The 57,409-nt window shown below is 39.1% G+C and overlaps 1 protein-coding gene across 1 annotated transcript; it reads left to right on the top strand.

Annotated features, from left to right (window-relative positions):
• Positions 1–2,471: 2,471 nt before the first annotated feature.
• Positions 2,472–29,516, top strand: SMARCA1 (SWI/SNF related, matrix associated, actin dependent regulator of chromatin, subfamily a, member 1). Its single transcript, XM_010161876.1, has 23 exons — positions 2,472–2,507; positions 4,972–5,138; positions 6,046–6,146; positions 6,268–6,368; positions 6,657–6,836; positions 7,968–8,123; positions 8,373–8,504; positions 9,094–9,162; positions 9,933–10,042; positions 10,734–10,960; positions 11,521–11,646; positions 12,010–12,158; positions 13,591–13,723; positions 14,698–14,846; positions 15,439–15,558; positions 17,259–17,369; positions 17,564–17,677; positions 20,102–20,224; positions 21,797–21,929; positions 22,895–23,013; positions 23,212–23,424; positions 28,227–28,337; positions 29,044–29,516. The coding sequence occupies exons 1-23, from the start codon at positions 2,505–2,507 to the stop codon at positions 29,113–29,115; spliced, it is 2,919 nt and encodes a 972-aa protein (XP_010160178.1). The 5' UTR covers positions 2,472–2,504; the 3' UTR covers positions 29,116–29,516.
• Positions 29,517–57,409: the final 27,893 nt, after the last annotated feature.

Below are 57,409 nucleotides of genomic sequence, written 5' to 3'. Positions count from 1 at the left end.
CCCCCGTATCGCCGCTGGCCGTGCACCCCTGCAGGGCCCCCTCCCGGGGCACCCCCGCCCTGCTTCTTTTTCCCTGTCCCGGAGCGGGATGGGGCAGTGGGGCCCGGTGGGAGCCGGGATGCTCCGCAGGGGCCCTGGGTGCGGGTGTCGCGGTGGCGGCTCGGAGAGTTGGAGACTGAACCGGTCTGTCCCAGCCGTCACGCTTCAGGGCTTCAGCCTCGCCCCTGCCCAGTTAAAATGCAACCCTGGTGCGGAGTAAACCACTCCAGGGGGTGGGGGTGGCTGCCAGCATCCTCCCTCGAGTTCTTTTTGAAAAAAGACGGTAGGCTAAGACAGAGGAATGTGAAAAGTGAGGTGTTGGGTATCCCTGGAAACTGAACAAGATTTAACCTGGAGAATTAATCTTATAAAAATTTAGTAACAATAATGACCGTGTGCCGTATTTGTATGATATTGGAGAAAAATGCAGAAATACTTATCTTAGTGAAATCAGAATTTTAATTCTAATCGATGAAAGTCCATTTTCGCTTGAAAAGGTCGTTTGTTATTGCACTACGTGTGTGTGTTTACACATACAGCTGTTGAGACACAGTTCAGTGTAATTCTGAAAGTTATCGGGTTGTTCAAGGGAAAAAGTTTCTGTATTGGCTACAGCTTGACTCCGCAAGGTTTTATGCATTTCAGCTCATTAAAGAGTTGTTACAAAATGTTTAGAGAATGCCTGTGGGGAGAAATAACTTGAAAGCAGTGAATGGTTTTGAGTATTACCCACATCGTGCGACTGTGCCAGGCTGGTCAATGCGTTTCTTAAAGGTAAAAAAAGAAAAAAATTTTTGCTGTTTGAATTTTTATTCAGACTGCGGAATTTCACTTCACGTTGGGCCACAGGTCTGTTACATAGCTATACAGTTAGTTAATGTGATCTGCATAATAATGGCCTATAATAAAACCTGTTGTGCTCTGTTCCCTTCTCACTGTTTGCTTCATGTGTAAGTTCACTTACTGCTTTAACTCAGAGTGTGTTATTCACAAGTACTTATTTACGAATAAATTTGATTTGCGTGCCACCGTAAGTTTTCTTCTTCTGGGGAAGTGACAGCAGAACTGGCATTAGAACCATCTGTCGGGGGGCTTAGAAGGGTAATATTGCATTACATTTTACTTTGAAAATTTACAGTTAAAAGGGACTCTGATAATACTGAGTTATTCTGCTTTGTCCAGGAGAGACTTCATACTTACCTGAGGTAGACAGACTCCAGTAGCACATATGTATGTGATTTATTTCTTGGGGAAGTGAGGGAGACATCTGAAATGGCCTACTGTCAATTTTGTGTTCCTCTAAGGAGGAGTATTTTGTCACTTTTCAATAACAGTATTGAGTCTGATAGAGCACTGGCAGGCACTCTTACTAAAATGTATGTTGAATAGAAATATAATGGTGGTGTGAGTATACACATACATATGACCTGCTGTTTGGCACGTTGCTGTAAGGGTCCTCACCTAACCTTGCTTTCTGAGGTGAGCTGATTATTTACATGACTGAAGAAGCTGAGTAGGGCATTCCTAATACTACCTATTTGCAGCATAATTATTTGGCCTTGCAAGGCCAAACTCAAGCATTTATAAAATAATTAAATTGCCAAGCAACTTCATTATACACTGAGCACTGTTCACCTTTGTGGAGAATTATGCCTTGGGGCCAAAATTTGAAAAGATAATCTCTGACTTGAGAAAATATTTCTTCCATTTGCATGATTGTCTTAGAGTAAGTTGGCATACGACATATCAGTAACAGGTCTAAAATTTAAGTGTCAGGTTACTTGACAAACTTTGACTTATTTAGTCCCATTTTGATGGTGTGGTTTTTTTTGTTACTTGATCCTGAATAGTTTAATTATTTTTTCACTTTAATGTATTTATAGTAGGATGATACCTAAAGTGCTTGTCAGATTAAGACTCTGCTCTGTTGCATTTTATGTGGACATGTACTTTGGCAGTTCCTTTCAGATTATTCAGTGCTTTTCAACGACTTTCTTTTAAATATTTTTGAGATGCATTAAATTATATTTTTTTTGTTTGCAGGAGGTACGTAAAAAGGCATCCTTTAAAGGCTGAATTAGGAAAAAAAGTCCACCAAATATTTCTCTCATGGTTCTCTTTTTTTTTTTAAAGATATTTTGCCAGCCTTTTTTTTCTTTCTTTAAAAGCTCAAAAACTTTCTTTGAGCTTCCCAATTAAAGACAGAAATGAATCTCATAAACTATGAAGGTCAGCCATTTTTATTACAGTTTCTTAAATTTCTTTTATGTATAGTAAATAAAGTTGTTCGTGTAGTGTGTAGGTTTGTTCAGTTTGATATCTTTTTGCTTTAGTAAATAAAGAAGCTGATATTTATACAGTGTTAAAAATCTGCATTCCAGAAAAATGATCCCCCGTTTCAACTCAAACTTCCTCCAAAGGCAGCTAGACCTGAAAAAGAAGTTGACCCGGAATATGAAGAGAAGATGGTAAGTGCAGCTTTTTATGACGTTGTTTTGTTTGCTTGAACTGGATCAACACAGTTACAGCGAGTTGTTGCAGACTGGATGTGTCGGAAAAGAAACAAATCGAGGTTCATTTAAATGTCTAGTCCAATGTGGTGTTTCTCACATGATAGTGAAGGATATGAAAACAGAGGAAGCAGTTAGTGATAGTTCTGTTAAATACTGCCCCACACCTCCAAGTATTTTAATCTACATGATTTCTGGAGTTGGAGGCTCTGGTTTTTATGCTCAGTAGTTGTCAATGGATTTTTTTTTTTGTCTACTTGCTTTTTTACCCCTCATGTTGGTTTAGTTATCCACACATTCCTGTGGTAATGAGTTTCTATTCAGTTGATTTTATGTTGAGAACTCTCCCCTTTTGATTTTGAATCTGTCACCCCGTGAGTCCTGTCAGAAGCATCCTTAATCTACTTCTTAAATGAGAGAAATACTGAAGCTGCCAGTTTCTCATCATATAATACCATAAAGATTTTAAATGTTGATATACCCCATAATACACATGCCGTAACAATGCAAAGGAGGATCTGTCCGTGACCCAAATGAAGGGAGCTTGTAGTGCTGGAGAGAGGTAGGAGGGTAATTTCTGTATTGCAAAGAGACAGAAACCAGGAGGATGTTACTTCTTCCTCGACAACACATGTAGTAAGTTCTTGGTTGAAGTCAGTATCTGTATCTTGCTGCACTTTTTTTAAAAGCTTTAACATTGAGTGGATGCTTAATAATTACAGTAGTCTGAAAGGATTGGGCACCACAGAAGCCAGGGAAGAGCATCACTGTTACACAGAAAAATTGATACCTGTTTGTATGAATACTTAATTTTTTAGCCAAAGAGAAGAAACACAAGTAAACCTGTTCATTAAGAATGGGTTGAGTAAATAAGTAAACTTGGTTTCACAGGAATACGTGGTGAATTTACATCTTTCCTAAACTAGAATGTTAGTTCAGTTGTTCCAAGATGCAAAGGGAATCTTCGTTTCATCAGTTCTGCAGTCCTGAGCTAGACCTTTACTGTTTATCGAGGCATGCTGCTTACACCCAGCCAATAATTTTGCAGGCAAAAATGTAGAACCTTACCAGTTGTGGTTTAGCTTGCCAAAACTGTCATGTATTACTAGTTTAATATAAATCCTCAGAGTGGATTTGCTCTTATCCTGTATGAGTATGAAGATCCACACCTTTACTCTCCTGGTTTAGATTTTTTTTTCTTAAAAGTTTTACTTTATATTTACAGTTTATTTGGTTTTTTTAAGTTATTTACACAAATGATCCAATAGTGAATGCAAGGGGAAAAATAACAGTCACGTTTTTGCAGGAGTGTTTTGTAAAGATGTTTATTTGCTGGTGCACTGTTAGTAGAGATGCGTTGCCCTCATGTGGCAAGATCCTGCATTGCATGTCAGGTTCATTTTATTGCCCTTTTCTTTGGTTTGTGTTGTTGCTGTTCCTAAGTTACCTGCAGAAAAGCTTTCTGTTGTTTGTATGTTTCTTAGAAAGGTTATGGTACAGAACTGCTATTTCACTTTTGTAGTTGATACCAAGATATATAAATGAGATCACATGAAAATTGCTCTAAGCAGCAGTTACTTGATGCTTAGAAATGACAGAGAAATTGATAAAAATTATCTGACATAGCATTTGCATTTTATCGTATTTTTATTATAAATATGTAACATGCATTTTAAATATAGAGAAGGACATATGTTTTGCTGTTTATATAGCAAAGTGCATATGCCTCATTGATATGGTAAAACAGAAATGATTGAAATTTGAAATCTGACAGCAAAATGCACAAACCTCAGTGAAAGCAGTATTGAACTGCTGCATCCATTACTTTAGTCATGCTTCTAATAGCAGAGCTACCACATTGTTGTCTGGGATCAAATCCTCATGGCTCTGAGTCTGATGGAAGTTTTGCCACTGACTGGATCAAGGTTAGGATTTTATTCTTTACTTAGAATCACAACCTTAGGTTTTTTATTTATCTTTTGTAGACAGTCCTCTAAAGCATCCCTTCACAGTTGCTGGTGTGCCATGTAGACTTAAGCAATCTATATAAGTAAATGTTTTTGGGTTGTTTTACTAATCTTTGAGTTTTGAGTGGGGCTGAGTTGCTGGGATGAGGTTATCAAGTCCTGCCATGCCTTCCAGATTGCTGTGGTATTCATGAAATACCATTTGAGCTACTACATATTACACTTAGGTGCTTTAAAGGAATTCGTGCTCAGCTGTAAGCTGGAGCAGCTCGAGCTAATTCGTGATGCAGCCCTCTGAGTTAGCTCTCATTAGGCAGATGGTCTTGTCAGTCTTTGCTCATATGAGTTGGTCTCATGAGTATCTGAATTCTTTTTCTTAATAAAAATACTTTTTTTTAAATGAAGAAGGTTACTGATTTTTCTTTTTTTAATTCTCACCATGTTTTGGAAATCAGAAAGCAGATCGAGCAAAAAGGTTCGAATTCCTCCTGAAGCAGACAGAACTTTTTGCACATTTTATTCAGCCTGCAGCACAAAAATCACCAACATCTCCATTGAAAGTCAAGCTGGGACGGCCACGGGTGAAGAAGGATGAAAAACAGAGTTTGATTTCAGCTGGGGAGTATGTGTTTGGGTTTTTTTTTAATTATTTCTGACTTTGTACACTTTCAAATAAATTACGGATTTTAACATGCATATTTAGCTTGTAGCACAGTCACTGTGCTTTAAGTCCAGAATGTCTCCTGTTAATTGTGTATAGTAATTTCTATAAAAGCTGGTTGGTGTATTCATGCTGACCTGTGAGCGTTAGTGTTACCTTGGATCAGGAATGTACTTTTAAAGTAGATTATTGCCACTTACTGTGCTTTGGTCCATATTACAGAGTGATTTTGAGTTAAATTTCTTTTACATAACACTGAATTAGAAGACACACACCAGAAATGTACCTGATGTGCTCCAGCTGCCAGTGGATATGTCAGTGGGTCTAGCATGGACCTAGTCCAAGTTAAAAACGAGACAACAGGCATGTCGTGCGGATGGTGGATCCGATCCTCAGCACCAATTCTCGCTCCACCAGTCTGTGTGTATCAATAATACAGGCACAGCCTGCATGTAGTCTTTCTGAGGCGTTGTGTAATAGCAAACAACCACTTTTTGGAACGTTTACTAAATGGCATTTTCTATTTTATAAATTTTAAACAATTAGCTATCAAGTAATTGATTATAAGGCCACTGCTGATGTGTCTTGTATTTCTGTGTTGCTCACTAAAAAGTACCTTAAAGAACTCATGATACTTGTTGTCAGAGTATAGTTATAGCTCTGGAGGAGGGAGTTTCTTATCAACCTTTCTAAGTAAAGCTGGAGTGAATCATAAGGAATAACTTATTAACAGGATGTGATTTTGGTCAGGGTACTAAAACACACATTGTAGTTAAATAATTGTTTCTGTTATAATTTGTCTCTTGATTTTATAGTCAGTGTTTTGAAATTATTTCATATAAACATGGATCTTGGCTTGTTTCTTTAGTTACCGTCACAGGCGCACAGAACAAGAAGAAGACGAAGAGCTGTTGTCAGAGAGTCGAAAAACATCTAATGTGTGTATTCGATTTGAGGAGTCTCCTTCATGTAAGTATTGTATTGACAGTTTTCTAATTGCTTTGATTTAATTAAGATATGAGCAGATTGTGATTAAAATTTTCTACTTAGAATTAGTATTTTTCTACTTAGAGGAATCTTACATTTGCAGATGTGAAAGGAGGAACACTAAGAGATTATCAGGTTAGAGGTTTGAACTGGATGATCTCATTGTATGAAAATGGTGTTAATGGCATTCTGGCAGATGAAATGGTAAGCAGTAATCTTTTTGATTTTTTTGTGGTAATTAATGAGCAAAATTCAACATTAAAGTGCCTGTAGTACGTAATGCATACACAGTAGTATGCATCATTCTACAACAGTTAGATTTTTCACAACTGGAATTTCAATGCAATGAAAGATTCTGTTGCAAACATTTGCTGTGTAGTTGGCTTTAAACAACTTGTGGCAGAATTATATAATAGGAAAATTGTTTGAAACTACTTCTGTATGGTATTTCATTTCAGCAAGTTTCTTTCCCCCTTATCTTTGTCAATACAGGGTCTTGGTAAGACTCTCCAGACGATAGCATTATTAGGCTATCTGAAGCATTACCGAAACATTCCTGGGCCACACATGGTCCTGGTTCCAAAATCAACTTTGCACAATTGGATGAATGAATTCAAGCGCTGGGTTCCATCACTGCGTGCTGTTTGCCTTATTGGAGATAAAGATGCCAGAGTAAGTGCTCCACGTTTCAAAAGTGTATGCATTATTTGTCAAAAACTAGCATTTGGGTGTGTGGAATTGGTCCTAAGCTACTTCCTTAATCACAGTATTTATTAGTAATTTTAACTAAAATGGTGTTGAACATGCAAAGTGTCATGCTTGCAACTATGAGGAAAAAAATGCAAATTAATAGGTGAAATAATAGACTGGGATCAAAGTACAGCTGTCTGACTTTCTGTTGTCTTCCACTTTGATTTTTGCCCCTTTGCAGATTGTTTTAATTTGATGTCTGATGATATCTGTGGCACAGTGTGTTTATTGCTAGTTCCATGGAATGAAACTAAAATTGTGTGGAAGTGTACACCTTCACTTTGTACTTTGTTGTCTTTCAGGGTCTTATGTTTGTATTGTCATAACTTTTCTGCATTTTCTACTTAATCTTTCTGGTTTGTGGTGGCCAAAGCACCTCTGAGCTTACGTTTGCATTTGTAAATCAGTGCATGATATTGTACAGAACACTCCTCTATTAGGTAGCTCTTCGAGGCCGTGGACGTGAACAGTTCTGTCAGCCCTACTAGCTGGGGTGATGTGTGTACCCTACTAAGTAAGTTCTTGGAGACCTGCATGTGTGGCTTTTCCATGGGGCGATACTCTTTCATGTGAAAGGATTTATATGTATCCCTTACAAAATAGAGATGGGACAGAGGATGGAGATCTTTGGAAAAGAGAGAAGATGGGAGTGGGCTACCTGAGTTGTTTTGAAACGCTTTTTGTGGATTGTGTCTTTGGACTAGTAAGTTTAGAGGGTTTTTTTCTTACTTAGTAGCATGTACTCTATCTAAATTGCATAAAAATTATGCTACAGAGCAAATACTTGATTTTGAATAGGAGAAAAATTGTGTTTTGCTTAACCCCAGCTGATGATCTGTCTATGCCTCAAGTACAAAGGATTGAAAGCTTTTGTTACAGTAACTTTCAGTTACTTAAGAGATGTTTGTGTTGTCTTTGGTGTGCTAGGTTAGCACATCAGTAATGGTGATGGAGACAGGTTTCACTGAATCCCATATAAATTGTTCATATTTATAAATGTTTATTAATTCAATTTAATTATAAATGTTTATTAATTCTGTTGTTCTGCTTTAGGCTGCTTTTATCCGTGATGTTATGATGCCTGGTGAATGGGATGTTTGTGTTACATCATATGAAATGGTAATTAAAGAGAAATCAGTCTTCAAAAAATTTAACTGGAGGTACCTGGTAATTGATGAAGCCCACAGAATAAAGAATGAGAAGTCAAAGGTAAACTTAAAATTATTTGATACTTTAAATTTGACATAAAAGATTCTATCTGATTTTAACAGTTTTTTTAAATGTTACGGGTGATGTTTTTCTAAATATAAGCTGTAAGCTATTGGGTTGTAAATATGAATTTAATAGGTAGCTTGTGGTCTTGAAATTTAGTTGACATTGCTGCAGGTTTCAGAAACTGATGAAAATTCATTATGCTTAAATGTACATGATGATGATAACTATTTGTTGTATTTCCAGCTGTCAGAGATTGTACGTGAGTTTAAGACAACAAATCGATTGCTGCTTACAGGAACTCCTTTACAAAATAACCTCCATGAGCTGTGGGCATTACTCAATTTTCTTTTACCTGATGTCTTCAATTCTGCAGATGTAAGTTGAGGTTTGGAAGTACAGTCTTGTTACTTTGATTCCTAGGCTGCTATCTGCAGAAGACCTGCAGTGACCAGCCTGGTAAGTGACATATGATGTGGAAGACCTGGATTCAGTAGAAGCTCTGTGGCCTACCTAACTCTAGACTACTTTTTTTGCTCTACCTAGTTAAAACAGTACATTCTGTTAGTGTAGATAAGGCCTCAGGCAAGTAGAAGTGAATTTAATGCTTTAACTACTTCAAGAATTATGCCAAATGGAACAAAATTTGGGAAAGCAATGCAGAATGAAGTATATGAAGCATCCAAATAGATGTAAGCCTTTTTTTGTTTAGAGTTTGAGTCCTCTCTCCCCTCTTTTCCTGCTAATGTTTCCTTGTACTTGTATTGCTTGCTTCCATTGTTTTTGCTCTGATGTCCATCTCACTTAAGTAAGGATTCTGGTTTCTTTTTTCATTTGTTTTTACCTTCTTACCCTGTCATTTTTCTCGATTTATGCCACACTGCTGGAGTGAGAGAGAGTCAATATGTGTCTGTTAAAACTACAGATGATAAACTGTTCATACGAATTGTGCTGTTTTTCACCACAGGATTTCGACTCATGGTTTGACACTAAAAACTGTCTCGGGGATCAGAAACTTGTAGAAAGACTTCATGCTGTAAGTAATTAAAGCTGTAATTGCATGTCATTGCTAGCGTACATGGTGTAAAACAGAAAACCAGGTTGTTTCCCCCTTCACCTCAAAGCTGAGAAGATGAATGTGAGGGTATTTTGTTACCGAAATGCCCAGCAGAATTTTAATGAATTAAATATTGGAACTTAATATTATAGATGGTGCTTTTAGTAACTTAAGGTTTTGTCTGCTTCAAATGGTATGCATAAAATGTGAAAATTATACATAAAATGTGAAAATGAAGAATTTTGAGACTTTTTGGAAACAATTTCTTATTGTGGATAGTATACTGATATGTCTTGTACTAGTCTGAATAAAGGCATGCCTTTACCTTTGTTTTACTGTGCATGAGAAGACATTTTTCATACAGTAACAACAAATCAGAAAGAAGTACAACATACATTGCTTCTCGTTGACATGTTGCTGTATTTTGTATATGCTGCTAGTGGAAATGAAACAGAGCTTATGTTAGAAGGTAATAGATTTCATAAACTTATGGCTTTTGCCCTTGCTTAGGATAACAACTGGGATGAATATGTCAATCTCTAAGCAGTGTTACATATTTATATGTGAACTCTGCCTATGCGTGGCCAACTTAATTTTGCAGTTGTCAGCAGAATTTTTCAGAAGAGTCACCATGAGAGCAATAGATATTGATTAGTTCTGAGTAAATATCAGATAATTGAATCTATTAATTTTGTATTTGAGGCAATCAATTTTATGAATGTATCTGTGGAAAAACTTCATTCGTGTAGGTTTTGAAGCCATTTTTATTGCGCCGCATAAAAGCTGAAGTAGAAAAAAGTTTGCCTCCAAAGAAGGAAGTAAAAATTTATCTTGGGCTCAGCAAAATGCAGAGGGAATGGTGAGTTATTTACGTCAAAATAAGATTCTTTGCTGATAAAGAACACTAGAGCTCTTCACGCTGACTTTTTTCCTTGTAGTTGCATGTTAAGACAGTCAGATGGAGAAGCCTCTTTATAGCTGTCTTTGGGTTTTTTTTTTTTAAAGATACACAAGTTACAGTGCCCGGGAAGAGTAACGAAAACGTTTGGGAGGAAGAAAGCAGAAACTTCTTTTCCTTCCTTAATTTTATTTGAAAGAATATATGCCTAATAACTTTATTCCTTTGATCCAAGTATGTGTGCTCCAGTAAAAGTCTGAGCTGAAATAAAAATAAAACCTTGAGGAGCCCCCACTCCCAGAAGAGATGTGAGTAATGGAGCCAGGTCAGCGTAGCAGCTTCAGTCATACAAGTGGTGTCTTTAATCCACTTTGTAGTCTTACAAATGAAGTGTAAGATAACCCAGTAAGTGACAGATCACTCACAGATAAATTGCCTTTCATGTTTAGGTGTGGATTTATAAATCCTTATTGTCAGTCAGACATTTTCATCATTTTTCACCAAGTTTCATAATAATACAGCTCACTATTATATAAACAAAGCAAACTCCCACACCCAGAAATAAGTAATTGGGATATTGCAGGGTTTCATTCATGTTTTAAATACCAAATAAAAACTGAGAGGTTGTTCAAAATTACCTGTAAAACTTCAGGTATACAAGGATCCTGATGAAAGATATTGATATCCTGAATTCAGCTGGGAAAATGGATAAGATGCGTCTGCTGAATATTCTGATGCAGCTGCGAAAATGCTGTAACCATCCTTACCTATTTGATGGTGCTGAGCCGGGTCCTCCTTACACCACTGACACACATCTCATCACTAACAGTGGGAAAATGTTAGTTCTGGATAAACTGCTAGCAAAACTCAGAGAGCAAGGTGAGTACTGTTTATCAACAGTAGTGATCTGGGTGCTTGTTGTAAGTAAAACTGCCTTTCAGGAAGTGCACAGATTGATTTCTTGTCTCTTCTCCAGTGAATGCACTCATTACTTGCAGTGAGGGTTTTGTTGAAAATAATTTTTTTGTAGATCTTAGCACATGGAGGGAAGGAAGTCTTACAGGAATGATGGGGAAGACTAATTAATACGGGGAAATAGAAGGAAAGGAAGCACAGAGCCTCTCTTCTTGAAGAAAACTTCTGATGAGGGGATTAGTTTGTCTGTGCACATCTGTCATCAGCTACTTAATTTACCTTGCTTTTAAGTGTTGTGTTTCTTTAGCTGTGTACTTCTCTATAAATTGTCAAATAACATGTCTTGAGGAGAAGTTAAATCAATAGCAGAAAAGTAACTTCAGAAGAAAGACTCATTTGAGTAAGTTAGGCATAGTACAAAATATTTCATTTGAATTCTTACTCATGCTCTGTAGTAGGCTCTGTGGTAAGATTGATAGGAAAATGTAAAACCAATGACAGAGCCTTCTGTGGTATTCTGTCAGGTTCCAGAGTTCTGCTTTTCAGTCAGATGACTCGCTTACTGGATATTTTGGAAGACTATTGCATGTGGCGTGGATATGAGTACTGCCGACTTGATGGACAGACACCACATGAAGAAAGAGAGGTGAGTAAGTTGTATATAACTAAGATATGTCTTGTTTTACATATTAGATGATTACGAAGTTATTTTTATATACATATATATAAAAGTAGCTACATCATTGTTTAAAGCAAAGCAAAAATGCTACAGTTTAAAAAGGCTGTTAAGGGTATGTGTTTTTCATAACTGAAGTCCACAGGTTTCATTTGTTTCTCAACTAAATGAAACACAGTATTTTGATTACCCAGTTTTTTACTTCTGTAAAAAAGGGGGTTTGGTATGAGAAGTCTGTAAATTTCAAAGTTCATTGAAAAGCCACCAACATATTGGAAGCTTGTTTGAAAACTCTTGATGCTTTAATGACACTTACTTTTTGTCACTTTTTAGGAAGCAATAGACACGTTTAATGCTCCTAACAGCAGTAAATTCATTTTCATGCTGAGTACCAGAGCTGGAGGTCTTGGAATTAATTTGGCAACTGCTGATGTGGTTATTCTCTATGATTCAGATTGGAACCCTCAAGTAGATCTGCAGGCCATGGTGAGTTAACTCCCTAACGCACATCCAGTTCTTGAAGTTGGCATTGTTCTATTTTGTAGAAGTGTTTATAGAACTTGCATTTTAAAAAATTTTTCTTCTTGTATTTAATATCAAGGAACTAAAGAATCGAATAAAAAGGGCATGAACAGAAATGTTCAAGAAACTGTAGATTTTTCTCTGTAAATATGTCTTAATTATTTTCATAATTGAGTAAGATAACTTCTGACAAAGTACTGTATCAATATTGTTTATCCATAGAATTATTCTTAATTCTGTCTTTCCGTAAGACAACAATAAACAAGAGGGCTGTTTCCAAAATAATAGGAAAGAATTAAATACACGCAGCCTGATATTCCTCCTTTTGGGAAGCTTATGCTTTTGCAACCCAACTAGTTTCTGCATAAGTGTAAAGTCATTTGGTGGTGACACCAAGGAAAAAAACTCCAAAAACCTTATCTTTTGGGTTAAACATGTTAAATTCTTTTCTTTTTGAGTGCTGAATATAAAACAGTCAAGTCTATAACTTAGTTTAATATGGAATAAAAATCACATGATCCTTCTTGCATGATTGGCAGGTGGGGTATTTGTTCTGTGGCTTGGGTTTTTTGGGTTTAATGCACTTAAAACACATAAAATATTTACCGTGAATAAGTCATCCTTTCGATCTGCATGCTGACTACCAATAGTAGGCTGACTTACTGGAAATTGATGAGTGTGATTTGTGAGCTTTAGTAGGATTTTCAGGAAGAAATGAATATTACGCAGGAGAGTAAAAGATTGAAGGGCTCGTGTTTAAAGGACAGTTACAAAATCCTGGTACCAACAGCCTGAAGGGCAGTTGTTTATCTTTTTTTATTTAAAAGGAAAAAATAGTATTTTTATTAATGTTTTTTTAGAGAGAATAAACACAGGTTTTGTTACAAGTAAGTGTAGTATGTTAGTCATACCACCTTGCTTGCTGGGCACTCTACCTGTTCTGTGTGAGCTGCATCTTGATGCTTTAATGTAGCTAGCTTGGGACAACTACGATATTGAAACTGTGGCTGTGTGGATGTTGCTTATGGAATGAATATGCTTAAACCAGGGATGCCCAAGTTTCAATACCTGTGTCAAGTGACAGAACTAGTTTGAAAGCAGTGCAGATGCATGTATGTATATACTGGTGTATCTCCGCTTCCCAGTTGCAGTCTAGACAGACATTCATTATCTTCCCGTACAATGAAGTAGATGCATTGTTTTACTGTGTAATGACCCAAACTGAAAAGGTGTAATAGCCAGATATAAGTAAATATTACTATACTGGTCGTATGTTTTTGTATACTCCTGAATAAGCAAGAAACACATGCTAGTTTCAGTCTGCCATTTCTGCAAGCTAACTGTCTATTGCTTGTGAGTTTTTGTTGCTGAACACTCATTGATTTATGTTTGTTAGGATCGTGCGCATCGTATTGGTCAAAAGAAACCAGTACGGGTGTTTCGACTTATCACTGATAATACTGTTGAAGAGAGGATTGTAGAAAGAGCTGAAATAAAACTGAGGCTGGACTCTATAGTTATACAACAAGGTATCAACTGCTATATATGTTTGTCTGCAACGGAATTGTTCAGTCCCTTAGAGTCTGGGTTAAATAACTGTACAAATGTACAGTATGAGAGAAAGCAGGCCTTGTGTATAATAGCAGTACATTAAATCAACTTAAACTGTGCTTATGTCATTCACTTGTTCAGCTGAAATAATCTCTGAGAATTCTGTTTTCCTGAGTAATGTGGGCAAAGTCTTAGAATAAGACTTTACATGAGGAAAGCAAGCTACAGCTGAATAGGTGTTGCTTGTTTTTTTGTAATATGTCAAAAAGAAAAAAAGGCTAAAAAAAAAAGTTCCATGACAGATAAAAATAATTATATAGATGTGCTTTTTACCACGTATGAACTCACTGAACATTAAACCTGCTTCATGTGTCTTTGTTTAGAAGCTCTTGGAAGAATAGTTTGTCACAAACTAAGGCTGTCAAGTTTTGAAGGTTCTTTGTATTTCCAAAGGGGTGGGCTACTGAAAGGATGATGGTCAAAATTTTGATGGTCTGTGAAGAGATGAGCTAGTGATAAGTGAAATTTTGGGACAGATATTAGGATTTTGAGAAAAGTACGCAGAGATTTGGGCTGAAATCAGTGAAGTGAGTGTGAAAAATCTGAAGTACCTCTTAATGTTTATTACAGAACACTTTGTCATTTTTAATCTTGAAACAAGATTTTGATCTTAGAAGTTCAGCTGACTTTGTAAGAATAAGATCTTAAACATAAAATTTGGATTATCTGAATATGAAAAGTTCTTTTTTATGGCTTGATCCAAAGTTGCTTATTTTCCCTCAAGTTCTCTATTTCTGTTTATTTTTGGCTCAAGTGAAATGTCACTTTTTTTCTGTATGATTCTTCTGTTTTTCCTTTCTCGTTCTGCCAGTGAGCTAAAAACATCCACTGTTTGCATGGTCCTACTAGAACTCTTGTATTACAACTTTCAACATGTTTCTTCTAATTTTAGGAAGGCTCATCGACCAACAGTCTAACAAACTGGCAAAAGATGAAATGCTGCAGATGATCCGACATGGAGCCACGCATGTCTTTGCTTCCAAAGATAGTGAGCTGACAGAAGAAGATATAACCACTATTTTAGAAAGAGGTGAAAAGAAGGTTAGAGAACAGTTTTGTACTGAACTTGAAGTGTCAAACACTAAATGTATATTCACAAAATAGAAATTAAATCTAGTTTTATGCCTAATTATTACATTGCTAGTATTTTAAAGCTTACGAAAGTTTTGAAGGAGTGGAATTAGTGAGGTATAATTATTTTCAGTGTTTAAACTGTGTGCACCATATCTTAAACAGTGTTTATTTTGTGGGCTTTTAAAAATATGTGAATCTTACTCCAACTATTCTAATAGACACAAAACCTTTATGGAACTTTATTAGGGAATAGGTAGCTCTGTGGAAAAATGAACCACCATTTCAGCTCCAAAAAGTTTGGCATGAAGTTCATTTAAACTGAGGAATTAATTCATAGAGTTGTAGGGCTACATCACAGTATAATAAATTTAGTGTAATGGAAAGTCTTGGAGTCATATTGTTCAAAATTGAAAAGCACTGTGGGCATCTTTCCTTACAAGAAAAATGTTTAAAGCAGAAAAAGACATTGAGAATATTTCAGTAATGATGAAAGCTCTTTTTTCAGAATAGACAAAACAGCTTGAGTAAGCCTAAAAGTAGTGTCTTCCTGTATTTCTAGACAGCTGAAATGAATGAACGATTGCAGAAGATGGGGGAGAGCTCCTTACGAAACTTCACTATGGACACAGAGATGAGCTTATACAACTTTGAAGGTGAAGATTATAGAGAAAAACAAAAGGTAATTTTTCTTTAGTCTTTCAGGCTTCAGTTTAGAGGTGCAAGCATGAAGGCATTTGTTATGGCTATAAAGGTTATTCTAGAGAAGTATGAGCTACTGAAAAATTCACTTAGCTCTGCAGAAGCATCAGTATTCTGAATTCGTTAAATTAGCTTTCAGCCCTGCCGTTTTTTTCATGGTAGAACTTGATAATATTGCTCAAGTTTTATTCTTTTTGCAGCAAAAATACTATGTTGCATCCCACTATACTGCTGCAGTCAGTGTCATTTTACTCCCGCATAGCTGAGAGGGGAAATAAAGGCCTGTTGATGATTTTATGTGTAACGTGGACTTAAGTCTTTTTTCTCAGTGAAGGCTTTGGTCACAAGCATTCATGTGAACTGTTTGTACAACGACTTTCCTAATTACAGAAGCATCATCCAAACGAAGAGGTATTAGTCTGGGTCCCCCAGTATAACCTCTGCATCTCTGTATTGTATGAATCATAGAATCATAGAATGGTTTGGGTTGGAAGGGACCTTAAAGATCATCTAGTTCCAACCCCCCTGCCATGGGCAGGGACACCTTGCACTAGACCAGGTTGCTCAAAGCCTCATCCAGCCTGGCCTTGAAGACATCCAGGGATGGGGCATCCACAACATCTCTGGGCAACTTGTTCCAGTGCCTCACCACCCTCTCTGTGAAGAATTTCTTCCTGACATCTAATCTAAACCTCCCTGATTTCAATTTGTACCCATTACCCCTTGTCCTATCACTACAGGCTCTTGTAAAAAGTCCTCTCCCAGTCCCCTTGTAGCCCCCTTCAGATACTGGAAAGCTGCAGTGAGGTCTCCTCGGAGACTCCTCTTCTCCAGGCTGAACAAGCCCAGTTCTCGCAGCCTTTCATCATAGGAGAGGTGCTCCAGCCCTCTGATCATCTTCGTGGCCCTCCTCTGGACTCGCTCCAAGTGGTCAATATCCTTCTGTATGGGATGTACAGTCAAGATATCCTTAAGGTTTTACCTGGAATCAGATACATGAACTCTAATTTGTTAACTACAGAATGCCCTTCTAACCCAGGTTTCTTATTGATTGTAGAAGAGATGTTTAGAAAAATACAATATTCAATGAGAATGGAGTGGAATGTGTGCATATATATATATAAGATTCTGTTTTCTTGTTGCTTATTTCATTACAAGAAGTCACCTAAATAACGCATAGTCCTAAAATACGCTTTAACTTCAAGTAGTTTTGTTAAGATGAATACACTGCTAATGGATTTGATTTTTTGGCTAATGTTGTAGCCTCTGTAGAGGCTAGACTCTGTCATTGTGGTATTTAGAAGAGAAGCAAGTCATTCATATGACAAGATACAGAATTCAGAGCCCAAGTCCCCAGTCCTTCCATTGTGTTTTGGTAGATGGAAGCATGATTTTACCCAGGTGTCTGAATTAAGTAGAATATGGTAAAAGGATTCATCCATGATACAGCACTGCCTCACTTGTGTATTATCTTTTATGTGTTTAAAGAGTGGTATAATCAGTTATAATTTCTAGCTGATTTTTGAGCTCTGTTGTAGTATCCAAATTGTTGAGCACAACCATTAGATTTGCCATGCAAAAATGTGTTCCTGTTCTGCAGTACCACCTTAGTCATTATTTTTATGACTTTAGGAAAGCATGAAGTTATTTACTGTCTATTTTATTCTGTTCTGCATGTAGCTGAGCATGATGGAATGGATAGAGCCTCCCAAACGAGAACGCAAAGCTAATTACGCAGTTGATGCTTATTTCAGAGAAGCCCTACGGGTTAGTGAACCAAAAGTCCCAAAGGTAAGAAGTTGGCAAGTTTGGAGGGTTTTTTATTTTGTTCTTTTGCTTTTCTTCTCTCCCATGTGGCATCCCGTGCCCTCACCCTATACTGGTAATGAAATGAATGTATTTACAAAGTGATAGGTTGCCATTGCTGCAGTTTAATTGCACAGAAATCAAGCTTATATAATGTTAATATATCTGTATTTTTGAAGGCTCCCCGACCTCCAAAACAACCAAATATTCAGGATTTCCAGTTCTTCCCACCACGGTTATTTGAACTTCTGGAAAAAGAAATTCTGTATTATCGTAAGACTATAGGATATAAGGTAAAGCTTTTTTTTCCCCCCCTTCAGATTAGTCAAATGTATTTGTATTCTGCTTTGCACATTTACTGCAACCTTGACAATAGCTAAATAAAGTAAATGAGACAGCAACTAAAAAATATATCATTCTAGTCTGATTTTTTTTGCCAAGTGCAAAAAAATCCTTCTCATCGTGAAGGAAGATAGCTTAAAAACCTCTATTCCCCTGTTTCCCTTCCACTGCAGAGCACAAACAGCAATCTTGAATTCCTTACTTCATTAAAAATTACCTGTCTGTGTAGCTTTGTGTTTTGTAGTTGGCTCCTACCAATAAAATAGAGTAGAAAAAGAAAGGCAGTTCTGATGCTTCATATACTTGTCAAAACCGAAAGTGTGATGTCTGGTCTAAGGTGAGAAAATAATTTCGGCTAATATAAGATCACTTTCCAGGGCATGATTGGTATTTTTGGTACAGCTTTTGTATATCTTGGGCAGAAAGTTAGTATTGAAGTTAACTTTGTGTTGATGTGATGGTAAGCAAAGTGACATCAATTTTCCTTGCATTTTGCTTGGATATAAAATGTTTAAAGGTGTGGAGAAGTCTGAATATATTACTACTATGAAAACAAAACCAGACAACACACTTACCTTCTTTCTTCCTGCTATGCCTTAGCTGAATTTCTCTCCCTTCTCTGCTGACATAACTGGAGAATTGGTGAATACGGATTCTGGTTTAATGTTGATTTTCATTACTTGTGCCAGTATTGGCTGAGAAAATCAAATGGGTCCCTTACTTCCAGCCATGTAAATTACTTTAAAAAGCCCCATATTTCTTGGCAGGTTGCAGCAAGAAGAGATCACATATGAAATGTGTTGGAGAACATAAACTTGTCATGTGAAGCAACAGAGAGGAAATTGGTGTTGAAAAAAGTAGAATTAGTATTAGAAAAATATATTTTTAAGAAAAAGCAGATGAAGACTTTAGAATCTAGTTTGAAGCAAAAGGCATTTTATATGTATGGCAGGATAGAATTAAGAATTAAATGAAGTATAATTAGTTTAGGGAAAAACATTATTTCAGTAATGCTCCAATGAAAAAGGATGGGAGAATTGCTAATGTTGACCATATGCATGTCGAGACAGGTGTTTCAGTCCTGTTAACAATCTGTCAGGTTGGATAGGTCAAACATGAATACTTGTTACCTCAAAAACTTAGTATGACTGTTTACTGGTGGTGAAAGTGATAAATATCATTAAGTTCTGCGTTGAAATCGAAGTGTAACTTTCTTCAGATGGAAAGTTAATTAAAATTGAAGTCTGCCATAAACAGAAGTCTGAAGGTATCAAGTAGGTAGATAAACCTTCATGTGTCAGTCTTAACTTAAATCACTAAAGCCAAGGAAATGTCTTAGCCAGATGTTGAAAACAGCTCTTAATGTCCATTGCATTTTGCTGCAGAAATATGTAAGGGCTATCAAATCTCGATACTGGTTTCTGACTTGTTTGCTGTTGTGTGGGATGGAATTGCAATACACAGTTTAAAGGACACAAATATTAAATTGGTGTCAGTGTGAGAGAGAAAATGTTGCCAGGCCTGGTTTACATAGTGTTGTTTGCCTTGTCCTTCCTTTGGCACTGTGCATGGCTTTATAGTAAGCCCTGCAGAACTTAGTAATTCACTGTAGTTACAAAACATTATAAACTGTTGGAACCTTAGCTAATGAAAAGTGCCACTGAAATCAGTGAGTTATGGCAGCTTACGCTGGGTGAGGCTCTGCCTCTCACAATATCCCATAGTCATTGTGTGTAGAAGTGGTGAGTACAGGGCATAACAGGGCTATAACATACATTTAATGAAACCTGGTCCTGTTTGGGGAGGAAGGTTTTAAGCAGTAAGGTTCAAATCTAAGTAAAACACATTCAGTAGCTGTTGTACAGATCAGTGCTTTAATATTTAATAGCTGGAAAAAATGTATTTTACCATGTACATGTGTTCTACAGTGTTTTCACTGAAGTTTCTTAAAGAAATTGTGAGTAGGACCCTTTTGTTACTTACAGTGAAGGTAAACTTTAAGAGCTTGTCAGGGAAGGAGGAACAAGCGCTGATAAATGACAGTATTTGATACATCACCTTGTCTTGGAGGATAATATTTCCAATTTTGTAACAGTTTGGTAGATACTGATGAAAATATTCCAGTGATTGTTTAAAAGTTATTTTTATTGGTGTCTGGTTTCTTCAGGTTAGCCAGGGTGTGGAGTGGTGGGGTGTTTGTGTTGTTTGGGTTTGTTTTTTTCTGTTCTGTGACAACAAATGCTTAGGGGGTGTAGATTATATCCGTCCTGTGAGATGGAGTGTGCTGAAAAATTGTAAACAGAGTTTGATAGGGAAGTATGCAGTCTCATTAATAACATTCTGCACTACTGCTTAATTGATACCCCTGATTGTAGGTCCCCAGGAATCCTGACCTGCCAAATGCAGCTCAAGTACAAAAAGAGGAACAGAAGAAGATAGATGAGTCTATGCCTCTGAATACTGAGGAAACTGAAGAGAAAGAAAAGCTTTTAACACAGGTAACGTAAGAACAGCTGAAGTATTTAATCATATATTTTACTGCTATGGAATATAAATATTAATAATGATAAATACGCACAGGGAAGCTACACTGATCTTATAGAAAGAAGGAAGCACACAGCACATAATGATTTTGCTTGGTTTTGCTGTGATGGACCTTTCCTGTCCTTGAACAAGTTTATGCCTTAGTCACCTACTATTTCCTTGTATGTGTACAAGGTTTCTGAGGCAAGGACTTGTATAGCAGATGCTCTACCCAGCAATATGTGTAGAGATGCAATCAGTGTGTTTCCAGTATGTACATCTACCTTGCACCTTTTTTTAATCAAAAAAAGGTTTGAATCAGGGAAGACAAACCTCTGTCAACATACATGGTATTTACACAGATGTATAACACCTCATGTCACAGTCATTAATTTTGTCCCAGTTGGGTTGTTAGGCATATTCCTCTTACACTGGGATGGCATCCCTGTCACTGGCTAGTGTCTTGAGTTTTTGGACTGTTAACCTCCTGAGTAGGCTTGTGAAAGAATATTTGTTAAGGAGAAAGGTCTGTCTCAAAAAATAACATCGTTTTTTTTGATTTGGAAAATTTTCTCAAAGAATTGATGTAGTGTACCTTGAAGAAATGTGCAAGGTCACAATTTGACTGTTAATTTCACCTGTTTATGGCGGAGGAAATATTTAAGCTGGTGCTGATATGCATGTCAGTACTGCTGTTAATGATAAAAAAGCAGTAGTTGTATTGTGTATACAGGATTTCTTATAAAGATGCTATCTAATTGTGGACTGAGCTTATTCAGCTGGATAACTGACAGAGTTCCTGGTAAATTTATTTTGTGATGAAAGAAACTCAGCACACTACAAATTGCTGTTTAGGCATCTGATTTCCTTGTTTGTTTGTTCTTGAGGTTTTCTCCTTTCCCTGTCTAAACTGTAATGTCTCATTCTTGGGTGATGTTTTTGTGCATTGCATCTCACGACTGTTACTCAGTTTTAGGTTCATTTATTTGGTACAAAACAAATTTTCTTTTTGACAGTGCTATAGAGTTTCCATTTGATTGTATCTTTTTCGACTAGAGATCATTTCTTGACATACTTATGCTTTCCTCCAGCTGTTTGACTGGCTCAGGGTTTGTAAATGTCCAAAGCAGGAGTTCTTGCTGTAGGTACTTGTACTACCCTAAAAACTTGTAATGACACTTGCATTGGTGCACCCCAGACTCCTAAGACATTTGTGGATTGTCAGCTGAAGGATGACAAATAAAATTACAGTAACCTGTCATTGAGCTTGGTTCTTGGAGAAATACTATGTAAAAAGGTTAAAAAGAAGGAAGACTTAAAAACTCTTACTAATGTATGTGGAGTCATGCACAAAAGTAACTTCTAATGATTCAGAAATAAACACTGGATAATACAAGCTTATGGAAATCCTGAAAGACCATTAACCATTGTAAGTACGTGACGTTGCAGAGGCATTGCCAGTTGGAGCGAATAATGCGTAAGGCAGAATTTTGCAAAATGTTTCCCTTCTGCCTAGTAAGGCCTTCTTGTTCTCTTGCTGCTTACAGGGTTTTACAAACTGGAATAAAAGAGATTTTAACCAGTTTATTAAAGCTAATGAGAAATATGGTCGTGACGATATAGACAATATTGCCCGTGAAGTGGAGGGGAAATCACCTGAGGAGGTCATTGAGTATTCAGGTTTGATATTTTAAAATGGATTTCTTAATCATGTGGTGTCACCATAATGTATGTTACATGTTCTTTAAAAATTGCAAGATGTAGAATTTGGATGTGTGTAAGAATAATTTTTTTTTTTTAGAAGTACATGATGGTTCTTTCTTCAGAAGATGCAAATCTGTTAAGGTTTGAATTTTCAGCATATAAATATGCCTTCAGATGCCTTTATCCTTTAGTCAAAATTTAGAACTTAGCATAGTTAATTTACATTGACAACATAGTCTTTTGGAGTCATGAAGTTGCCTTATAGTGGCAACATGATTCTTTCTGCTGTGGTGATACATGATGTTTTAGCTAGTACGCTGTCTTTAGTATTTACACAATGCTTTTTAATTTCTACAGAATTCTTCCTTTTCTTCCTTGGTTTTAATTTTACTAAATGCCTTCATAGAATTTAACTTTGCAGTTTTCTTCTTAAAGCTTAAAAAGTAAGAGCTCTACAACAGTTCCCTTCAAAATGCTGAATTTATTTTGGGTTGACTAAAAGATGTCAGTGGAGAGGCCACGAATTACTAGTTTTCAGAAGAGACAGACAAAGCAGTCTCTCACCTTAGAGATAGCTAGTGAAAGCTGAAATATGAAAGTTTCGCTGCTAGAACAGCAGCTCTAACCTGTTTCATCAGTGTTATGAAAAGATATCCTTTTTTTTGAGTTTTACATGACTGCAATGAATTTTGTTTAATGTAAACTTTGTTACAGTTGATACTAAACCTTTGCTTCTGAGTCACTTTTAAAGACATTGAATGAAGGGTCTGTGCAAGTTTATTTCTTGGCTAACATAGTAAAGAGGGGTGAGTATTAGCAAATCTTTAAGATTTACTGGAACCACAGACTGCATTCCATTTTTGCTGGAGTGCCTCAACTGTGCAATGTAACAAGAATAGAGGAAAATGTTTTATTTTACAAATGGTGTTTTGTGTTTTTAGCTGTTTTTTGGGAACGTTGTAATGAACTCCAGGACATTGAGAGGATTATGGCTCAAATTGAACGAGGCGAGGCAAGAATTCAGCGGAGGATCAGTATCAAGAAAGCCCTCGATGCCAAAGTAATCATTGCAGGTTTTCTAGTTTCTGCCGTTGACTTCTTCCAAATTCCTTAATAAAAGGAATAGCTGGGGATGGGAATGCTATCTTTTTATATAGCATATATTTTATACTATGTATCAGCAATTTACACTAATATGTAATAAAACCTTGATGTAATGTTGTATGTTTAATGGTCCTTATTTTTGTTTTGCATTCAGATTGCAAGGTATAAAGCACCTTTTCATCAGTTGCGTATTCAGTATGGAACAAACAAAGGGAAAAATTACACAGAAGAGGAAGACAGATTTTTGATATGCATGTTACACAAGATGGGCTTTGACAAAGAAAATGTGTATGAGGAACTAAGGCAGTGTGTGCGCAATGCTCCTCAGTTCAGATTTGACTGGTTTATCAAATCTAGAACTGCAATGGTAGGTATCAGTTACGTGGATTAAGTCATGATATGAAGTACCTTGTTCTTTTTAAGCACTGTCACAGAAAATTTGGATTTGTGCCAGAACGTTGGGGGTTTACAAAACAAGTGCTGGAAAAGTAACTTCGGTTTTTATTCTCAGTTCTAATTTTTAATAAAATAGCCTTTTCCCTTAGTACAGCAAACAGCACAATACAGCTGAAACAGATTGGAAAACATGCTAAGTTGAAGTTCCATGTTACCCAAAGGCATTAATACAGAGGTCGACTATCATTACAAATATCCTTGGTACTTTTAATGCAAACAAAGTCTTGCCCAACAGTCTCTTAAAATATGACTGCTTTTCAGAATTGTTGGACCATCTTAAAGACTGAAATCTTAAGACATCTGTATTATATATTGGGAGGAAAGAACAGCTTTGCTTAATGTTGGTACTTAATTTCTAAAAGCATGAGGAAATTCAGCGATCCGTGTGAGAGTTAATCATTGAAGCAATTGGTTTAAAATGCGCTTTGCGACTGTGAATGAGGATTATCACATGCAAGTGCTTAAATTTTTTTAGTTACATTTTTCTGAAGATTTTGTTCATACTTAGAGAATACAGGTTTGATAGCAAGTGGACTAGTACTGTGAATTTTAACTGTATTTTTTTTTCTTTCTCTGTCTGAAGAGCAGAGCCAGTTTTTTTAATTTAGTCATTAAGTGGGAAGTGATAACGTTAACAGAAGCTTTGGTGGTTGCAAATATTAAACTATGTAGGTACCAACCTCTGAATATGGAACTCTTTTAATGATGAAAAGCTGTTAGGTCTGCCCTGGAATTTTTGCTCAGATTGCCCCTGATTCAGTTCCTTTTTCTTATGAGTAGAATTTGTAAGTCTGTGCGCGTTATGTAAGAAACACACACGTGCATTTTCCTGTGAACTTATTTATTTGAGAAAAATACACTTCCAAATTTTTTTATGATACTGGAAATAACTTCATCTTCCTCACTTGAAATAAGTGCGAGCTGGAACACTTTTTTGTCTGCTTGAATACAAAACCATATTGGTCACGGCCGATACAGAAGAGAGCACACTGTCCCTTAACAATGGTCATAAATTCTCCCCATTGTCTTGTAAGCAAATTTCTAATTAAATGCTATGCTGCAGTCGTGTAACTTAAATATAATTTAATGTACAAACCTGGATTTTTTTTTTAGTAGTGTAGTCTAGCAATTGCAGAATCACTGTGCATTATTGTTTACTGTCTTCATTTCCTGGCCTTGGGATTTGTTTATAAAATGTTCTTTCAGAGTTCTGCATACGATACTAAGAATAAATAAAACATAAGATAAAATATTTAAAATGTGTATTTGAGCAGGTGGGAATATTTGCTTTTCCAAGTGCTATTTATAATTGTGCAGTACAGTTTCTACTTGATATTTCAGCAATTAAAGTGTTTCTGGATAGTGCAGCAGTTATCCCTTAATTAAAAGACTCACAAGCTTTTCTTGCTAAAATGTCTGTTTGACGAAATACTGGATTTCAAATTATGTCCATAAAGAGAGAAACCTCCAATATTTAGTCTATTGTGAAGTTTCTTTAAAGCTGTCTGTGGAGGAATCCATTTAAGTAAATCATAGAAATGTGTACTAGAAATTAAAAATGTAGCTCAACATTTAATATTAGTTGACGTATAGTTAAGTTGGGGTAGAGTTAAATATTTGGTTTAAATCTTGCAGATCCTTATGTTCAGTGTAATTTTCTCTTTAAAGGGAGTAGGTACCATTTGCTCAAGTGTAGAAATACGTTCTTTGGTGTTTAATGCTGAAATTGAGGCACTGGGAATATGAAAGTGGGTAAAACTTCTTAGAGTACTGAAAGTCATCTGTGATTTCAGAATTGCCCTGTATTACATTGAAACTGATGTGAAACACGATGAAGGGCAGTGTAATTCTGAAAAGGACTTACCAGTCTTTCTGAAAGAAGAGTGTTCTCACCACTAGATGTCTCTTGAATTCCACATTCCAATCTAGCTTCCATCTTATTTCTGTTTCTTACCCTTCTGGAGATTTCTCTTTGAGAAACACAAATTCTGCTTCATTTATTTATTCCAAAACCAGACAGTTTACACAAAATGTAAGTTTTCAGAGAGATTGAGAGTGCTTAAAATTGTAACTGGGCACAGAGGTTTAAATTTTTAAGTTTAGTTGTTATTATTCTTTTATTTCTGTCTGTGCAGGAAGAATGCAAAATATGGTGGAGTACTGACTGAATCACGTATCTGATTTCTGAAGTCATAAATTATGCATATTCTCTTTTACCTTACTGCAAAGCCCGTATAAGACAAATGACTCCTTTGTAAATACAGGGATATATGGGCCTGTTGACAGAGCTTAGGACTACTTTCACTCCCAAGTCAGCATCTGTGCCTTCAGTCATGCAGAAGGTGATGGTTCAGTGCTCCCATCTTATTTATTGCAATACTAGTCTTTATAGCTATGAAGGGGTGAGCAAAGTACATCTTATCTCTTCCCATCCTAAAGAGAAAAGTATCAGGCCATGCTGAATAAAAGCTCATCTCTAAAGGTGCAAAGAATTTTAAACTCTTAAGTGTATTTTTACAGTACTAAAATGGAATGGATTGGTCCATAGTGAAATTTCAGTAGCTCAGTGCAGGATTTATCATGCGGGTTCTTTCTGGTGGTAGGTGCAGAAGAAACCTGTGTGCATGTCCCATCTTGCTGTCAACGGTTTCTGTGATTCTCCAAGATAAAATTGTTTTTGAGTCCATCCTCTGTCCACAGCATGTTGTTCTGGAGTAGTACCCATCTGGAAAGCCTAGCCATGAACCTGTATGCTTTAATAAGTGTGTACATCTTTGCAAGCATTTTTCCCCAGAAAAAAGGAGGATTTTTCGTAGTGCCTTGGGCAGTGGGATCAAGGTTGTTTCTTAGTCCTTTCTGATTAATTGCTTGTCTTGAATTGAACACAAACCAGTTTCTCATATACTAGAAAAGAATCTAGGTGATTGCTATTATGGAGCATTTACAACTCCTAACTCTGAGGGCAATGCACACAAATGTGAATGATGTAGAATGCTTCTGTCACATTGCCAATCATCATCTTACTTCTGTGTTTTACTTTTTGTCATCTCTATTATCAACAGAGTGTAGGCTTTTGGAACAGAGGCTCTCTTGTTCCATTTTTGGGGATGCAGTGTATTTTGGAATGGCTTGCACTGAAGTTTCCTGACGTTTTACCTTTTTATCTAAACACTTGTGTGGGTGCAGTTTGAGGGCTTTTATTGGTTGAAGTGAGAGTATTTTAGCTCCAGCAGAACTGTCACATTCCAGGGCACAAGCTTGGAGCCCTGATTTATGGTTGAACCTGTACTGTGGGGTGTGGTGTTACTTTTACATGGATGTGTTAGTATTATAATGAGACATTTCTGAGTGCAAAACTACATGCACGACGTAGGAAGGTTTCTGGTAGGGAGTAGTAAAGAAAAATGTCTGAATTTTTTTTTTGTGCGTGCTAAAAAAATTAATGTGGTGGGAGGATTCTGTGTCCATTCTGAATTACACAGCTTTCACCCAAGGCCATGGAGCCTCCTTCATAGAGGAATCTCTGGAAACAATGGAACTTTAAAGAATGCGGTTAAGCTTGAAGGTATTAGCATCTCAAACATGAGTCATGTGCCTGACTGTTTCAGAACTCAAGAAAGCATGCAGGCTGCATCGTTTTCCATCACATAATGTGGTGGCTGAGGCAGTGTACAGGTTACAGATGCTGAGAAAATAGAGACTAATTCCTGGGCAAGAAGGTCACCTGTTCACTTCATTGCAAATAGACCAGTAGTAGATGAAAATTTATGCTACTAGGTAATTCTAGGGTAGCTTGTAGTTCAAAAATTGCTCTATTGAATTTAATAGGGATAAGACATACTTTTCCAGGTTTCTTTTTTTTTCGCAGAGGAAAGCTTCCTGCTTTGAGTTGGAAAGAAAAGCCATGGAATCGCTGTTCTTAATGTACATAGAAAATAGTGAACAATTATAATAAAACCGAGTACTACTATATATTTAGTAAGAGATCTTTTTGTTTGAGATGGGATACAAGAAACTGTCCAAGTCAAATGAGTTCTATTAACCACACCAACTGTGCTAACTGTAATGCAGACACTTTCAGAGTTGTGTTGGGAATGTTTTTAATGTATAAATGACCTTACGGCATTTGATCTTTGATCATTTTCGGATTTTTTGGAAGCCTTGATGCTAAAAGGCATTTAGGGTTTTTTGGGTGCTGTTTAACTACAAATACAACTGTGAGTTATGATTTTAGACTGGATACATCTTTGCCAGTTTGGAGCTCTATAGTATCTTATCACAAAAATCTTGTGTGTGTGTCACAGAAAAATATTGCTTAAGATAGCTTTGATTCCTTTTCTCTCTGCTTTAAAGATATACTTGAAGCCCTCTCTTCCTAAAATCTGGCATAGAGTGCTGGCAGGCTATAGTTTGCTTCATCTAAGCAAGGTGAATGATCAGATCAGTCTTCTGGGGTGTCAGTTTGGAAGATCCTTTGGACAATCATGAAAACTCCTTGTCAGGAGGTTGAATATTTCAGTAAATCTGTGTTTATCAAGAAGGTTACACTAAGGTAAAGACAGATGAACAGTAACTGAGCTCATCTTTTTAGTACATAAATATTGAACATTTTTGGAAATCCTAAGTATTTTGGGATTCAAGAATTTTGAACATACGTAAATGAGAAAATTTGTGTAATTTATTTAGAAAATCTGTTGTTTTCTGTTTCCTTAGGAGTTTCAGAGACGCTGCAATACTCTTATATCTTTAATAGAAAAAGAAAATATGGAAATCGAGGAAAAAGAAAGAGCTGAAAAGAAGAAAAGAGGAGCAAAAGTTACAGCAGTATGTTTAGCAGCACTTACTTTACTTCTTGCGGGGCAGAATTCAATTATATTTTGTTAGGAAATGAGAAAGATAATTGTAGCCACTAATTGTTGTAATATAACCCATTAGTTGAGGGATTCAACTGATGAAATATTTGTCTATTCACAGCTCTCCAAGATTTTATGTAGTTATTCCCAATTCATAGTGTGTTGGGGCTTTTCTAAGAGTTTTTTGTCTAAGTAGTAGATGAAGACACTTTTTTAAGAAAACATAGCACTGCCCTCTTCCTACCTGCATATTTACACCATATGTTTGCTTTAATTTTATCTCAGATTGTTATTCCTCTCCCACATAGTAGTTCCTGGAAGAAGAAATAATAAGTCAAGAAGAGATAGTAGTGCTTCTTTTATTTTGAAGAGTTGTCATCTTTAGAACAGAATTGTGTATAAGTCAAGGTCCTGATCTTTTCATCCAGTTCATGGTATGTGTGGTACCTGTACCATTGACACCATGTAATGATTTCAAGAAGATAAAAAGGGTAGCAGAATTAAGTGTCTAGATCTGGGTGTTTTTGTTTGCCCTTCTGTTATATCCTACAAAGCCGAATTGAAACACATTAGGGTTACTTATCTCCTTTTTGAATATTTAGTCATGTACTTCATTTTTCCTTAATAATGACATCATTTTGTTGAATTCATTATTATTTTCCCCCCGCCCTTTTTAGTCACAGAAGAGAAAAGCAGATTTGGCTACGGAGAACTCTGGAAAAAAAGATGCGAAGAAAGTGAAGTCATGAACCTGAAAACTGAATGCAAAATGTAAAACTGCCGCATAGTTCTCGCTGTCTACAAGTATTAATTGCCAACTTCTTTGTATTCATGGTACTCTTCCCCCAGATCCCTTGGTTTAATTTTGCAAATTTTGTATACTTAACAGTGTCTTTCTTTCCCTGAAATGTGTAGCTTTATATCTTAGGCATTCCAGTATTTTTGTGTACTGTATTTTGTGAGTTTTATGTCTCTGGCAAAATTCACTCAGTCCTTGGTTTTTTTTGAAGCTTGTGCTGAGGTTTTAGCTTTTATATGTTTTATATGCTGCTGCTTTGAAGGAAAACCTAGATTCTGTAGCTGTATTATTGTCATTTCATATTCTAAATTTATATGGCTGTTGGAAAATAAACTGACTTAATTATTTGAAGAGAAATATACTTCACCTTTGTTTTCCCTACCCTCTCACCCTTTCTTGTATAGCTAGGTTTAGAGCGAATGTTAAGGTTTGTATAATTGTGCCTTCATCATCGATCAGATTTTTTTATTTCCAGAGGAGTACTTAGATAGGATCAGGAGCATGACAGAACAAAAACAAATAATCTAATTAGACTGACATCCTTGTTTGCTGTCAGCATTAAACTGATGTTTTTCTCTGAAACAATCAAAAGGAAAGCTAGCAAATACTTTTTTTTTTTTTTACCACTGGTCTCTGGTGGGCTTCCTACGTGCTTAAACATAGGGTGAGGTGTTTTTCAGGATGATGTCTGGGTGAAAACTTTTCTATGCCTAATAAACTGAACTAGTCAACTAACAGCTTCTTTGTTAAGTAACAAACAAAATAATTCATCTTCTGGTTGGTGGGCTGCTCAGCTATGCTGCCTTGTGCTGAAAGATCTTTGTTGCTCTAATTATCTCTGCTAACTTTCTGCTTTTACCTTTGATTCAACATGTCAGTCAGAAGCAACGGGGATATGCTACAGAGTGCTCCTTCTTAGTATTTCTGTTTTAATGAAACGATGAAAGTGTTGGATGTATGATTTTTTGACTGTGCAAGAATGGCCTTTATTAAGCAGGTTCATAGTTTCTGCTCACCTTGGAGTCTCTGCCTTTCCCGGAGCAGTAGAACAGTGACTGTGACATCTAATATTTTACTTTAATCTTCTGTCTCTGATCTGGGGTTTAGTATGGACCTTTCTGGAGTGAGACATGCCCTCATAATGTCAAGTCTAGATTAATGCAGTGTGCTTTACGTGGGAAGCCTACTTGTGAATTTCTTCTCGTGCAGTTTGCTTCTGTCTGTGGTTTTGAGGTGTTTTGAGATGAAAAAAACTCTTTAAATTCTTTGTATTTCATGCTTTGCATGGGCTATGTTATTCTGTATTTGTAAAATTCAGAACTTCTTAAAAAGTTCTTGAGTCTTAGGACAGAGTTCTGCCCATATTCTTTTATGTCATTTAAAATACATTGGAATGTCTTTGAAGTTTTCTGGGATTAATCTCTAGGCTTGAGTAATTTCCAGTCTTTCTTGATAGCCTGTGTTTAAGGTTTGGGGCAAAATGGGTGTGAGGACTTTTGCTTTCATGATTTTGGAACGAAGCTTTTGTTTGGGGACCAAGTTATTAATTCACTGGGCTTTTATTTGTAAGGCTTGTAGGGTAAAAAATGGAATTCTTCTGATGAGAGCTACATCTGATAATGATGGGACACAACTTTCAGACAGAAGGCTACTGATGGTTGTCAGTGCATGCTTTCAAATGAGTATGCAACCCAGATGACATAGGTCTGCTCAGAAAAGGATATCTTTTCAAATCGTATTTTTGGTATTGGAGTAGTGGACATACTGCTTTATCCTTGGGAGAAAGACATCCCATGTAATTATGGGCTGGAAAGAGGCTGTGCAGCTACATACATATATAATCACAAATCCCTGGGACGTTGCTATTAATAGGGAGAGGAAGATGCTTTATTTACATTTGCTTTTTGATTCCCATGTTACTAAGTAAATTTGGCCGGAAATGATGAAAACATGTAAAAAGAGGAGGGGAAATAAAGGCTGGAAGAACCAAATGACTTTTTTTTTTTAAATTGAATTGCCTGGCTACGTCTAGACCTTATTCTGTTGCTCCTATTTAGCAGCAGGTGACTCTTTTTTAATGTTTTAAGTCTTGAAATAAGCGTATTCTGGTTTTGTTTATTATAGATTAGCTTTGTTTCACTTGCATGGTTTTGTGTATCCAGTTTCTCTGTGTTACAGAGTATGGAAAGTCTTAATACAGTAATATCTCAAGTTGTTCTTTTATGCAGATTTCTTGGTTTGAGTTACCTGAGTTTGAGTTAATGTTCACTTTTCTCCTCTTTCAATGACATGATATACCAGCTGTATAGCAAAAGATCATGCGATTGTTCATCCAGATATTATCCTCTTGATCAGACAGCTTCTCTGAATGATAGATGCTCCCAGGAACTACCTGTTATCTCTTACAGTCTGTAGTTCCTAGTTAAACTGAATGTCCTGTTGAACAACAGTCCTTGAGAGCACTTGTGCACTATATACTAGTTCCTCAGCATATTGTGCCTTCCCATCCATCATGTCCTACAGTGATAACTAAAGAAAATTGCTAACAGCTGCTGGTCAGGATTAAAGTAAAATGGATCTTTCTTTTTCCTTTTCCATTCTTATAGTTGCAGATACACGCCCAGAATGTGCCTAGCAGTATCTAAATGATATGCTGCTGTGACTCAGAATTAGATGGACTGAAGGAATCTTCCTGCTTTTAACTACTGTTTTCTTAGGTGTGGAATACTGTCTGTAAGAAATTTGTAAGCACTGTGTAGCATGACACAACTTCTGAAAATTCTGGCCTTTAGGTAATTTAATAGTTGCAAAAAAAAAATTGACATACACTTTGAAAGTAACTTTTTCTTTCCTTTTGAGTAGACAATTAAAATTTGGTTGTGTTAGCATTAGGCTTGAAGAAAGAAAAAGTAGTCACCTAGCACCTTTCCCACATCTGGCACTGCCCCTTCCATCCTGGGAGAGGTCACAACTGTTGTGTTCTTTTTCTTTTCACATATTCATCACTTTCAAATGATCAATCCTTTTATTTTTGACTTATGTTAGTGATGACAGTCACACAGCTGACCATCTTTATTAGAATTAATTTCAGTTTATTGTAGTGACAAAAGGAAGGGAGCTTTCACCCTTCTGGTATTATTAGACTGTCTTTAGATACTGTTTGTGCAAGTTCAGTGTACACTAAAACATGAAGTAATATTTTTTTTTTGGTAGATTAGCATTGCTTGTTGATTTAGTGCTAATGCTGGTTATGGTTTAAAACCCCCAGCTGTCACTCTTTGAGATCATCAGCAAGGAGGACAGTGTGTGGAAATTAATCAGAATCTTACCAAATGTTTGCTGGAAGTAACTTCCACTCTGCAGCTCCTGCAGTTCCTGCTGTGCACTGCTATAGGCACTCTGTGCATGCCTCTTCCCCAAGTTCAGTGGAGGGATGACATACTTTCAGTGATCACAGATTAATGCCAAAGCTAAAAACGTGGGCCTTACAGGTTGAAAAATCATACAGAATTTTGCAGTCAGCAGCGGTTTATGTGAACATAAAATGGCATGGTTGGTGCAGACGGTGGCACTTGCGGTCTTGGAGGGGTTGATCACTGACTGTAGTTCGGATCTGGTTAAGATAGCTTGGTACATTTTATTCGTGTTTATCTAGTCCGTATTGTAAATGCTTCGGTGGGTCACAGTTACAATGTTTGATATGTTCTTTTTCTGAAAGAATTAAAGCTGACCTTGGTTTGCATATATTTTGAAATGTAATGTACTCTTTAATTGCTTCTGCATGGTATCCATCCTTTCATAAGAGCCTTAATAGGAGTAATATTTGCTGCCTCAAAGGCATGTCTACATTGTGTTGTTGAAAGATAATTTCTGAAGTTTCCCAAATCAATTTTCATAAGTTGTACATATATGAAAATAAAAATTAATACGAACCTGATGTCTTCTGGTAATTGCACTTATGGTACAGATGGGCCCATCCTCTTGGATACTGTTCAAAGTAGTTTGATTTGGTTTTGTTGTTGTTGTACCTCTCAACCTTCAGGTTGTGGAGCTGAATGTAAGGGGCTGTGGGGTGTGTAGTTGTTCCACATCTGCTTTTCACTTTCTAATATCTGTAATCTAAAATAAAATACTAGTAGTGCCTGTGTTCTTGTGACAGCCTTGCCTGTGTTGTCTCTTAGTGCGGTGTGATGTATGTTGATCCTATATTAAAGTATATTACTGTTTGTTTTTCTGTTTTTCCATACCTCTGGTGTGTTACTTAAAAGAGAATACTTTGGAGCTTAAGTCTAGGAGACATGGAATGGTAGGGACTGGGAGGTTTGTTGTTGCAGCTGTTGATCATTAGTAGACATGCTAGATATTGTGCTTTCCCTAAATGAATGTTTAGTTTTCCACTTCTTTACTCAGGACAACCCCCTATGAAAAAAGGAGAGTCAATAAGGCGTTCCAGAAGACCAGTTTATCCTGGCATTGCTGGTAGCAATCCTGTCTGCTTCACAGTGACTCTGGATAAACCTCACTGTTTCAGGTGAGGCACCTAGACCAGTAAGAATGAGCTGGGAATAGAGGTATGGATTGCCTTACCTTGTCCTCAGTAGCAGGCCAAAACAACTGTTGGGTTCCCTACCAGAACTGTTGTTCTTCCAGACAGCTTTGAGTGCCAGGCTGACCATGATCCCAAAGCTAGTTTTGGCTTCTTATATATTCTCTGTGGTAGTCTGTCAGCATGGAAGCTTATGGTTTTCAGGATTTTTGTGGGAACATTACCTGCCAACTCTTCTGGAGAAAATGCTCATTTCGAACATCATGACTCTTAATGGGGACAGTGATCCTGTCTGCAGAGCTACCCCATAGCTGTGGATTTTGGGATTGCCATGTGGTGATCATTCTCACTGTGTGCATTCAGTGTTGTGGGGACAGTTACGCTATAGACAGCTTTTCAGGGAACAGACCTTTTCATTTCTACCTGACAGTTTCTTGCCATAAGAAGGCAGGCTGAAAAGTCATCTTCATTTTTCTTCTCATTTTTTAATTAGGTGGACACTGCTGAAGGCCACAAAACCTTAAATTTCATTCAGCAGTTTGGTAAATGGTGTTCATTACGTGCCTTCTTTCTCCAGCTTGACAGGTGCGTACTCCTCAGGAGACCACGGTGAGGGTTTAGAGTCCAGCAAGGCTTCTGTTACGTCTCATTCCTTAGAACTGTTGCTTTCTCATTTTTTTGAGATGGCCTTCTGATTTTCTGGGTACCTTGAATCTCATGTCTTTATTCCTTCAGTTTTTGGTTTTTTTTTGGTGGTGGGTGGGTTTTTTTTGGTTTGTTTTGTGTGTTGACTACTGAGCATTTCAAGTGATTAAAATAATCCTAAGGATCATAGTCCTTGAACTCATCAAATTGCAGTTGAGATGTTGAGGGTAGTGCAGACTGTGTTGCACACAGATTTATGAATTTGTGGAACTTTTACAAAATTCTCAGGATATAGCCATGCTCTTGCTAGCAGTCAGTCCTCGCTTCTAAATAAATACAATACAGCATTTTGTTCAAGTAGTAAGTCATTACAGTTCAGGCTTTTTGAAGTTGGCTGTTACAAATTTTTGATCCTCATTCACCTTGAAGAACTGGCTATAAAACATTATCATCAAGTCAGCAACATAGTAAATAGCCTTATTGGTAAACCGTAAACTGTCTTTTCATATTTATCTGTGTCAATAGGTTTTTCTTTTATGTATATAGTGATAAAATGTTGACAACTTTGCTAATTACTGTCTTTTTATTTTCCTGTTTGAACTATATTTTCATTGACTAATGCTTTGTTAAATGAACTTATTTTTGGGTAGTAGGCATGATAACAGCATAGAAAAATAGAAGTTAATTTTCAGCTCTTCACTGATACTGCGTCTTAGCTTTTATTTAGTCAAAATATCTGAACAAACGTCATGAGTGAAGCTATTCTGAAAAGAATAGCTGCTTATTAGAGATTTTGGGACATCTTTTGTAGACACTTTCCTAGTTGAGTACTTCAGTATAAACTAATTGGGGGCTTAACTCAATGCATTGCTAAATGTATTAATATCTTTGATTCAGCAGTATCAAACTAGGTAGCTGATTTACCTGATTTAGGTGATAGTTAGATATTTCCAACTATGTTTTCTGGGTGTTTGTGTTTGACTTAGAAGGCTGTTCCAGCTGGGCATAGTGTAACCCTGGGCAAAGGTGCGGGATGATTTCTGCTTTCAAGAGCCCAACACTGTAGGCACCTTTTAGCCTGGCTGTTGGTATGAGCATGTGTGTGTTCCCCTGCCTACTCTGCACTATCTTCCCCTCTCAAAAAGACTCAACCTGATGTGGCTTGTGCTTGTCTTGTTTCTGCTCTGGGTGGAAGGAGAAGCCCTCTGGGCCAGTGGCTACCCCCACTGTCTTGAGGTGACACTTGCGCCTGGTCTTGGAGCTGAACAAGGCCATTCATGGGCTTGGAAACCTCGAGTGCCTCTCAGGATTTCAAATATGTGGATTAGTATTTTTGAGTACCTTTACCCTGGCACAAAGGAGGCTGTTGCTTGCCTTCCCTTCTGCCCTGCAACCTGTGTGAGGCTACTGTTGGTTATGCAAATCTCTGTCTGGGGGTTATAAACCCTCCTTGGAGGCACTTGGTGCTCTCCTGTGTGGAGTCTGTGTGACCTCTCTGGACCCTGAGTTGGCCCAGTCCAGGAGCCATGCTGAACTGTGCATATGTGTTGGTTTTGGCTGGGATAGAGGTAACTTTCTTCATAATAGCTAGTAGGTGGCCATATTTTGGGTTTGTGCTAAGATGTGACACTGATGTTTTAGTTGTTGCCAAGCAATGTTTACATTAAGGCAAGGATGTTTTCAGTTTCTGATACTGCGCCAGGGTTCCCAGCTGCTTCTCTGCAAGAAGCTGGGAGGGGACACAGCCAGGACAGCTGACCCAAAGTGACCAAAGGGATATTTCATGTCATAAGATGTCATGCTTGGTATATCATTATTTTATTTCAATTATTAAACTGTTCTTATGTCAACCTATCAGTTCTATTACCTTCTTTCCTCCAATTCTCTTCCCCCATCCCACTGTGGGAGGAGGGAGGTGAGTGGACGGCTGTGTGGTGCTTAGCTGCAGACTGGGGTAAAACCACAACAGTTTATGAGGCTGGAAAATGGACAAGAGACAAGAAGCCACAAGTTATTCCTGTAACCTGCTTTAAATATTGGTTGGTATTTGGATAGAAGCGTGGTCAGGTCCCTGTAAGGAGCAGGAGGATGTGCTTAATAAGAATCCAGCTCTTGGCTGAGAAGATCCTGCTGGGTCAGTTGACATCGTGGATATTTTCATGAGGAGGCTCCTTGGAAACCTGTCCAAATTAACAGATTGGGTGTCTTGGCACAATTCCCAGCTATTGTGCAAACGCTGCTCTCGCAGCAGGCTCCTCTGCTGACATTTGAAACGCAGAGGGAAAAGGTTAAATCTTGGAAACAACTGTCCATGCCGGGCTGGGCTGCGAAACTTGGTGTGTAATTCGCTGGAGATCGGTAGCTAAATCTGTCTATTTTTATTGTTAGTAAACAGAAATTTAAAGTAAAGCCACTGTAATTTGCTGCCGAGCGAGTCAAGTTCCCACCGCCGGCACTGGAGCTGTGCGTGTGCCTCGGGACGGAGCGGAGCTGTGAAGGCAGTCTTAGCCTTCCCCTCTCTTGCTTTCCCTGTTTGCAGTGCGCTCCGCTTTTACCTGCTCCGACTGTGGGGGTTGGTGCTGGATCTGAAAGGAGGAAATGGGAAGATGGAGCTGCTCCCTTTGCACGTGGCTGAGGCCAGTGCTGGGGCAATGCTGAGGTGTGCTCTGCAATTGCTTAGAGTTTTGGGGTAAATCCAGCTGTCTCCTCCAAGTCTGCCAGTCCTTGCCAAACATACCTGCAAAGTGCTTGGCTGGCTGCTTACCACACCGGAGATGACTGGAGCAGGTCTGCCTGTCCAAGGATTGTGTGATGTCCAACTTGAAAGGCCTCTCTCCAGGTTTAAGCTGAGTTGTTGGCTGGTGTGGCAGACAGTGCAATAGTTGGAGCAGCTCCGAGCAGGCCTGCAGGAACTCTGCGGTCTCTCTATGCACGTGCCTTCAGTTGCTGCTTGAAGGCAGCACCTCTACACCACAAAACCCACCGCTTTGTGCCACAGGATGTTGCTTCAGTGATTTACTATTAAAATTATGTTGCTGGAATTAAAAAAAAAAAAACCCAAAACCAAAAACAAAACCAAAAAAAGTATTGGCCCTTCAAAACAAAAATGTTCCCGCGTTACTTTCTTGCTTCTGTAGGTACATATCTCTGAAATAATTTTACTTATTTATGTTATAATGTGATTTATAAAATTCACCTTTCCATGATTCACATTGTTTGAATGCACATGTGGAAGAGGTACAAGAAATTTATTTTGCTTAAATATCAGCCTTGGAGACTCAATGTTTTCTTTCCGAATTCAAAAGAAATATAATCTTAAATTTTTGAGATTCTCATTGATAATTAATGGCTCCGTGCGTTGTATCTTACTGTTCTATGGGCTTGAAGATTTTCTGTTGGAAACAAAAGGAAAATCAATTTCAACAAATTCAGTTGTTGCCTTCTTACTAGGTTATGGTGCTCAATGTAAATTAATGTTTTGAATTTATGCCATCGATCAGTAGGTGCAATTATTGATTGAGGATGCATGAGGTAAAAAGTGAATAAATAAGTTTTTGTCTTTGTTTTTATAACATGAAAACACGTCAAAGTTTATTGAGCTGCAAGTTACTTTGTAGTGAACCTGAGGTGGAATCAGAAACACAAGAATCATGCTGCTATGTTTATTTCTTGGATGCTGATTGCATTTTCTTAAAATGCTGACTGATGGGTGTCCTGCTTCAGAAATTTATTTAGAAACCTGAGGTGTAAGGGTTTGCTGCCTGATCACAGGTCCTGATGCCCATCCAACCTTCTGTGGGACTGGTTGGAAAGTGGGAAGCTACCTTGCATACAATCCTTTTAATTGTGCTTTTTTGCCTTTTGTGTAAATTTTCTCAATTCCAGGTGCTAATAGAGCCATGGCCATGCTGTGCTGATTCAGTAGTTCAGGGCTGATCTCAGGCTCTTGCTCACCTTATGGACAATGACATCTTGACTTGATATTGCCTGAAACAGATGGCTATTTCCATGATTCCTTACAATGTCACATCTCTGAGCCTGGGAAAGTCAAGCAGCAGTGGAGACTGTTACAGGTAAGCATTGACCTCACTGAAGTGTGGAATCCCTTCTGCTGATGGCTTGGAGAGCAGCAACTGCCCATCGGAAGTATGAGGGTATCCTTATCACCTGGAGCTCCTACCAGGTGGAGGGAGTGACCTTCGTGCCGACAGGTGACTATGGCTGTTTCTTTCCATGGATCCTGACAAATGGTGGTTTGATGGTTGAGTAAAAAATCAGCCAAAACCAACTGAAAACCAGAACGCAGTCGTGTAATCATTTATTCTGATATTAAAGGTACCAGGTCCTGTACACAATGTCAGAGCTTGTTCTCTCCTGATACTCAGCATTTCACTTAAATAATAGAGCTGGTTTGAATTGGAAAGGCAGGTCAAATGGTTTTATGAGGAGACTGAATCTTTGGCAGAAGGCAGAACAGGGACATGTAGATTGCTGTAAGGTGGTTTATGATATCCTGCTCATTGGTAAATCTTAATTTCCTACTGCAGAGCTACTTCCAGCTCTAATGGTCTTTCTGTATTGACAAATCTCCACAGTCCCTTTGTGTTCAAAACTAACAATGTTGATTCTACTTTGTTGATATGTGTACTAGATGTGTCTACTAAGGACTTTTTAGAGTCAGACCCGGAATCCTAGTATCCTGGCTCTATTTTCATACTTGTAGTTCTGCATCAGATGCTTTGCTGCATGTTGCCCCACATTTCATTTTTGCCCTTTACAGAGCCCAATAAGCGCTTGTGTGCTTTGTGTACAAAGTAAGGAATGTTTGAGGCTTACTTTAATCTTAAGAGCAGGAGCAGAAAACAGGGATTATGTGCAATAATTCACAGCAAACAGGAGCACAATGCTACTGAGTTGTAATAGGCGGGGGAAAAAAAAAAGGATCAGTAAATAGCATCATCGGCATGGCTATTTGGTGAGATACAAAACTCTTCAGAAAATTATAGATGGTGGTATTCAAGTGGCCTAAAGTCCACCTGATTTACTTAATATTTACCTGTAGCTTTCTCCGTATATCTGCCTTTTGAATATTGTGCATAGGCTGACTGCATCACTCTTCAGAAACCAGCATCTTTTCTACGTAACAAGGGCTCAGTGCAGTAGTGAATACAGTCTGTCTTAATGTGGTCAGAAAGTCTTCATCAGTGGAGGAAACTGAAAGTAATAGGAGCTAATTACTCCTGTTGACACACCACACAGAAATTAGGCTTATGTTTTTACTGGATTCAGGTTAAACCATTTCAGTCTGTTATTCCAGGAGTTTTGACTGAATGTGGTATTCCTTCCTAGATGTTCATGAACTAGATGTTCATGGTCTGGACTAGGGGGAGCAGTGTGAGTCCCGTTGTCATGCAGAGCCTGCCTGTGTGTGCCAAGGTGCAGGAGAGCTGAGGAGAGACTCTGCTCTGTAATTAGTGCAGCAGGATGGGTTTGTGGTAGAGCTTTGCTAAGACTGTGTTAGTGGGTTATGTACCTGCTTTTTCTGTGTTCTTTCTGGATGAAAGAAGGTGCCTACAGCCTGAGTTGAGCAGCATTGCCAGCTTGTCTACATACGTAATTTCTTTTTGATTTAAAGAGCTCTGAGACCTTCATTTGAAGGTTGCTATAGAAATTGTTCTCTATGGGAATTAGCTATAGTAATAAAAGTTGACAAAATACAGTATTTCTACTGCTCTCATGGATTTGAGCCACTGCTTTTAAAAATAGAGAGGAAAACAAAAAAAATCCCACCAAATCCCCCCAAAAAACAAACAAGGAGAAGAGTCGATTGAGGACATAGTACCCTTGATCAAACAGAGGCAAAGCCCAGCTGGCAGGAAACCTATCAAAGACAAAATAAGATAGTCAGTTTTGTCAGATGGGGACCACATTCCTGTTGGAGATCAGAGGATTCACATCAATCACAGCAGCAGTAACTGCAGGTTGTAAGTAGTAGGGCCTGTGAGAAGACTGTAGTTTGTGTCTCTATCTTAGATAGAAATAGATACAGATATCTTGTCATAGAGTCAGTGGTATCTGAGGAAAAAGTGTATGTGAACTGATCTATAAAAGTTTGATAGATGTTTGGCCTGTTGAAGCAAAGCTGAGGCAGTATCTCTAAGGTTTGCTATAATTTTCCAAGTGGAAAAATGAAAACAACATCCTCTTCCAATTTACTAGTCACCTAATAGTCATCAAAAGACCACACTTAGCTTTTCTTGTATGATTTTGTTGGGGGTTTTTCCTGCAGTTTGGCTGCAGCAAAACTATGACATTTCTGTATTCACTCAGGCATTTGATGTTCTTTCCAAAGGGACTGTTGGCCTTCTCTAGAAGGCTTCTGGTACTACTTGACCTCCTTCACTCTGCTGTTTTGTGGCTGGGACTGTCTTTTGCTCCTTCTGTGCAGGGTCTGCTGCCCTTGGCCAAGAACTGCACTGGCTTGCTTTGTCTGTATTACAGAAAGCCCCAAAAGCTAAACAATTCTTCTGCATTGCAAGTGCCGCTCCTTTAATGGCCGTGTTCTGTCTGTCCTTTGTACTTGTTGAACACAGAATTTCATACTCTGGGTACCACTCCACCTTGACTCTTTTTTTTTTTTTCTCTGTCAAAAGCAGAAATGTTGATAAAATTAAGCAAAACTTGTTGAGGGGCTTCACAGGTGTTCCCAGTCTGCCTTTATTTTGCATATTCATATAGCTTGGACTAAGCAAAGGAGCTAATGTTTATTCCTGTGTAGCTCTTTGATCTGTGTGTTTTGCAGAATCTCCTCTGCCAGCCTGCAGAAGTTGAATTATTGTAGCCCACAGCACAAAGCTGTGGCTTTCTAAATTCAAACAAAAGCTGCTTATGTTCCTAGTCATGGGGCAGGCAGATTTCTGGTTGAATTCTGTGCTGCACAGAAAGCAGGTATCACCTCTGCTCCTCAATAGTAATGGCTGGCAGTCATGTCTTATTGATTTCATCAGAATGAAATAAAAATCGATGTTTTGAAATTAAAGTGAACCCAGGAACCCCTGGGGAAGTGGCAGATTTCTGGTTGAATTCTGTGCTGCACAGAAAGCAGGTATCACCTCTGCTCCTCAATAGTAATAGTACTCTCAACTGAGTTGAGAGTATTGGGCAGAACTCTCAGTGAACCCAAGACTTAATTTTGCTTTTAAATCTGATGACACAGTCCAGCCTACTTTGCCTATGCTCACTGCCGATGGACCTGTACCTGAGGTCCCTGAAAGTGTGGATACAGATGGATACCAACAGTGGATTGAATTTTCTGTTCTTTCCAGTAGTTTCTTTGATCAAATTCAGCACAATTTCTCTGGCAGTGGCTGTAGAGAATTGAGCTTGTTTTATCTAGATATTATCTCAAGGTGGTTGTAGAACTGATAGTTTCTTTTCCAAGTGTGAGGTCCCACGTACACCTGAGTTGGGTAAAACCACATAGAAACAAGAGAGAACATCTGTGTTCACATGCAGTAGACTTATGCAGCCATGACAATGGCAAGAAGCTCTGTAAGACTGGCATCAGTGTAATTGCAACTTGTTGGAGTGCTTGTAAGGTCCCTGGTTGTGCCCACAGGATTTGTATGGTCTTTGTGCTCCAGCAAGGCTGGATCTTTGAATGTCAGCGCAGGACTGAACTGGGATGCTGCCATGTGTTTCTAGCTCTCCTCTGACTGCAGCAAACTCCTTCCTCTGCAGACTCTCTGCTCTTTCTCTCACCTGCTAAGGTCTGTTTATGCTGTGTATTTCCTTTAGGGTTAGGATGGATATTTATCTCTGTGTTACAGTAGCGCCGAGCCAAGCGGGCTATGATCTTGGCTAGGGTCTCTAGATGCTGCTGTAATATTAATAAGAGACTTGTAATAAGATTCAGTGTTCACAGTTCTTTGCAATTCGTGTCTGTTCTGAGTAGTTCACAGTATCAGGGCCTCAGCTACATATAAAAATAAGTAATTGATTTGTTTCCTATTGAATAATGACATGCTGGTGGAATGATTAATGAATAAGAAATCACAAGTGTCACTGGCACACAAATGGGAATCATCATTCCCTTAACAAGTTTTTTTTCTAGTCAGGTTTAACTTTCCATTGGGAATTACAGTTTCACTAATTTAACAAAACCACCCCATAAATAACTCATCATTTTTTATATATGTCGGTTAAAGAAATCTGTATTGAAGTACTGGGAAATGACACTTGTAGAAGAAACACTGCTGCAAATAATGGGAAAATTGCAGATGTATTTTATACCTCTCCTGAAAATCAAAAGGTCTCATAAATACAGTCTGTAAAAATGTCTGTGGAAGAGTTAACATAACTGTACAAGCAATAAGCCTGACCTTTCAGTGTAATTTATTTTAGATTTGCTCAATCCTTTTTTATTAAAACTAGCACATCTGAAGCAGAATTAAATCCTATTATACCGGCTCTGTGATTGTATCAATTTTTCTCTGCCATGGCACACTTTATTAAAAGTTACTTTGTTTCATATTGGCTAACGCAATCAGGGGAGTAAATGAGGTTTTGTGGTCTTTGGAAAAGTATGTGGTTTCTATCCTTGGTAGCAGTGTGAATTACGATGAGGCACAGCTGAGTTTCAGCCCTGCAACAATCAGTTCAGTGCACTTTCGCTGGGTGGTGGCAAGACACGGGTCTCCATCCTGTCCCAGTGCTCTGGTCCACGGCTGCGTTACACAGAGGTGGCTGCATTTCATGTTTGTGCCTTCTGTTAGCAAAAATCTTCACCAAATCCTTAGAGAACCTGTTCATACCAGATGGAGAGCCTCGAGATGAAAAGTTTACTTCTCCGTTCACGTGGCAGATTTAACATACATCTCAACCTCACAAAACCAAAAGAAAAGGTGTGCTCAAGCCAAGCAAAATAGCACAGAATATTTTATCTTGATTACTCAGCTTGGGGTCATTCTCACAGGCTGGAACTTAAGCCTGTTACTCAAAATCCAAGTAAACTAACTTTTCACTAATTTTGCAGGAGTTGAAAGCAGTGCATACATCTGTAAAGTCTTAGATTCTGTAGTGTCCGCATTAATATGAATCTGAAATTGATGAGTTGGTTTGGGTCTGGCAACACTGGCACTTGCACCAGCATCAGTGCCCCAGGACCACTACAGCAGTGCCTGCTGTGCACTGGTACAGAACACTGCATCGTGCTGAAGCTTCGCCTGCTCTGAACATCCCCAGCACAGGCATTTTCCTGACCTGCTGGGCTTGATTTGATGTGCTATCAAGACTTCTGGACTCTCCTAACTATTACTTCTGTGATAGTAAAAGAATTACTCTCAAGAAAGAAATTGTAGGGCAATGTAGCTCTTCTGTGACTGGAATGTACGTGCAGCTAACGAAGGGGGAAAGAGCCTGAGTGTATCTGCCCCTAAAGGAAGTCACTTAAAGCTAAACATCGGTCTGAAGCACTTGGCATAATTCAGAGCACAGACATGACCTAAGAAAATTTCTACCTCTGTTTTTGTGGGGCTTTGTGTGGCTCCTGTGAGTACTCGGAGGTCCGTCAGCTCCTAGAAATAGAGGGCTGGCAGTCTGGTGTCCTTGGTAGCACTGGGGATACATATGGGAGGGATCAGCTGCGCTGTTTACATTCATAGCAGGTTTGCACTTCTGTTTTGCCCCTATCCTAAGCACAACACCTCTCAGACATGAGCAATGTTCTAACTTCTTTTGGTACCTGAGGCTTTAGGAATTTATATCCATTCAGATGGGAAATGGGTGGTGGGACAAGGAATGCAGTTGTCTGATCCTGCCTTGAACCTCCTTCTGGCAGTTCCAAGAGCTCTTGCTTTCTTTCTGGCTTTTTACTCAGGATCATCTGACGATATTGCCATATATGTTGGGCTTTCTTCCTCTTTTCCCATTATCTCTGGCTTCTTGTTGTTTCTGCCTTTCGCATAGTTCTGTGTTCCAATGTGAAATCACTCGTTACCACCAGCGGAGCCTTCTGTTTAGTGTTTCTGCCCCCTGAACTGACTTGGATACACCTTTGTTCTGAACAGGGCTGTGTGCTCATAGACATCCCCTGTCTCTGCTTCATCCCCCTCTTGTCTTTTAGTGGAGCCTGTTTTTTTCATCCTGGCTGTTGGTGTTTGCTCTAGAACCCAGTAGTAATTGAAATGCTAGTGTATTTGCTGCCCTTGGGTGGATTTTACCTGGTTGTTTTTCCCCTGAATTTCTTGCAGCGCAGGGTTAGGTTGGATTGAGAAGGGGATTTAGATGGAGCCAAGTAATTTTCCACATTTAAGGCCTCTCCAGTGCTTTTTAACTGACCAAGATCTACAGCGCTTTGGAGTATTTACTGCTCCTGTTTAATGGGCTGTTTACAATTTCAGTACCAGCCTCAGTAGCCTTGCTGAGCATATTTCCGTGCTTATGACATGTTTACAGTGAATAATAAGAACTGACACATTTTGCGTGTACAGGTTAATGCCCTCAAATCAGGTGCTATAAATTGTTATGGGTGGGTAGTTGGGGCAAGAACCTCTTTCCCATCTGCTGCTTATTTTATATAGCATTAGCACAGGAGCTGGCAAACATGAGAGTTCAATTTTTGCTTCCTCTACTCATTGCAGGCAAAGTGCGATATTGCCTCTCTTTTCCGTTCTCCCATGTCATGTGCATGGATGGAGCTATCCTGCAAGGCTGCATTTTGTAGGAGAAAATGATCAGGATAGCTTCAGAGCAACTTTTGGCTCTCTGAGGATCATGTTGAATTCTGCCACTTGGCTTTAGGAGGCCCCAAAGATGGGAGCGTGCAGCAGCCTCTCTGCTTTCCGTCTCCAGTGTCTTCCCTTCCCCACAGAGCATCGCATTTGGCAAGCTCTTCCTGCTGTCTGGCTGCAGCGCTTTTATTAGCGTGGTGATTTTGCTACGCTCCTCAAAGCAGCCTTTGTGAGAGCAGTAGTCTTCTCCCTAAGACAAAGTGTCTCAAGTTCTGCTCTTCAAAACGGTTTTCCAATTTGGAAATCTCAAGTAGCCTTCTGCCTGTAAAATAAAGTAAGTGTGTTATCTCATAGGAGTAAAAGCAACTTAATATGCATATCAGGTGCAGAATGAGGCCTCTGGGCAGTGTTACTGGCGGTGTGGGACTACATAAAGGAAAAATTGCTTATTGCTTATTTCCATCTGCCCACAGCCGACCTTTCCAGGTGCAATGGGTTTTGTCTAGTGCATTTGGAAATGCTCCAAAACTGCAGTCTCCTAGGCTTTGTGACTGTACATATTTCTTTAGAGAAACCCAAATATCTGCAAATAGGGGAAAAAAATGAAATTTTAAGAGGGGAATAGCCTATTCTTCTCTAAGGCACTGAATCAGATCTTGGTTTCTAACAGGTGCTGTTGGGTTATAAATGCTGGCTTGAATATTCATTTAGAACAAATCTGATGACAAGTAATGATCTGATAAGCCCCAGTGCCATGAAATCCTCTGTTGTTACTGAGTGACTGTATTACACCAGCTCGAGAGTGGACTTTCCTTTATGGAAAAGAAACTTCCAGGAAGCATGAGGGTTCACTGCTCGCTATACTTGCTCAGTCCTTGGCCTCACCGCTAAGACACTCAGTAGTGTTACTTGACGTGAAGGCGCAACCACAAAACTCATTTCACATGGACCATTGAACAACCATTAGACATTAGAAATTTTCAGTCCCTACCCCCAGATGGAATTTGAACCAGTGACCTGGAGGTGAAATACGCTGCTGCAATCCTCGGGAGCCTGCGGAGTGTTTGTGTTCACTCTGCAGAGCACTTTTTCTGTATCAGAAAGCAAATTAATCTGTCACTGAGACTAATCCTGTTTGTCCCAGAGGTAAACACAGTTTTCAGATGTAGAGGGGACTATTTGAGACTATTTTTACCTTCCAAGTTTTGAATGCCAGAAAAAAATTTTGCATCTATTTTCTGTATGAAAAGTCCAGCAGGTACTTTTGGTGTAGATGACTTGTATTTGAGTGGCAAAGTGGACAACAGTAATTCCCTCTGATAAGGTAGGAGCCTTTGTCTTCCAACAGGCAACTTTTTTTTCTGCCTAATTTAGAGGTGGAACAGACAGAAAACAGTTATGCCCACAAATGCCACACAACACATTTGGAAGTTTCTGGTAGTTATGCCAGTTGGTGAACCCAACTGGCATCCTGATCTCTGTGGGCTTTGCTTCTCTTTCAGAATCTAATATCCCCTCTCAGGCCAGGGAAGACTTGGAGAAGTGAGCAACTAGAGAAGCAGCTGCAAAACTGCAAAAGTCTTTTTATTATGCCAAAAAACCTGACAGTTTCCAGCTTTTTTGAACTGTTGATGCTCCAGTGAGGTAAATGCAGACACAATGGTTTATTACATCAGTTATTTGTTTCTCACTGGTAAGATTCCACAAATGATCTGCTTGGACACCCTGTCTGGTACAGGGTCTGTGGCTGAGGAGCCTGATCATGTGAACACAGGCTGGTTTCAGTGCACGTTTGAGTGGAATATTAGACAGCGGCTCACTGCTAAGGCAGCCTGTCTTCTGATGTCTCTGGGCAATACAGGGTAGAGAAGCTGTTTGTGTTCCTGTACTTTATATCAAATTCCAGTGATGACATGTGCATGGAAATAATTAGTTAAATAAATACTCAGGTGTTGATGCTCTGGCAGGAGATAGCAGAGGGAATTATCTGTATGCAAAAGGACAATTTAAGTTGATAGCATCCACAGGGATAATCAATGCCAAATCTACCATTACCATTGATTTAGGCATAATTAGTTTGGATGAAGACAAAAGACTGTTATCAAAAATAATAAATTGAAGCACAGCAGTGAATCCAACAGGGAGAAGCCTCCATCAAAGATGTTTGAGGAAGGTGTTTTGATCCTCCTGCACTGATTATGTGACTTGTTGCGTTGGCTCTGGCTGGTTTGCAGCGCAGTTGGATACAGACGCTATGCTACACAAAAACTATCCTGACTCTTCCAGGAGAGCATTAACCAGCTTGTTTGTGGGGTTGTATTGGGAGAACTCTGCACTTGAAACCTTTCTGACCTGTTTGTATGTTTAGGATTTCATCCGTTTCCTTTACAACTCACTTTAGGATCAGCTTTGATTTTTGGATCTGCTGCTAGTTTTTTAACATCTCATGTAGCCGCTCCTTGTTCAGAGCTTTTGTAACTGGCTCAGAACTAACCTCAATGTTTTGGTATTGCCCTCTTGTTTCCTTACCCAATGGAACAGGCTTTCTTTGAACTCTGTTCCCCACTTGTCATGCAGCTTGTTTGTCATCTGTAAAGTGAAGCCCATTGTAGCCATGTCATGCCTTAAAACCATGGAGACCGTGTGGAACAGGTCCATGTTCACCGATGATGTATGTTATAGACTCAGCTACGCTGAAATCCCAGACTTTATTCTTTCTCATGCTAGAGAGGCTTATGTATTTAGTAACAGAGATCTCCAATTCATAACTTGTGCATTAGCCACAGTGCTGGTTATCCCACTAATGTTCTGCTTGTCTGTGAGCATCCAGTGTAGGTACCCCACTGTACCTGGCTCTGTAGGATGCCAAGCAACCTTACAACTGGTAAATCAGTACCCGCTCTCTTATTTTGCAGGGCAGGGACAAAAAAATCACCATAGTTAAAGTGTAGATGCATTTACTGTGGACAAATGCTCTTTGTTTATCAAGAGCTCCAGTGCAGTGGAGGGGGTGCAGCCTACCACCTACCACCTCTCTGAAAAGATGGCTGCAGTGAATTGATGCCACTTGCTCAGTGTCATGTCCTTCTCATCCATCTCCTGATGGACACTGCTGCAACCTGTGAGCAGTCCAGGGAAGTAACATGAAAGAGTTAAAGGTATGTGAAATTTGTGTACATGATGCGTGTTTGCAGGGGAAGAAGGAACTAACAATATGCTGGAAGACAGAGTGGGACAAAAAGGAATTTGAGAATCACAGTGGAGAAGCGGTTGAGAACAATCTGTTCCAAGGTGAGTATGATCTTCCACTCTAACCATCTTCAGTCTGCTCAGGGTTGTGTTTTTACCTCAATTTACCAACACTTTCTATGTTTTTCCACAATGAGTTGCTGACCCTGCACTTGATAAGAAATGACCCACCACCTTCTGCTGAGCTGTATCAGCTCTTCCTGGTTGAAGGCCTGTACCTGTGCTCTGGCTTTGGTCAGTTCAGGGGATAGGCCGACTACTTGCCGGAGGGCTGACCTGAGAGGTTCAGGAACCCCACTCTAGGGGCAGATCCATCATTGGAGCAACAACAGAGGAATGGGATGGCCTGTGTGGGTGATCCCCACTTTCACCGTCAGCCTATAATTGTGCCAGATGAGGAACAGTGTATTGAAAATTGTCCTTGAATACACTGGCAAGGTGACTTTCTGCTAGAGTCCTACAGGAACAGCACGGTGGGCTGCCAAAACCAATGCAGGCACTGTGGAAAACGATAAATGGGGATGGAAAGTGGCCAGAGGGGCGAGAGCACTATCCAACTGGACAGCCTTAGCTCTCCAAACAATCCAGCTCTGCACACAAATGGAAGGAAGTTGTTTCCACCCTTTCTACTGTGCTGACTTCTTCACATAATAGAAGGTCACCAGTTGATTTCTGGCTGATCAGCAGAACTGCTTCCAGGCTGCATAAATTTCATGTGGCCTTTTATTCTTTTGTGTGGCTACTTCTTCCAAGGGACACCTCTTCATTGCTGGAGAATACCATGGAGACAGAACTGCTCCAAGCAAAGGGGAGGAGGAGTACATGCACAGATAATCTGCCTGGGATTTCAATAGGGAGAGACCAGAGAAAGTTGTTTAGAGTCTGGCCTTGTAAATGAATTTAATCTCTATAAACTCTTGATCAGGAGCTGGTTCCTCAGGTACCAAGTGTCATTGTAATTCACTGGTAGCAGAATGGATTTATGTTGATAGAGGAGCTGGCTCATAGAATTTCCTTCTTAATTTTCATTTTGCTGTTTTCCATTTCTGGGAAATGAATTAAGCAGAACTAAGGCCACGCAGGGAAAGTGTCTGTATGAGGCTGGAGGAAAAATCTAGCCTGTTCAAACTCATAGCTGTACTGTATTTGAATTGGGTCTTTCAAATATCTTGGTTTAAATAAGCCGTGGAGTAGGCTGGAGAAACGGGGCAGAGGGAAACTGGCCTTCTATCTGCTGGCACCCCCTTTTTTCCTGTGCACATGGTCATAACCAGGCACTGGATGGTGGTGCTGGATTTACTGGGAAATCATCTATCCCTGAGTGAAAAGGAAGTAGGGATTTAAGGCTGTCCCCACCATGGGTTTCCTAATCAGTGTTGAAAGACCATCAGTCGTGGTTGTGAGGGGAAGAGACAACATCTGAGTGTGGATTTGCTTCCCAAGGTATGGAAGGTATTTTGGTTCCTGTCAAGACTGAAGTGGTCTGAGGAAGGCTGTGCGTGGTGCTGCCACTCTGCCTTTCCCCTGCCGGTTGCAATTGGGACCATATTCCCATAAAGCCATTACTTCTGAGGGGAACAAAGAGTTAAAGATTTAAAAAGCAAAGATTCTAAGAAATGCAAACAATGTGGTTTATAATAAGAAAGTATAAATTAACTAAGGAGAAGAAAATAGCATGTTGAAAACAAATTAGTAAGGAGCGTGCCCATGGATGCCTGGATAGCTTTACCAACTAGTCAATTAGAGCCAATTATCATCCTTAAACTCCTAGCACCGTGTTTAGTATGCTTGCAGTGTGTCCAATTTAGCTTGCACTGTTTCATAGGTTTACAATTTTCTCTCTGTGTCTGAAATGATCTAGCTGGAGACACCAGGAAAGTGCCAAGCATTAAGTATATAACAATTGTAATTCTTTTGACTGAAACCTGATTTGATTCAGTTGAAAATGACTTTAGTGTATTGGATTTACGGTTCATTTAACAAGTGCTGTAGATGTCAATACATTAGTGTAAACCTGATGCAGGTAGTAATTTGGTTTCTAATGAGGTTCCCCAGCAGTATCCAACTATGAAAAATGGGGCATTCTTCAGTGGAGCACAAAGTGCACCTGCCTGATCGCAGATGTTGTCTGAGGCTCTGCCGCTTTACTTCCCGGCAACGGTGTGGCATTACGTCTTGCAATGGGCTTTAAAAATGTCTCGAACTGATAAGAAGTTAGAAGCACAGATTGGGGAGAGTAAAAGACTTCTCTTTAAAAGTTTTGGTTTAATTATAGGTCTAAATTACAACTTTATCTCCTATTTAACTGTGCAGTTGTTGCAGATGCAAAATTTCAGCCAGATTTAGTGGGACCGCAGCAGCTGAGATCAAGGGAAACCGTTTATTTTTATGTGATCAGACCTCCTTACCTTCCCACTCTCTTCAGGTGCTTCACTGAATGATCCTTGTGGTGAAGGGTAGGTTTTGTTGTATACTCGTGGGATGGGAACAGAAGCAGTGCAGGGAGGCCAGGACAGAGAAGATGTGATGTCCCCCTGTCCCTTGACTCACCTCTTCCCTCTCTGGACATGAGTCATGTTCCAGAAAAGCAGCTGTGGGAGATGTAAGCGAGGGGGAGATGTGACACTGGGTGGAGGACAATACGGTATAGAGGACAAAGTACATGTATGGGCGTTTACTTCACCTGAGAAGTAAGATGTGGCTTTGGAGAGCCTCTCGCCCATAATGGGTTTATTTTCTTAGGCTTTACCTCTGGCCCTGGGGTGGCTGTGGGGTCCCTCCTCAGACACCAATGTTCGGCTTTGCTGCCATGCCCAGGGAATTTCCAGAGATGTGGGGCTCCATGCAGGTGCCTTTCTAAGTTATTGTCCCCTTCCAGGGCAATATGTGCAGCCAAAAGCATGTCAGGTCCCACCGTAGCTCTCAGTGGCCTTTTTCCTGTGGGGAAGGCCCTTCCAGGCTGCCAGGGACACTGCCCTTCAGCACAGCTTGTGTGCTCACAAAATATTTTTAATGTTTTATGTGCCGCAGCCCAGAAGGCAGCTTGTGTTTTGGCGTTAAGCTGATTTCCACAGGTTGAGACGTTACTGCTCAGTATGTGGGTATATGAGAGCCTGACCCCAGCAGACTGCGTTGGTGTGATTAAGGGTACAGAAGATATGTTCAGGCCTACATAAAGCAGCCTTGCACTGTCTCTCGATTCACTTCATGTCTCAGCTGGAAATACAACTCCTTTCTCTTCTCTATACTTCTTAATTTCCTTTCTTTGCTGTTATTTAGCTGCTAAGTGCTACGTGCTGCAGTAGATAATGGAAGAAGCTGTTCAGAATGAAATGGCGTGGCATTTTATGCCCTTTTGTAAACTATATAAAATAAAGATGAACTTCTCTGCTTGTTCCAGACAAGGCACACCTTGCTGTCGTTTGTTGGCTCTCATTTTCCACTGGATCACGGCTGGCTCCAGATGGAAGAGAGTGAGGAGTGAGCATAAGTGGGGCTGTTTGCCCCCAGCCTGCAAATGCTGCTCTAGATGGGAACAGAGGGGCAGTATGAGAAACTGAAAAAAACCTTAGTTTAATATAAACATTGCTTGACAACAACTAAAAACATCAGTATGTTGGCAACATTCTTCTCAACACAAATCCAAAGCATAGCCTCATACTACCTACTATGAAAAAATTAACTCTATCCCAGCCAGAATTAGCACTTGAAGAAAATTATTCCAAAGTATAAAATGATAAATAAAATAAAATTTATCATTTCAAATAAAATGATCAAATTCTGAGTAGGCTTGTTGCTTTAGAATTTAAGTGTCTGAAATTTTGGTAAGCTTAGGTTTGCCTTGGAAATTAATAAAACTCAGTTGAATGAATGGTACTTTAATTCTGAGTGAGAGTGTTCATACAAGGACTTAATGCAGTTTAAGTGAGACTTGAAATTTGTAGGTTTAGATCTGATTAGCTTCCTGGTCTAGGCAAGTGCCCAGTTTTCTGTTCCTCTATTTCAGGGAGAATTTATTTTCTTCACTGTGGCACTGACCTGGAGGGTGGCGGACAGTAGCTGCACCGTATTTCTTTGCAATAAATTGTCACTTGAGCTCAACATTTAGGTTTATAGAATCATAGCGTGGTTAGGGTTGGAAGGGACCTTAAAGACCATCCAGTTCCAACCCCCCTGCCACGGGCAGGGACACCTTCCACTAGACCAGGTTGCTCCAAGCCTCATCCAGCCTGGCCTTGAACACTTCCAGGGAGGGGGCATCCACAGCTTCTCTGAGCAGCTCAGGTTTGTTGGGGCGAGCAAGATGCTGAACAACTTGGTTTAAGCAATTATTCAGTCTTAAACATAGAATACAGAAAAGCACAGAACTACTCTGACAGTGTATTAAATATTAAGTTTAACATATCAGAACAACTTAACACACTTGGCTACTATGACATAGTGTATGTATTTATAGATTGCCCAAGCCAGCTGTACCGGCCAGGTTCTGACTCGCGGTGTGCTGGTGTGAATGCAGGTCATGCGTCGCACACGATAGTGCAGAAGGCTGAATTTCAGCTGTTGGTGGGCAGCACTTTGCTAGTGATTTTTACAAAATCTTCAGTTTTCACTTTGGAATAACTTCTGTTCCTAACAAATGTTTTATTGCCTTTCCTTCAAAAGGTGGACTTCTGTTTTTTTTTCTTTTAATCCTTGTTAATGATTTCTTTTTTTGCAATCCTTAGAAATTTTAATGACAGTGCGCGATTGCTTTTTCTACAGCACCTTGATGCAATTGCAGAGAGGACTTGTGCAGTTCTGGGCCTTCTCTTTCCTCCAGGAACAAATTCTTCCCAGAATTTACAGGCTAGGTCATGTATGTTAGTTTTATGATCTCATTTTCTCTTATATTCATGTTTAATGAGTCTAGATGTAGTTAATGGTATGGGCATACCCAACTGCTAAAGTAAAATAAGAAAACCTTTCCTGTTGGAGGTTCAAAAGGTAGAGTTCGCATCGTAGCACCTTCCTCAGCTCACCACACCTGCCTGGGGTGGAAAGAGCCACAACCCTGCAGCAAAAGACTACTCTGCCTGCCCGAGGAATGGATTCCTTTGGGATTTGCAGCAAACAGCACCTTTCTGCCATCCCTGTGTGATACTGGTATAGCTGCCAGATAACAATAGCACCTGCACAATATTTTGTAGTGCCTAGGCCTTCCTTGGTGATTTTGTGTCCTTATCCCTTTTTTTCTAGATCTGTGCTTGCAGTACTGTGAAGACATGACAGAGCAGAAGTACCGGCACGGGCAACTCCTAATGGTCCAAAATCAAGAGGGAGGTCAAAACAGTCACAGAATTATGATACATAAATTCAGGTGAAGTTATTTTTCTTGTCTTCATCTTTCTGCTTTTGTAATTCTTGTTTTCTAGGATTTTAGGAAGCTACAAATGAGTTGAATTTTTTGGCCTGTCTGCTTTAATGGCAGTGTGGGTCTGACACAACCTCGGGTGTCCAAGTACTGGAGAGTTGGAATTAGAGCCTTGTTGGTATCTGAGAGCTGGCAATACTGCTTCTTTCCTCCTGGTCCCTTTTATCGTGCAGCTTGACAGAAATATTTTGTTTGTTACTTTAAAAAAATGTATTTGTTAAAAGTTAATACTTGTTTCTTGTAAAGGCTCATCCATCCTGGTATTACATTAGCAATTCTGCTTTGTTCTTCTGCAAAGCAAGCTTCAGTTTACAGGTACATCTGCTTTCCATTCCACAGCTTAAAGAAAGTCGTCAGGAAAATCTTAAAACCTACTTAATGAAGCCTTTTAAATGCTCATCCTGCACTTTTGAGTGAAGTGCAATTTATATTTCATAAAAGTAGAAGCTGAGCTGCAAGCTGTAAGTAATTATCATATAATTAAATGTCTACTATGAAAGAAATGAAAACTCAGGCTTCTTGGGAGGCTTCCGTGACTGGTTTATGCGATCACAAATTAAATTACATTTCCTTACCTTATGAATGTTCTGGAGGTACATTAGCCCAGTTTGGAGATGCACCTCTGAGACCGATAAGCTGCTTTAAAAGGGGAAAGAAGTTTATCAGAGCAGTAATTTCTATAGGCCAAGAAGAACACCACATAAATATCTGTGTCGGATTCTGCAAATGTGACTGTGCTTTTCTTGTGTGGAAATGTTTTCAGCCAAGAATGAAGCAAACCCCTATGTGAGCAGTAGCCTAAGTGAACTGCTGTGGTATTAGATTACTGAGTGATACATCTATTCCAGCTGATGGGACCTTCCCCTGCAGGAGTGAAAAACACGTTCAGTTCGTTGGGAGTGGGATGGGGATGTTGGCTTTCAGGAAATCATGGGCTCTTCATGTATTCAGGCTTCCTGCATGTTTAGCTAGGAATCCCCTTCCACTACCCAAGGAGGTCAGTGAACTCGCAGGTGGCTCAGCTGCTGGAGCTTGCACAGAGGCACCTCAGTTCTGGATGTGAACACTTTCTTTCACTTCACAGGAGAGTAACTCTACTTCTGTTAATAATTATTCAAATGATGGCATTCAGTGAAGAAAACTGCATGGCAAGAAAGGAAATATAGTAGCATATCAATGTGCACTTTGTATCCTTGCTACTCATGTTGTTGGCATTGTAGGGCTGGAGGATATACCTGGTTCAGTTTTACCTGAATGTGGAAAAAGCTGAATTAGTTAAAGACAGGTAGCCCTGCCTTGGAGCCCTTCTAATTTAAGGAGCTGCTGCAATAACAGTCAGTTATGGCTTTATGCAAATGATGAATGAAATATTTTCATGCTCTGATGGAATTAAAGCGCGGTTTCTGTATGACTTAGCTGAAAGAACAGGAAGAGTGAATATTTCATCATATTTTTGCAGTGTGTTGAGCTCACATGAAACTACTGCAAAAGGACAGTTTCAGTCATGGTTGGCTGAGAAGGTCTGGTACTGTGTTGCTATAGGGGCTTCTTCTTGGTCAAGTGTTTTTAGACAACAAAAGCATCATTTTTATCTCCTCAAGTGAAGATAAAACTCCTGGTGCCTCCAGTGTGCAGTACAGTGACAGTTAATTCCAAATCACAACTGCATACTGTGGGGTGATGACAATGTAATGGTATCCTTTATGGCACGTCAAGGGGACATATAATCGCTGTTGGCTTTTCTTTTCCCTCTCACTTTTTTCCTAAGGTTAACTATTTAACCTTGACTTCAGGCTGTATTTTTTTTCTCATTTCATTTCCCCATTATACATTATTTGGTTTGGTTACAGTCACTAGACTTTAACTGCTCTGACATATTAATTTTTAAGGGCATAAATGACTTCATTAAAATAATGTCCTTCAGATAAGTGCACTTGGCACTGTGATTGGAAGTGGACAAAAAGAAATATGAAGCATCAGCTTGTCTACATGAATAATATATTAAGGGGACTGAAAACAGTGCAATATGTATTTAAAAAGCTTCTTAGTTAACTTTCAGAAGTTCAGTCTTTAGCCTACGTCCTTGAATTGGTTATGTTCAATAACTTGTACAACTGTCAGGATTTTCTTTTGTAATGTGTTTTTAGTCAAAGCTGTGTTTTATGTTTGGAGTCTTCCTTCATTTATATGCAGTACTGGTTTCTCAGTATCCCTACTTATTCTGTGGTATTTCTTTGCAATAAATACCTGCTTGTTATGAATCCGAAACAAAGAGGAGCACTGTCTGTTGGATCCTGATAGGAAATGTTTACTGGAAGTACATTATAGTTAGAATAGGTGGTTGGGATCCACAGCTTCTGTTCTGTTCTTACTTCTGGATTCCTTTCTTTGTCTCTAGCACAGAGCAAGCCACATTAAATGTATTCTCTTAAAAGGTGGACGTAGTCTCTGCTGGTGTATTGTGCTAAGAGGAGTGGGGACAGCTGGTAGCTACTCCAAATGAAGCATTATTCTTTCTGTAATGGTCCTGCTATGCCCCTTGCCAAGTGTAATGCAATACTAGTGCATCTTACAGCAAACCTTTGAAGTAAGATAGTGCGCTGAGATGCGCAATAATTACAGTGACTTCAAACTGCAGTCCAGATCTCTTAAGGCTTCCTTTCTGGTTTCAGTAAGATAGTGCGCTGAGATGCGCAATAATTACAGTGACTTCAAACTGCAGTCCACATGCCTTAGGGTCTCCTTTCTGGTTTCCCTTCTGCCAGACCCTTCTCTTCCCCCTGCATTGTCTCTGAGAGCTCCCAGAGCCCCGATGTCACCTCGCCTGTGGCTGGAGGGGGTCACGTAAAGCTGCTCCGTGGAATCCCTGCTCACCCGAGACTCCCGGGGCACCTCGGCAGGTTGTTGTGAGGAGAACAGAGTTGAACAAGTTGCTTCAGATGTGTATTAGTGCAACTGGAAGCTTTTAGCTGAGTGCTGATTTCTGCTCGCCATTCCCCAGGGCTGTCCTTAGCTCTTGGAAGGGCTTTTTGCTTTCTTCATTAAGCAGAAAGTTTATATAAGTAAAATGCTTTGAGGTAGTAACTGATCCAATGGGCCTACGGACGTACCTGTGCTGGAGAGCACGTCCTAAAATCCAGCATTACCAAACAGTATTTTTGCCTTGTGCTGGAGGCTGAGGAGGGCCTGAGCTGAAATAACAGCCTATTTGCCCTGTCTCCCCCCGAGACTCACAGCGCGGTCGATGAATGGAGCCGCTGCTTTGGGGTGATGAGGCCTCGGCCATTTCCTTCATTTCTTCAAGAGTAGCACTGTAAATGAGGTATATAAATGCTGAGCTGCTGCAGATTAAAAACATTTCCTAAAAAATAAAGTTAAAATTGAAGCTGACCCAAGTTAAAAAGCAATTTTCTGAGAATGTAAAGGCATAAAGAAAAGTGCCTGAACATGATTTTAAGTGCTTTGGGGTGATGAGGCCTCGGCCATTTCCTTCATTTCTTCAAGAGTAGCACTGTAAATGAGGTATATAAATGCTGAGCTGCTGCAGATTAAAAACATTTCCTAAAAAATAAAGTTAAAATTGAAGCTGACCCAAGTTAAAAAGCAATTTTCTGAGAATGTAAAGGCATAAAGAAAAGTGCCTGAACATGATTTTAAGTGGGCC

The sequence above is a fragment of the Eurypyga helias genome, unplaced genomic scaffold, assembly GCF_000690775.1.
Source record: "Eurypyga helias isolate BGI_N326 unplaced genomic scaffold, ASM69077v1 scaffold5542, whole genome shotgun sequence".
NCBI lineage: Eukaryota > Metazoa > Chordata > Aves > Eurypygiformes > Eurypygidae > Eurypyga > Eurypyga helias.
The sequence above is the reverse complement of the archived record's forward strand: the minus strand, read 5'-3'. Positions and strand labels throughout refer to the sequence as shown.

What these genes read in the sequence shown, in the direction of transcription:
- SMARCA1 (XM_010161876.1), top strand. An exon ending in GTAAGACTATAGGATATAAG is followed by an intron (nt 17,678 to 20,101) that starts GTAAAGCTTTTT and finishes CCCTGATTGTAG; the next exon opens with GTCCCCAGGAATCCTGACCT. An exon ending in GGAGGTCATTGAGTATTCAG is followed by an intron (nt 21,930 to 22,894) that starts GTTTGATATTTT and finishes TTGTGTTTTTAG; the next exon opens with CTGTTTTTTGGGAACGTTGT.